The 72,089-nt window shown below is 44.7% G+C and overlaps 1 protein-coding gene across 1 annotated transcript; it reads right to left on the bottom strand.

Moving 5' to 3' along the window:
- Positions 1–34,124: 34,124 nt before the first annotated feature.
- LDLRAP1 (low density lipoprotein receptor adaptor protein 1) lies at positions 34,125–55,078 on the bottom strand. The gene is made up of 9 exons (XM_066574719.1): positions 54,892–55,078; positions 43,518–43,660; positions 43,029–43,141; positions 42,366–42,480; positions 41,813–41,885; positions 40,033–40,125; positions 38,591–38,715; positions 36,984–37,018; positions 34,125–35,703 (listed from the first exon to the last, which is right to left on the bottom strand). The coding sequence occupies exons 1-9, from the start codon at positions 54,974–54,976 to the stop codon at positions 35,559–35,561; spliced, it is 927 nt and encodes a 308-aa protein (XP_066430816.1). The 5' UTR covers positions 54,977–55,078; the 3' UTR covers positions 34,125–35,558.
- Positions 55,079–72,089: the final 17,011 nt, after the last annotated feature.

Raw genomic sequence — 72,089 nt, 5'->3', positions numbered from 1 at the left:
CCGCCTGCACAGGGCCGGGTCAGATTCCTCATGCGGGATCCAACAGTGGAATCCGACCCTGTGCCAAGTCAGTAACCCCCGACACACATGCACAGTACAGATTATGTCGACTCGAAGCCAGGCATGACATGGATCCCTCAACCTTTCCGCAATGATGATTGCAGAAGAGCCGTGGGTCGGAAGGCTTCCATTGACTTTAATGGAAGCCGTCCACTTGGAATCCAGCTCAAAATGGGGAGCATTCTGCAATTTTTCCAATGCGCGCGGAATATCGCATTTGATTTCCGCTCTTGGGCAGGAAAAATCGATTTTCCATAGCATGCTTATGGGCAGTATTTGCTGCGGAATTTAGAGGCGGATGCCCGCTCCGGATTCCGCAATGCAAATATGCCTGTGTGCAGCCGGCCTTTAAGATTTTCTATCATTTTTATGCTGTAGAGGCTGCCAAAAACCTTTATCTGGCTGGTTGTGTTGCTGCTTCTGACATAAATGACACAGCACATAAGCCTGGTTCACACTAGTCAAGTAGATGCTTGAGTAGGTAGGCAGGTTAGTGAAAGCTTAACCACGCGACCAGTGTAAACATAGTAGTCAAGTGGACAGTAGAGTAAAGATGCAAGCACTAGGGAATGTCAAATGGTCGAGCAGACGGTATGGTGGCTCTCCCATTCGTCTTCTCCTATCAAACTCTACCATGTACTCTCCTTGAGTAAGCAAATAGGAAAGTGAACAGGATAGTCCATAGGCGAATAGAATAGCAGTAGAAGGAGGGATTGTTTTTTTCTGGGCTCAGTTCACTTATGTCAGTTAATTGGTTAATGTAAACACCACCGGTGTACCTCTAGCGGTCACGGCTCTTTAGCAGCCCGTGGGCTGGCACTCAGGAAGAGGAGGGCCATTACCCGGGGAGCCATCAGCCAATAACAGGCTGCAGACTACCTCGGCGTGTTGTCCTTCTTTCCACTGAGAGACTGCAGTTGTGATTGGTCACAACTGCAGTCTATCAGTGTACTCCCGACTGCGAGATTGGTGCACTGACAGTGTTGGGAGTGGAGGAGGAGAGCGGAAGAGCAGTACATGCGGTGCAATGAGGTATGTTCCACATGTAATCTTGCATGTATATCTGGTATAAGTTATACCAGCTGTACATACATAACTATATACAGGAGACACCCAGGTTATACCAGCATGCTTCATATCACTATATGCAGGAGATATACATCCCATATATAGGGATATGGAGCATGCTGGTATAACCTGGAGATCTCTTGTATATAATTATATATGTACAGCTGGTATAAGTTATACATCTTTCTGTATATAGTGATATGGAGCATGCTGGTTTACCCTGGTATAACATTATATACAGGAGATGTATAACTTATACCAACTGTACATATAGAATTATATACAGGAGATACCAGTTACACCAACATGCTCCATAACACTATATACAGGGAGGTGTATAACATATAGCAGCTATATACAAGAGATACCCAGGGAAGGGCTCATGCACATGACAGTGTTTATCACTGCACAGTTGCGTGAAACAAAGTGAATGGAGTCAATGAAAGTCCATGCACACCGGTGTGTGGACATTGCACATCGATACGCAAGAGAAATGAATCGCAGCGTGCTCTATTTCTCTGCATATGTACACAGCATGAGCCCTGTACACTTGTATGGGCTGCGTAGATTGGGTATAGGCAGCGTTTCCATAAACAACCTCTCTGGACGGAAGTGAATAACACCAGACAGACTCCATTCACTATATTTTGGGTCCATCCACTTTCCGCCCAACTGCCTGGTTTTTGAACAGAAGAAAAATCGCTCAGCCAATCACAGGCAGCGCTCAGCTATCATTCAATGTCTGAGTGCTGCCTGTGATTGGCTGAGCACTCAACCAATGAGAAGAGCGCTTTCTGGGGGCGGCGATTTTTCAATCCATGGCCTCCAGAAGAGGACTGCCAGGGCTGGACAGATGAGCCGGACTGCTCTTCTAGGTGAGTATAATTTTTTTTTTCCAGCTAGGGATGATTTTCAGGGAAGAGCTTATATTTCAAACCCTTCCCCGAAAATCATCGCTGCGGTGCAGTGCCGATCCCATTGAAGCCAATGGGACAGCATCACGGACTTCTGCCACAGCTGTCACAGCTGTGGCAAAAATCCGCGATGTACTGCCTATGTTTTCATAGAAACCATGAGCAATATTGCAGATTTTTTTCTCTACGCTGCGAGGCTTGAGAATAAAAATCGCAAATGAGTATGAAACCATTCAAAATCATTGGTTTCATAATCCCGTGTTTTCACTCACATCGCAAGAAAATATATTGCTAGTGAGTAGGCACCCTTAGACCACTTTCACATGGCAGCGAAAATTGTGTGAGATTTGTGCATTGCAAGATGCACAAATCTCACATGAATACGAAGCCCAATCTTTGAAATGAAGTCATGCTCTCTCTTTGCGCATCGGATTGCATTACGCACTGTTTTCAATGGAGCAATAAAACGCATTGCTCGGCGTGTGATGTGCACACGAGTGCGATGCGAGGTTTGCCATTAAAAACAATGGGAAACACTTGCCAATCCTCCGACGCGGTTGAAAGCCGCATCAGAGGATCACAACTTTACTGAAGTGATGGGAGGCATTTGTGACAGAAAAATGCCTTGCATCCCCGTGTAAAACGCTTCCTGGCAAGTGCTATATAGTGCCGAGGTAGCCTTACAGATAGCAGTAGAGAAAGAGAGGAGGTTGTACAGACTAAATCAGAGAGTAGAGAGACGGTAAAACATCCACCTTTTCATGGAGGGCAGATCATACAGTTTATAGATAGGGAGGAAAGCACACACAAGGCAAACTGTAGGGGAAAGAGGGAGAAATCACTTATGCTGTGTATAACAATAGAGAAAAGGTGTACCCAGGGCAGACACTGCAGGGTAGGGATGAGATAGTCACACAGTCCTCAGCATCAATACCTGTCATATCTCTCATGAAGTTTAGAAAGATAAATCAGTACATACATGAACATGTGTTACCATAGTACATGAGAGCTAGTGAAGTCAGCGGCATTATACATATACAGACCTCACATACAGACTTTATTGCTGGGAGGAATACACCTACATGAAAAAAGTCTGAAATGGGGAGCAGCTGCAAACTGCATATCAGGGAGTTTGAAAATAAATATAGGAATGAGGATTGAAGTCTTAGTTAGTGCAACTTATTTAACTGTAAAATAATTTTCAATATATCAAAGGGCTTTAAGATAAGCTAGTGATTCGAAGCACATGTAGCTGAATTTTAAACCTTGGTATTTTTAAGTCTGCACTAAATATGGAGGAAATCATGAGAATGTTCATTATTGCACAACTAGATTTTACATCATGTTGGAAATATAACTTCTAAAAAAACCCTCCTTCCTCTTTCTCATAGAAAGGCATCATGTACAGTGCTGTATTACAGAGTTGTGTTATACAGATGTGTAATGTGTTACATTTTGTGCCAACCTCTCCACTTCTGCAAAAAGGGCCAGGGTTGCCCACAGCTTGTTAAATTCACTATAATTTACACCAGAATGTGGTGTAAATTATAGCGCAAATGATGCACAGCAAGCCTAAGATACACCAAATGTAATAAAAGGCCTATTCTTACATTTAGCTCATCTTACTCCATTATCAGTTTTCAAAGATCTAATGCCCACGGGTGGGTTTGATTTGCAGAATTAGGGAAGCATGGGTGTCCGCAAATGCTTTAAAGCATGCAGATTTGTTTTGCAGACCTTTCGGTCTGGAAAACAAATCGCAGCATGCTCCATTTTACTGCGGATCCCGCACGGACGGTTTGCATTGAAGTAAATAAAGCCGTCTGATCAGCGGCCCGTCAATTGCGGACGGGCCAAGGAAACCGCGGGATAGCAGGAGTTTTTAAAAAAAAAGTATTGCCCATAGGTGCAGCACGCTGGCCAGCGCTTCCGCACGTATCACCATGAAGAAATAAGAAGATCCGGACAGGACGCAGAAGACCCGCACAGTTAAAATAGTGTCCTCGGACACGGGCAGAGTGGAATTCCGCTGCGGGCTCCTGCATACGGAATCCGACATGAGACCTAAGACACAGGTCTTAGATAAATGTGCCTGAATAATTATAAACTATATAATTTTATACTGTGGGAGTATACACCAAGCAGCCACCCCCCTTATTACCAAGAGGCAGTGTGAGTGGTTGTTTTATCAGTGTCCTACACAGGTGTTATTGGCTCCTCCATTTGGTAGTCAGCTACCTGCATGGTGAGAGGAGGATGCATCTGTATGCACTCCTCACTCAGGAAGTAACGGCCATTTTCTGTGATTGTTATAAATCAGTAAGCCTCCAAGGTCAAAACTTGGCAATCAAGTAATTTCTGCACATACAGATAATCCGCACCTTACAAACAGGTTCCGTTCCAGGAAGCTGTTCGTAAGTGCATTTGTTCGTCTGTCCGAACTACTGCTTGCATGGACAGGGATCGCGGGTGGATCCCGCTCCATACAACGTCGGGTGCAGGCGGTTCTTACAGCGGGCACCCAGCCGCAGCAGCTCCGACAAACCATGCCGCTCATCGCTACTGTTAACGCTTTAAATACCAAAGTCAGAATTGAAAGCGTTAACAGTTCCGATGAGCGATGCGACTTGTTGAAGTTGCTGCGGCTGGGTGTCGGCTGTCAGAAAGGCCCAAGGGCTGCCTATGCAGAGTGCCTATGGCACAGCTTGATAAAATGCCTGTCCGATTGCTGCAAGTATTTTACTATAGCATTACATCATACTGCAGGACAGGCTTGTTCATATATAGCGAAGTTCGTAACTAGAACGTTCGCAAATAGGAGAGTATCTGTATACAGAGGCAAATGAGTAAAGGAAAGCCTGGAGGATTGCTGCAAAAGGTCTTTCAACAAACTTTACAATGCTACAACAGTTTACTGACAGATCACATTACATACTGCCGATACAATTGTATGGAGAGGGGATGGGGAGGAGAAGGCAGGAGTGAAGGAGAAGCAGAGATACACAAAAATACTGGTGTAGCTAAGGGAAATTGTTTTATTGTTTTACAGATACTGGATTAAATCTAAACTGTTCATTACTGCTGTATAATGTCCTCTATGTTGCTGCCATTTCTCTGTATACAAAAAATAGCGGTAGGGGAGCAGGATCTCTTCTTCTCTACAGAGATTCAAGCTAATACTCTCGGTGTATTTTGGGAAGAGCAAAGAGTCACTGTGAGTGAGGCGATTGCTGGGTTTAGACATCTCTAGCTGTTCGGATGACATCGCCAGACCAGAGATTGGAGCTCCTGGAAGGTAAATTGCATACTCCCAGTGCAATCTGGGAAGAGCTAAGAGTCACTGTGAGTAAAGGTGCAAATAATGTACAAAAATAAAGTTCCTCGGTGCTCTTGCAGGACAAAAATGGTACTAATAACAAGTACTTTCTGCTCACACAATGTGGCAAAGGATAGTGGAAAACAAGCAAGGCACTGCTCAAAAACAGCCCTCACCAATTCAATCCAACCATATAAAAAGGAAGGCAACTGGGTGATGCCAAATATACATACACAGTCCTTTTTAATAAAAATAGGTTAAAAAGACAAACTATACTGCAACACATTCCAGCACTATACAAAGTGCCTTTTTTAAGCAGACATAAACAATACAGTAACATACAATATATACAATTTTCTCCCTCCCCCCCCCCCCCCCCCTCCATGTTTGTTTGCGGGCCGCTGGGTGGTTGAGTGACATCACTCATTGTTCCCAGCGCAGTCTGGGGACTCGTCCAGCTGGGCATGGTCAAATGACGTGTCCAACATGGCTCCTCTATGGAACGCTCATGCATTCCACTTCTACTAGCAGTGGTATTCTGCTCCTGCGCCAGCAGGAGGGGAGGGATGTCATAGCTTGTCTTGGGGAAGCCAGACATTCCGGTGTTGGTTGATGAAGTGCACATGCACACTATTCACATAAAGATTAAAAGGCAAAGTATTGCCATAGTGTTTAGCAGTCACTGTGACTGGGACTATTGCTGGGTTTAGCTGGGTCTAGCTGCTCGGAGGACATCACCAGACCAGAAGTTTTACACTTAGTATCATCACAAAAATTTTGACTTTTAGAAGTTTGAAAGTGGACATAAACATGGAAGGGGAGAGTAGCCATATGGTGAGCTGCAATGTATGCTATATGTTTACAGACCTACCTAGCTTGTGTCTCTATTGGAGGAAAAGGTGAAAAGTCTTCAGAATAGAAACATTGACACTCATTAAGGAAGATAAGGATTTTCTTGACAGAGCAAAAATTACTTCAGAATATTGAAGAAAAAAAAATTCAGTGAACCTACAGAGGCAGAGGAATGGAAGCATGTGATCCAAAGAAGCAGGAGGATCAGGAGTCAGCCAGCACCCATACTGAGAAATGTCTTTGCCCACAAAGAACAGTAAGTATAGTAAGCACTCAGAATCCTCTTGGATGGAGAAAAAGAAGTGCTGTTGGGAAGAAGAAAAGGAGAGTGGTGGTTGCGGAGGATGCCCTATTGAGAGGAACAGAGGCCGCTGTCTGCAGACCTGACGAGAGGTGTGCTGTCTTCCAGGTGCACAAATCAAAAATGTCTGATAGGCTATCAAGACTCTTCAGTCCTACAGAACACCAGCTATTCCTGCTGATATATGTAGGGATAAATGACACTGCAAAAAGGACCTCGCAACTATCTGCAGAGAGTTTGAAGACCTTGGCAGCAAAGTGAAGGAACTAGGAGCACAGGTGGTCTTCTCATCCATCCTCCCAGTGGATGACCATGGAATTAGGAGATGAAACAGGATCGTAGAGGTGAACAACTGGCTATATCGATGGTGCCATCAGCAAAGATTTGGATTTTTAGACCATGGAGTGAATTAACTTTATGATGGACTGCTTGTTAGGCCCCCTGTCTGCGGCAATGATTTCGCGTTGCTATGGAAAGCGCCAGCACCTGTCCACGAGTGGAGAATCATTGTGATTCTCCGCTCGCGGCGAGCAATTCGCTGCATGCTGCGAATTCAGCTTATCTATTAGATAGGGCTGACCGGCGGAGATTCGGCGGTGGCTCCTGCTCCCGGGTGGCGGCTCATCATGGGAGATTTTAATTATCCAGACATTTGTTGGGAATCTCTCTTAGACAAAAGTAATGGGTTCAACAAATTCTTCTCTGCTTATCTTGCTGACAGCATTCTCTTCCAAAAGGTAGAAGAGAAAACAAGCAGATCTGCTATCTTGAACCTAATTTTTACCAACAGGGAGGAAATGGTTGAGGAAGTAAGGGTGGCTGGGACCTTAGGAAGCAGTGATCATGCTATTATTGAATATTAGCTCAAGGAAAACTGAGAATTAAAAATAAAGCCTGCAGAGTGGGAAACTATAAAAAAAACTCACCTGAACATAGGTACTGTATATTCCAGCATATAAGATGATGGGGCGTATAAGATGACCCCCGACTTTTCGTCTTATATGCCGGGAATACAGTGTGAAAAAAAAAATGAATACTCACCTCCGCCAGCGCTGCTGCAGGCTCTCGCTCCCCCGTGCACGCTGGCAGAGCATTGCTTTCTGCAAGCGGGGCTCGAATGCCCCGCCTCCAGAAAGCTAATGCTCTGATTGGCTAACTCAGGCAGTGTCAGCCAATGAAAGCTGGCGCTACATTAGCCAATCACAGCCATTCAATGACATCATGGATTCAGAACACTGGGCCCTGGGACAGAAGGCTCAGACATCAGATTCTGAACTGTCGGACAGGACAACAACGGGAACCAGGATCTTTTTGGCCACGCTGAGTTAATGAAGATAACCCTGGTCTGGCAGTTCTGAATTTTTTGCAGGGCTGAGGAGATTAGAGGAAGGGAAAAAAGCATACGCCAAGTCAATGTCCCATTCCTGGGAGAGTGCGTCCAATGCCAGGGTATTGTCCGCTGGGTTTAAGGAGAAGAACTTACTGCAGTTCGAGTTTGTTTTTGAAGCAAAAAGATCTATCTGGGGACGATGTCAGTACATCAAATACTTCCAAATTCAGACATCACTCCACTGGATCTAATCTTTTCTGGCCCAGAAAGTCTGCTAAAATATTTTGGGAACCTTTTAGGTGAATAGCCGATAAGGACTTTATTTTGTCTAACACCTAGGAGAATATTCTTTGTGATAAGCGTGAAAGATGGGGTTGTCTGGTGCCGCCCTGATGGCGAATAAAATACATCATTGTTATGTTGTCTGACAATATTTTAATGTGTTACCTACATACTATGTCCTCTGCTTGTATCAACGTTTCCCATACTGCTCTAAGTTCTCTAAAATTTGAGGATTTAGAGCGAACGTAAGATGACCAGGAACCCTGCAGCTCCCTATCTGCCACCTGTGCTCCTCAACCAGACTGATTACTGTAATGAATATGGATAGGGACCACTGGACCCCTTTTCTTAGGTTACGGGGTGACAGCCACCATTCAAGGGATTTTTTTCAGTGGGGTGGACAATTTAAACTTTTTGTCTAATGACGATTGCTTCCTATCCCATATAGCAGGATTTCCTGCTGGAAGGGCCTAGAGTGGAATTGCGCCCAAGGTACCAAATCTTCTCTTATAGAGACAAAGCCTCTATTCTTACATTTTCTAATAGAGGGGATAATAGCATCCCTTTTTGTTGGAGGCAAAAAAGAATAATCTTTTGAGTAAGCGAGAAGAACCCAGAGAAAAATCTTTTAAGTGTGCAGATTTAGGCTGGATTTATCAAAGTTGATAAGCCAACCCAACTCAGAAAGAAATTTAAGTGTCTGTCCCAGGTGACCCTCAATCAAATCCAAACTATTGAAACAACTAGGAGTTCATCGAAGTAAGGAATGATATTAATCCCCATATCTCTGAGAAAGTCAACCGACTCAATTATAACCTTGGAAAAAACTCTTGAGATATTTTTGGTATGATGGATGGGAATATGATAGTAGGCATCTTTAAGATCAATTGTGCACATGATGCTAGCCTGCAGATTAGGGGAATTGTGGACCTAGTCTCCATTTTAATTTTAAATTCAAAGTGCTAATGACCACTTGTCTGTCCGTCTGTGTGTGCTGTGTGAGTTACATGCTCTGCCCCTGATCACATGGTGGTGACATCATCACAGGACCTACAGCATAATAAAACATGCAGAGCCAGACAGTAGCTGTGAGCTCACAGGACCTGTGATGATGTCACCATCATGTGATCAGTCACCTGGGCTCTGACCTCTACCCCTGATGATCAAATGATGATGACGTCATCAAAGGTCCTTCACTTTGCAGAGCCGTGCATGTGACAGACAAAGGAGCAGAGCCATGGGTGTGACAGACGGAGTATCAGAGCCGTGCACATGAGAGCAAAGCAGCAGAGTCATGTGTGTTACAGATGGAGCATCAGAGCCATGCGTGTGACAACAGAGCAACAGAGCCATGCATTTTACAGACAGAGGAGCAGAGCCGTGCATGTGACAGACGGAGCAGCAGAGCCGTGCGTGTGACAGACGGAGGAGCAGAGCCGTGCATCTGAAAAGATAGAGCAGCAGAGCCGTGCGTGTGACAAACGGAGGAGCAGAATCATGTGTGTGACAGGCAAAGCAGCAAAGCCATGCATGTGAGACGGAGGAGAAGAGTCATGCGTGTGTGAGAGATGGAGAAGCACAGCCGTGCATGTGATAGATTGAGGAGCATGTGATCAGTCACCTGTGTGGGAGGAGTCTATGATCACATGACCGGGGGTGGTCAGTGTGTGCAGGACTCTGCTGTGTCGGTTGTGATTCCTGTTGTATGGGATAAAGAATGTATGTAGGAGAGCTGTGTGTGTCTGACACGCACATGTAGCAGAGCTGTGTGTATGACATGCATGTAGTAGAGCTGTGTGTGATATGCGCATGTAGCAGAGCTGTGTGTGGGACATTCATGTAGCAGACTGTGTGTGTGACGTGCATGTACTGCAGCTGTGTGTGTAACATGCGCAAGTAGCAAAGCTGTGTGTGTGTTTTTTACATGCATGTAGCAGAGCTGTGTGTGTGACACGTGCATGTGGCATAGCAGTAGATGTGTGTGACGTGTGTGACATCCCAAATCCCTTGCTGCAATCTTTCTTGGAGAAGAGGGGACTAATTTGAAGTAACCAATAATTTGTTAGGGGGAAGGGATAAGAGCTCTAGCTTGCACCCCAGGGATACTATCTGCAGAACCCAGGGATTCCCAGTAATCTGGTTCCATCTCCCTGAGAACTGCAAGAGCCTAGCCCCCACGGGCCCTCTATCTTTATCTGGGTTCAGGGGAACTCTTACCCTTGCCTCCTTTAGGGTAGGGCCATGTACCCGTCTTGCCTTTGCTTTTCTATTCCCTAGGCTGGTATGCCTGTTTACGAAAGGAAGGATTCTCCTTAGGAAGGTAATCAGTTGGATACTCTTGCTTCCTATCCCCCGCTTTTTCCAGAATTTTATCAAGCTCTGTACCGAACAGATAATCCTCTTGGAAGGGGATGGAACACAATTTATCTTGGAGATCATGTCTCCTGCGCAGGCCTTAAGCCATAGCACTCACCTAGCAGAGTTCCCCAGCACCGTGTTTTTGGCAGAGAAGCGCACGGATTCTGCTTAGGCGTCTGTCAAGAATTCGGTGGCCATTTTGAGTAATGACATGCACTTGAGTATTTCCTGCCTGGAGGTTTCCTGTTTTAGATGTGTTTCTAGTTGTGAAAGCCACAAATACATAGAATGCGCAAGGGAAGTGGCTGCTATATTCATTTCTACCAGACTAAATGTCGTCTCTCATGATTTTTTAAGCATAAAATCTGCCTTTTTATCCATGGGATATTCCAGCTGAGACTGATCTCAGGGCAGGGAGGTCTTTTAATTATTTTGGCCACTTGGATGTCAACCTTGGGCACCTCACTCCAAAGTTTTGTATCTTCTGGTGCAAACAGGAGTCTGTTTTTAAATTCACAGGAGATAGCCAGATTTCTTTCAGCGTTTTCTCACTCATCTGTCACAAGGTGTTTTAAAGTCTCATTTACGGAAAAAAACTATTCTACGATGTGACCTAAGACATTTTGTCATGAACCGAACATGGTTGCTGGAGTCCACCACCTCCATGGTATTCTGAACTGCTTGTAGCAATTCCTCAATATTTTGGTTAGAAAAATAATATTTCTCATCATCATCTACAATTATGTGGGTTATTAATTCGGAAACTTGCTCCTCTGAAAATTGTAGCTCAGATGTGGAAGATTGTGCTCATTGAGTGCTATGTAGCTTGGAAAGGAGTTGGCAGAAGCGGTTAAAAAACACTTCTCCGCCAGGTCCTCTCCTGTGTCTGACAGCTGAGGACTAGAGATGAGCGAGCACCCAAATGCTCGGGTCTGCGTTATTCGAGTCAAGCTTTTCGTAAAATTCTAGAGCTTTACTCGAGTAACGAACTCCATTGACTACAATGGGAGACTCGAGCATTTTTGTATGTAGGACACTGTCTGCCGAGCTCTTTTTTTCTTTTCTAGGTTTGTCTCTCTCTCTCTCCCCTGCCTGCCCGACAAAAAAATTTGCCATTGACGCGCGCTGCGTCGCGGCGGAGAAGGGCCAAAACAGGCACGTCACAGCGGGGAGGAGCCAAAAACTGGGGCGGGGTCGAACACGGCTTGATGCTCGTTCGAGTAATGAGCACCATCGAGTACGCTAATACTCAAACGAGCATCAAGCTCGGCAGAGTACGTTCGCTCAACTCTACTGAGGACCCAACCTTCTCCTGCAGGAGCAGAAGCTTTAATCCTGCACCGTACATCTGCTATCGTCAGACATTAAAGCCCAGAACCAAGCGTTGTACATTTATTGCACTTGGTCCTTAAGGGGTTAAAGCGTTTAGAAAGTTACTTTTAATCATTTTAATTTGCAAATATTATTTAGTAGTACAGAGTAAAACATTGACTCTGGACTCAGCAGAGGTCTATAGGCAGGATAATAACTGGGAAATATAAATATTAACTAGAGATGAGCGAGCACCAAAATGCTCGGGTGCTCGTTACTCGGGACGAAATTTTCGCGATGCTCGAGGGTTCGTTTCGAGTAACGAACCCCATTGAAGTCAATGGGCGACCCGAGCATTTTTGTATATCGCCGATGCTCGCTAAGGTTTCCATTTGTGAAAATCTGGGCAATTCAAGAAAGTGATGGGAACGACACAGCAACGGATAGGGCAGGCGAGGGGCTACATGTTGGGCTGCATCTCAAGTTCCCAGGTCCCACTATTAAGCCACAATAGCGGCAAGAGTGCCCCCCCCTCCCAACAACTTTTACTTCTGAAAAGCCCTCATTAGCAATGCATACCTTAGCTAAGCACCACACTACCTCCAACAAAGCACAATCACTGCCTGCATGACACTCCGCTGCCACTTCTCCTGGGTTACATGCTGCCCAACCTACCCCCCCCCCTGCACGACCCAGTGTCCACAGCGCACACCAAATTGTCCCTGCGCAGCCTTCAGCTGCCCTCATGCCACACCACCCTCATGTCTATTTATAAGTGCGTCTGCCATGAGGAGGAACCGCAGGCACACACTGCAGAGGGTTGGCACGGCTAGGCAGCGACCCTCTTTAAAAGGGGCGGGGCGATAGCCCACAATGCTGTACAGAAGCAATGAGAAATATAATCCTGTGCCACCGCCATCAGGAGCTGCACACGTGGGCGTAGCAATGGGGAACCTATGTGCCACACACTATTCATTCTGTCAAGGTGTCTGCATGCCCCAGTCAGACCGCGGTTTTTTATAAATAGTCACAGGCAGGTACAACTCCGCAATGGGAATTCCGTGTGCACCCACAGCATGGGTGGCTCCCTGGAACCCACCGGCTGTACATAAATGTATCCCATTGCAGTGCCCATCACAGCTGAGGTAACGTCCGATTAAATGCAGGTGGGCTTCGGGCCACACTGCATGCCCCAGTCAGACTGGGGTTCTTCAGAAGTGGACACATGCAGTTACAACTCCGTGTGGACCGACAGCATGGGTGGCTCCCTGGAACCCACCGGCTTTACATAAATGTATCCCATTGCAGTGCCCATCACAGCTGAGGTAACGTCTGATTAAATGCAGGTGGGCTTCAGCCCACACTGCATGCCCCAGTCAGACTGGGGTTCTTTAGAAGTGGACACATGCAGTTACAACTCCGTGTGGACCGACAGCATGGGTGGCTCCCTGGAACCCACCGGCTGTACATAAATGTATCCCATTGCAGTGCCCATCACAGCTGAAGTAACGTCCGATTAAATGCAGGTGGGCTTCGGCCCACACTGCATGCCCCAGTCAGACTGGGGTTCTTTAGAAGTGGACACATGCAGTTACAACTGGACCGACAGCATGGGTGGCTCCCTGGAACCCACCGGCTGTACATAAATGTATCCCATTGGAGTGCCCATCACAGCTGATGTAACATCAGCTTTAATGCAGGTGGGCAAAAAATTAATTGGATTACACTGTAGGCGAGGGCCCCAAAAAATTGGTGTACCAACAGTACTAATGTACGTCAGAAAAATTGCCCATGCCCAACCAAGAGGGCAGGTGAAACCCATTAATCGCTTTGGTTAATGTGGCTTAATTTGTAACTAGGCCTGGAGGCAGCCCAGTTAAAATAAAAATTGGTTCAGGTGCAAGTTTCAACGCTTTAATGAGCATTGAACGTATAAAAATTGTTTACAAAAATTATATGATTGAGCCTTGAGGGCCTAAGAAAAATTGCCCGTTCGGCGTGATTACGTCAGATTTCAGGAGGAGGAGCAGGAGGAGGAGGATGAATATTATACACAGATTGATGAAGCTAAAAGGTCCACGTTTTTGATGGTGATAGAGAACAATGCTTCCATCCGCGGGTGCAGTCTACGTATTGTTTAGGTATCGCTGCTGTCCGCTGGTGGAGAAGAGAAGTCTGGGGAAATCCAGGCTTTGTTCATCTTGATGAGTGTAAGCCTGTCGGCACTGTCGGTTGACAGGCGGGTACGCTTATCTGTGATGATTCCCCCAGCCGCACTAAACACCCTCTCTGACAAGACGCTAGCTGCAGGACAAGCAAGCACCTCCAGGGCATACAGCGCGAGTTCAGGCCACGTGTCCAGCTTCGACACCCAGTAGTTGTAGGGGGCAGAGGCGTCACGGAGGACGGTCATGCGATCGGCTACGTACTCCCTCACCATCCTTTTACAGTGCTCCCGCCGACTCAGCCTTGACTGGGGAGCGGTGACACAGTCTTTCTGGGGAGCCAGAAAGCTGTCAAAGGCCTTAGAGAGTGTTGCACTGCCTGTGCTGTACATGCTGCCTGATCTCTGCACCTCCCCTGCTACCTGGCCCTCGGAACTGCGCCTTCGGCCACTAGCACTGTCGTATGGGAATTTTACCATCAGTTTGTCCGCCAGGGTCCTGTGGTATAGCATCACTCTCGAACCCCTTTCCTCTTCGGGTATGAGAGTGGAAAGGTTCTCCTTATACCGTGGGTCGAGCAGTGTGTACACCCAGTAATCCGTAGTGGCCAGAATGCGTGTAACGCGAGGGTCATGAGAAAGGCATCCTAACATGAAGTCAGCCATGTGTGCCATGGTACCTGTACGCAACACATGGCTGTCCTCACTAGGAAGATCACTTTCAGGATCCTCCTCCTCCTCCTCAGGCCATACACGCTGAAAGGATGACAGGCAAGCAGCATGGGTACCCTCAGCAGTGGGCCAAGCTGTCTCTTCTCCCTCCTCCTCATCCTCCTCATGCTCCTCCTCCTCCTCAACGCGCTGAGATATAGACAGGAGGGTGCTCTGACTATCCAGCGACATACTGTCTTCCCCCGCCTCTGTTTCCGAGCGCAAAGCGTCTGCCTTTATGCTTTGCAGGGAACTTCTCAAGAGGCATAGCAGAGGAATGGTGACGCTAATGATTGCAGCATCGCCGCTCACCATCTGGGTAGACTCCTCAAAGTTTCCAAGGACCTGGCAGATGTCTGCCAACCAGGCCCACTCTTCTGTAAAGAATTGAGGAGGCTGACTCCCACTGCGCCGCCCATGTTGGAGTTGGTATTCCACTATAGCTCTACGCTGCTCATAGAGCCTGGCCAATATGTGGAGCGTAGAGTTCCACCGTGTGGGTACGTCGCACAGCAGTCGGTGCACTGGCAGATGAAACCGATGTTGCAGGGTGCGCAGGGTGGCAGCGTCCGTGTGGGACTTGCGGAAATGTGCGCAGAGCCGGAGCACCTTTACGAGCAGGTCTGACAAGCGTGGGTAGCTTTTCAGAAAGCGCTGAACCACCAAATTAAAGACGTGGGCCAGGCATGGCACGTGCGTGAGGCTGCCGAGCTGCAGAGCCGCCACCAGGTTACGGCCGTTGTCACACACGACCATGCCCGGTTGGAGGCTCAGCGGCGCAAGCCAGCGGTCGGTCTGCTCTGTCAGACCCTGCAGCAGTTCGTGGGCCGTGTGCCTCTTCTCTCCTAAGCTGAGTAGTTTCAGCAAGGCCTGCTGACGCTTGCCCACCGCTGTGCTGGCACGACGCGCGACACCGACTGCTGGCGACGTGCTGCTGCTGACACATCTTGATTGCGAGACAGAGGTTGCGTAGGAGGAGGAGGAGGGTGGTTTAGTGGAGGAAGCATACACCGCCGCAGATACCACCACCGAGCTGGGGCCCGCAATTCTGGGGGTGGGTAGGACGTGAGCGGTCCCAGGCTCTGACTCTGTCCCAGCCTCCACTAAATTCACCCAATGTGCCGTCAGGGAGATATAGTGGCCCTGCCCGCCTGTGCTTGTCCACGTGTCCGTTGTTACGTGGACCTTGCCAGTAACCGCATTGGTGAGGGCGCGTACAATGTTGCGGGAGACGTGGTTGTGCAGGGCTGGGACGGCACATCGGGAAAAGTAGTGGCAACTGGGAACTGAGTAGCGCGGGGCCGCGGCCGCCATGATACCTTTGAAAGCCTCCGTTTCCACAACCCTATACGGCAGTATCTCCAGGCTGATAAATTTGGCTATGTGCACGTTTAACACTTGAGCGTGCGGGTGCGTGGCAGCGTACTTGCGCTTGCGCTCCAACACTTGCGCTAGCGATGGCTGGACGGTGCGCTGAGAGACATTGGTGGATGAGGCCGAGCACAGCGGAGGTGAGGGTGTGGGTGCAGGCCAGGAGACGGTAGTGCCTGTGTCCTGAGAGGGGGGTTGGATCTCAGTGGCAGGTTGGGGCACAGGGGGAGAGACCGCGGTGCAAACCGGAGGCGGTGAACGGCCTTCGTCCCACCTTGTGGGGTGCTTGGCCATCATATGTCTGCGCATGCTGGTGGTGGTGAGGCTGGTGGTGGTGGCTCCCCGGCTGATCTTGGCGCGACAAAGGTTGCACACCACTGTTCTTCGGTCGTCTGCACTCTCAGTGAAAAACTGCCAGACCTTTGAGCACCTCGGCCTCTGCAGGGTGGCATGGCGCGAGGGGGTGCTTTGGGAAACAGTTGGTGGATTATTCAGTCTAGCCCTGCCTCTACCCCTGGCCACCGCACTGCCTCTTCCAACCTGCCCTGCTGCTGCACTTGCCTCCCCCTCTGAAGACCTGTCCTCAGTAGGCGTAGCAAACCAGGTGGGGTCAGTCACCTCATCGTCCTGCTGCTCTTCCTCCAAATCCTCTGTGCGCTCCTCCCTCGGACTTACTCCAATTACTACTACCTGAGTGATAGACAACTGTGTCTCATCGTCATCGTCCTCCTCACCCACTGAAAGCTCTTGAGACAGTTGCCGGAAGTCCTCAGCCTCATCCCCCGGACCCCGGGAACTTTCCAAAGGTTGGGCATCGGTCACGACAAACTCCTCCAGTGGGAGAGGATTTGGAACCATTGCTGGCCATTCTGGGCAGGGGCCCGGGAACAGTTCCTGGGAGTCAGCCTGCTCCTCAGAATGTGTCATTGTAATGGAGTGAGGAGGCTGGGAGGAAGGAGGAGCAGCAGCCAGAGGATTCAGAGTTGCAGCAGTGGACGGCGCAGAATTCTGGGTGGTCGATAGATTGCTGGATGCACTTTCTGCCATCCACGACCGGACCTGCTCACACTGCTCATTTTCTAATAAAGGTCTACCGCGTGGACCCATTAATTGTGAGATGAATGTGGGGACGCCAGAAACGTGCCTCTCTCCTAATCCCGCAGCAGTCGGCTGCGATACACCTGGATCAGGAGCTCGGCCTGTGCCCACACCCTGACTTGGGCCTCCGCGTCCTCGCCCGCGTCCACGTCCTCTAGGCCTACCCCTACCCCTCAGCAAGCTGTATTACCAGTAGTGCAGAAACAGAACGCTGTAATTAAATGTGCCGCTTATTGGCCTGTGGTTGGAGGCTGACTTCCCTTACGGAACGCACAGCAGATCCAGGAAGCAATTTTGCGCCAGCCTGCTGTAACGCTTAGCTGCGTATTAATTAGGACTACTACCCCCAGCAGATAGATACTGTAGGCAGCGTATAATATTATGTATACTGTTTCCCTCTGGCGGGATGACGGCGCTGATGTAACAGAGACAGCAGATCCAGGAAACAATTTTGCACAAGCCTGCTGTAACGCTTAGCTGCGTATTAATTAGGACTACTACCCCCAGCAGATAGATACTGTAGGCAGCATATAATATTATGTATACTGTTTCCCTCTGGCGGGATGACGGCGCTGATGTAACAGAGACAGCAGATCCAGGAAACAATTTTGCGCCAGCCTGCTGTAACGCTTAGCTGCGTATTAATTAGGACTACTACCCCCAGCAGATAGATACTGTAGGCAGCGTATAATATTATGTATACTGTTTCCCTCTGGCGGGATGACGGCGCTGATGTAACAGAGACAGCAGATCCAGGAAACAATTTTGTGCAAGCCTGCTGTAACGCTTAGCTGCGTATTAATTAGGACTACTACCCCCAGCAGATAGATACTGTAGGCAGCGTATAATATTATGTATACTGTTTCCCTCTGGCGGGATGACGGCGCTGATGTAACAGAGACAGCAGATCCAGGAAACAATTTTGTGCAAGCCTGCTGTAACGCTTAGCTGCGTATTAATTAGGACTACTACCCCCAGCAGATAGATACTGTAGGCAGCGTATAATATTATGTATACTGTTTCCGTCTGGCGGGATGACGGCGCTGATGTAACAGAGACAGCAGATCCAGGAAACGATTTTGCGCAAGCCTGCTGTAACGCTTAGCTACGTATTAATTAGGACTACTACCCCCAGCAGATAGATACTGTAGGCAGTGTACAATATTATGTATACTGTTTCCCTCTGGCGGGATGACGGCGCTAATGTAACAGAGACAGCAGATCCAGGAAACAATTTTGCGCCAGCCTGCTGTAACGCTTAGCTGCGTATTAATTAGGACTACTACCCCCAGCAGATAGATACTGTAGGCAGCGTATAATATTATGTATACTGTTTCCCTCTGGCGGGATGACGGCGCTGATGTAACAGAGACAGCAGATCCAGGAAACAATTTTGCGCAAGCCTGCTGTAATGCTTAGCTGCGTATTAATTAGGACTACTACCCCCAGCAGATAGATACTGTAGGCAGCGTACAATATTATGTATACTGTTTCCCTCTGGCAGGATGACGGCGCTAATGTAACAGAGACAGCAGATCCAGGAAACAATTTTGCGCCAGCCTGCTGTAACGCTTAGCTGCGTATTAATTAGGACTACTACCCCCAGCAGATAGATACTGTAGGCAGCGTATAATATTATGTATACTGTTTCCCTCTGGCGGGATGACGGCGCTGATGTAACAGAGACAGCAGATCCAGGAAACAATTTTGCGCAAGCCTGCTGTAACGCTTAGCTGCGTATTAATTAGGACTACTACCCCCAGCAGATAGATACTGTAGGCAGCATATAATATTATGTATACTGTTTCCCTCTGGCGGGATGACGGCGCTGATGTAACAGAGACAGCAGATCCAGGAAACAATTTTGCGCAAGCCTGCTGTAATGCTTAGCTGCGTATTAATTAGGACTACTACCCCCAGCAGATAGATACTGTAGGCAGCGTATAATATTATGTATACTGTTTCCCTCTGGCGGGATGACGGCGCTGATGTAACAGAGACAGCAGATCCAGGAAACAATTTTGCGCAAGCCTGCTGTAACGCTTAGCTGCGTATTAATTAGGACTACTACCCCCAGCAGACACGCAGTAAACTGAAGACGGTCACAGGCAGCCCAAATATAGTATTTTTCCCCAATTTTTTGGAAAAAGCCCACTGCCTATATAGCCTGAATATCTCTTTCCCTGCCTCACCAGTACTGGCCCTATACTCTGTACAATGACTGCAGACTGAGGACGCACTGCCCTGCACGGCCGATATACAAAAAAAAGAAAAAAAAGTGCAACACTGCAAAAAGCAGCCTCAACAGTACTGCACACGGTCAGATGTGGCCCTAAGAAAGACCGTTGGGGTTCTTGAAGCCTAAAATCACTCCTAACGCTCTCCCTATAGCAGCTCCGGCACCAGCAGCACTTTCCCTGATCTCTGTCAAAATGCATCTGTGGCGAGCCGCGGGAGGGGCCGATTTATATACTCGGGTGACACCTGATCTCGCCAGCCACTCACTGCAGGGGGGTGGTATAGGGCTTGAACGTCGCAGGGGGAAGTTGTAATGCCTTCCCTGTCTTTCTATTGCCCAGAAAAGCGCGCTAACGTCTCAGAGATGAAAGTGAAAGTAACTCGAACATCGCGTGGTGCTCGCCTCTAGTAACAAGCATCTCGAACACGCTAATACTCGAACGAGTATCAAGCTCGGACGAGTACGTTCGCTCATCTCTAATATTAACCTTATCTTAGTTGTCGTAATAAATATTTACATCGCTAAATTATTTAAAAAATATATTAAAAAAAGAGCAGCGCCATCTAAAAAGCACACTCCAGAGCTGCATAGAAAATACTTGATGCAAAAGAATAGCAAATTTTGAAACTTAAAAATGATATATTTGTGATTCATATTCTTAATAATAATACTGTAATAATGATGATCTTTGAGATTAAAATGAGAGGAAAGATGTTAGAGGGAAGGAGTTGTACTCTACACGGGTTCATCACACAGCAACCGCAAGGGTTATCTGCAGCCGCCTGACAGAGCAGGCTCCATCATCCACCAACAGTTGCTAGGCGGCGGATCATATGAAGAACAAAAATCTCATCATTGTTCAGATGATGACCCGGACTGGAGAAGAACGTCTGCAAGGCGAGCAGCTGAAGAATGCTGCAATTCAGTGTCTCCTGCACAACTTTAAATGTCACCATTTAATGCTGTTCAAGCGTGCTTTAAGCTACTTAATGGACTTTAAATCAGCCCAACATATTAGCACAGGCAAATGTGCATTGCTTAGTGGCCTGATAGAGATGCGTTCCCAGCTGGAGCAGCAGAAAACATGTCTACCACCATAGTGACTGCCACTGCCAGAAGAGCCTACCCTTGTTTCTCATCCATCTATTATATACAGTGTATACACATATAAAAGCAAGATGAGAAACAATGATTTACTATGCTTTTATTTTTTTTCTTCAGCTTATTAAGTGCAGTATGCTACAGTCCTCATCCCTTTCCTGATTAAACTGATTGTTAATTGACTTGTATTGTGGCAGATGAAATGGGTACAAAGGAGTTACCTGAATATGCCAGTTCAGCACTAAAACAACAAAAACAGCTTTACTCACAGTGTTTAGCGGTTCCTTCAGGGGTTTCCATCAGAAATGCCAGCAAATAGTTAGTTCACAGACACCTTGACGGAAACTCAATGGAACCAATTATAGTCAACGCATTCCTTTTGGTGCTGTTGGTGCCTGTCATATCAAAGTTCCAGCATACCATTATTTTTGTTTTTGTGTTCCTATGATGGAACAGAAGAATAGAAAATGTTATCAAAGCTATGAACAAAGCCTCACAGAACCTTCAATTACTGCTGCTAAGTCCATTGCCAGCAGCGACCATTATCTTTAGCCTTTTTCACCTCTACTTAGGCATACGGACATTATATGGGTCCTTTCATGCAGGACGGAATAAGTCAGCGCAGACACTTCTGCGTTACAATGTTATTCCTATGGGGCTTGAATTCCGCATCTATTAATATCCGCTCGTCTTTACTTCAAAACTGCAAAATTCGATTCCGCCGTAGAAAAGCTTTGAGCTGCAGAATTAAGGACGTCTTGCAGATTTGTTGTTGCGGATTTTCTAACATCCAGGAGATAAAATTCCACACTTAAAATCTGTGGAAAAAATAAATGCATTTCGCAAGACGCTCCGCAAAACGAATTTCATTTTTAAAAAGAGAACAAAATCTGAGCTACTTGACTAAATCCGCATCTGCACTGCGTCCTGCTGACAGTTCCGTCCCATGTGAAAAGTCCCTAGAGTTTCCTTGCTCTGGACCCCCTCTGGTAGTTAAACAGCTTTAGCGCTAACCCAACCTTTCCGTGTATTATATGGTTGACTGGCCGGCATGGAATAGCACATTTTCAATGCAGCAACTACACTAAATTTCTCCAGGTGGTAACAGATGATCACAATGGTACCAGAGGCCATGTTATTGGGAGTTACTATCTATTAGAGAATGGGTTTGCTACATGAGACAACTATTTTATGCTAGATGGTCAGGTACTTCCGTACCCTGTAAACTACACATGCTGAAAGTTAAAAACAAAAAAGAGTACGCTGATTTTCCAGCCCATGCAATATAACAGCCAAATATATTTACATTAACTTGTTTAAAGGCTTATTCTCCAGGATATGCCATAAATATTGGTATCTATGGGTCCCAACTTTTGGACTTACCTTTATTTCCAGGATGAGAGTCCCAGCCACAACATAGAGATGGGGAATGAATGGAGAAGTGGTCGTAATATGGAGCACAAATGTGCACATATTATCCTTGTATGAAATTGGCCTAAACCACAAGACCATAATACATGAGCTGTTAGTACTTGAATTTGGTGTAATACGGATAGACTGAACAATTGATTATATGGGAAAGTGCTTGATCCAATCACAGCGCTGACAGCGGGGTTTTCAAAAGCAAGCCAGGGAGAAGACAGGGTGGAGAAGACTGCAGCAGCTTGCCACACCGCCAGGGACAGCATCGCGCCGGGGACACAAATGCTGGCCGGGAGGTGAGTATGGTTGTTTTTTTCCCCCTACTATATACCCAAGTATAGCTTGGCTTATAATTGAGTCAATAGGTTTTACCAATTTTTTGTGGTAAAACTTATTGACTTGGCTTATACTCATGTCGGCTAATACTCGAGTATGTATGGTATTTTCTTTAACCCTTGCCAATCCAATGTCTGACCTGTGAAGGCATTATGATTTAAGGCTGTACAGCTCTGATGTTGGTAGACATCCGTCGGGGTTCTCTTACTGTATATTGCCAGCCTCTCTGCTGTCGGAGCCTATCCAACGTGTCACCTCATGCAGTACTGGCTTTAGCCAGCATATAGCGCCGTTGTATAATGGCAGAAAAAGAGTAAGCCCCCCTAGGAAAACCAAATTGGATTGGAAAGGGTTAAACCTCTGCTTTTTTTCCATGTCATTGCCTAGTGATGACGAAGAATCCACGACCTTTCCGCAATGTAATTGTGGAAAAGCCACGGATCAGACGGAATTCACGCAAAATAGAACATGCTGCGATTTTTCCTCTGCGAGGAGAAAATTGCAATTGATTTCCGCTCATGTAAAGGAAAAAGTGGTTTTCAATAGCATGTTATGGGTGGTATTTGCTGCGGAATCTGGAGGCAGACGCCTACCCCGGGTTCCGCAATCCAAATCCTGCAGTGTGCAGCCGGCCTTGGGTGCCATTTAGATAAGTGTATTATAATAGGTGGAAATAATGTATACAGGTAAGTATAATTAAAATAAACATGTATTATAGTACGAAAAACGGGAGTTTGTGTCTTGGGATATAAATAAAATGTGAACACAATAGTGTAAGTGAACACAAAGGCTCATTACAATGCAAATGTGTTAACACACAAATAATGGATAATAAAACTGGTTATAAAGCTGTCTTCCTTCCTCATGTGTCATAATTGCTAGAATTATTCACTGACAAGTCTTCTGAATCGACTGCTATATAAATCTCTTCTAATCATTATGTTCCAGTTTATTTAATACTCCAATATACCCCATCCACTTGTGTCTTATGAAAATAATATTTCATCAAATAATATTCCAGCCAGTTAAAGGGAATTCTTCATTGTTAATTATCCTCACAGTAAAAAGGTTTAATGTGAAACTAATGTAGAAATACAGGAAAGATGGGTAGAAAATAAAATGGTGAACAGTATAACCTGTCACTGTACACCTAATGTGAAATTATAGTTACAGACTGCTCATCATGTCTCTCTTCACATCTGCATCATGGTTTAAACGGAAACCACAATACAGTACGGATGCATCACACAATGGACATCAATGGTGCCCGACAGACCCGACTGACTTATAATGGAGTCGCTCGGGTTACACCAAGGTGTCTGTTGTTATACTGGAGAAAATAGCACTGCAAGCAGATGTAAAAATAGCCAGAAATAGTGTTTTGGGAATTTCATAGCATTGTAGTAAGCAGATCAACAACTTCTTGTAGGATGCAAGATGAAGATGGAATAGCATGTCATGATTAGAGATGAGCGAGCATACTTGCTAAGAGCAATTACTCGAGGCAGCATTGTCCTTAGCGAGTACCTGCCCGCTCGGAAGAAAAGGTACGGCGGCCGGCGCTGGTGAACAGTGAGTTGTGGGAGTGAGCGGGGGGGGGGGGGGGGGGTGTTTGAGAGATCTCTCCTCCGTTCCCCTCCACTCTGCCCCGCCGCTCCCCGCCCCCGGCCAGCACCCAAACCAGGTACTCGCTAAGGACAATGTTCGCTCGAGTAATTGTCCTTAGCGAGTATGCTCGCTCATCTCTACTCATGATATACAAGTATTAAGGCCCATTTACACCCAACGATTATTGCTTAAAATTCATTCAAACGACAGAATTTGAGTGATAATGGTTACATGTAAATGCGAGCATCAGGCACTTGTCGTTTGAACAATGATTTTACAGTGAACTTAAAATCCATTGTTCAGCTACTGGAGATAAAGCAGTTTCCTTTATCTGTTAGTACACCGCAGGCTGTTATCTCCACAGGCAGCCGGCGGTTAACATTGTATTCTGCCAACATACCTGCAAGGAGAACAATGCAGCTGTGAGCACAGCTGGGCACGTGATTATTAACACCCTGGGCTCTGCAAACAGCTCATGGAGACCCTTTTACGTGTAAATGAAAATGATAAAGTGTTAATGGCCATCAGTGGCCATTAACATTTTATCCAAAATGATCGCTAAAACTTTCAATCTTTTAATCGTTTGAAAGATTATCCTTTCGTGTAAATGGGTCTGTACATATTAGCAAGCTGTTGAGTTTCCAAAATATGTGAATTCTCTGAGTGCTGTTTTTGAGATTCTAGTGACACAAATCATGAACACAGCATGTGCATATGGCCTCAGACTTATTTGCAGCTTTTGAATCTCCCTAATGAAAACTGCAGCGGAAAACAAAGTTGCTTTTACCAAAATTAGCCCTGTAAATAGCATTTCTTATATACTGTGAACCAGTTATAAAATCAGGGTGTAGGAGTGCTGCATGGGAATGAATATGCCGAGATTTATAGTCAGACATAATATTTGCCCTCTACAAAAACAGCAACATTTTGTGGTTTTGCTATTCTAATTAAATTCTAAATATTATATTCTTCTTCCCGGAAACGTGCCTTGAAACTGTGCATTTATGCTATTCAATCACTGGACCTATAGTACCTTAACAATAAAAAGAATATAAATCTATATATTTGCCTGACTTTTAATGCCTAAATATAAAGAGACTAACATATTCAGGAAATTATCAAAATAACAGTTATACATATGAAGTACAGCAAAGTATTAACAAGAGACGTAGTAACTGTTTAGATTCCGAAGTAAGCCTAGGTATGCTTGACATCAATTTCTCCTGCTGTGCCTCTGTAGGGTGGATGCAGATCAATTTCCCCAGTGAGCCACTGTAGGGTGTGTATTACATGCCACACATTCAAATGACTGGCCACTTGTGCCAACTTTCTCATGAATTCTTTCTTAACAACTGGGTCAAAAATCTATTTATATATAAAGACGAAAGCCCTAACTGACTGACTGACTCGCCACTAATTCTCCAACTTCCCGATGTCCTAGAAACATGAAATTTGGCACAAGCATTGATTATGTCATAAAAAGAAAAAAACTGATGAGTCCCAACTCGATTATTCAATTCTAAGCACAAAAGAATTAGCGTCCAAATTGTACGTACGGAATCTAATTCTCTCACTTCCCGATGTCATAGAAACTTGAAATTTGGCACAAGCATTATGTCATAAATAGGAAAAGCTAATGGGTCCCAACACGATTATTCAATTCTAAGCGCAAAAGAATTAGCGTCCAAATTTTACGTACGGAATCTAATTCTCTCGCTTCCCGATGTCATAGAAATTTGAAATTTGGCATGAGCATTGATTATGTCATACATAGGAAAAGCTAATGGGTCCCAACTCCATTATTCAATTCTAAGCGCAAAAGAATTAGCGTCCTAATTTTACGTACGTAATCTAATTCTCTCACTTCCCGACGTCATAGAAACTTCAAATTTGGCACGAGCATTGATTATGTCATAAATAGGAAAAGCTATTGGGTCCCAACTTGATTATTCAATTTCAAGCGCCAAAGAATTAGCGTCCAAATTTTACGTACGGAATCTAATTCTCTCACATCCTGATGTCATTTTATATAAAGGAAACGTCGCATGGTTACCTCCACGTGGTGTTTCCTGGGTAACGCAAAGAACCATGCAAAATGGTGAACATATGTTTTTCCTCAGTATCTCTAAAGTAACCACGACTTCATAAGATTTTCCATGTGAACACCAGATAAACACCAGTACCAAATTAACTCGGGCGAAGCCAGGTATATCAGCTAGTATGACATATGACCCAACCCTTTATCTAGACCAACCTAATGTCCTTGAGGTATGAGTAGAGCTGTGTTCATCAAGTTTTTAAAGTTAATACAGACCCCGGGATTAAAGTAATCCCATCTCAGACATTTATTTCATATCTATGGGATTTTTTTCCATTGATAGCTAAAATGTGGTCTGATCGCTATTGAAGTTACAATTATATACAAAAGCCATTTAAATAAACCAATAATACACAAACAGCATTACTGTTCATGTTTTATATCAAGCACATTGAGTAAACATCCACAGTGCAGGGAGGAAAAATAAGTGAACCTCTTTGCTACCAACTGTAAAACGTCCTACTGCTACCACTTTGTACAAGGCTTGGTACTGCAGTCCAAGTTCCCATCCACTTCAATGGGAACTTGGCCTGTAATACCAGGCTAGGCCACTGCAGTGGGCACAGAGCTGTCTGCTTCCAGCAGAAATCAGTTTTAGGTCCAGTGCTCCAATCAGTGAGGGTCCCTGTGTGGCTGAGGATAAGTAATCAATAGCTCACAACTGGTCAACACATTTAATACTTCTATTTTGAAGCCAGACGTTGTATATTTCAGTGGTAGTAGCACTCTGGACAAGTGTTGGTGATACATTACTGCTTCCATGCATAGCACAGTGATACATTATAACCACCTGAACATGATGGGATCTGTTTCTCTTTGTGGGCGCTGCTTCTAATCGTAGAGAGCGGAGAATGTTTTACCCGCCTGTCATCTGTTAAAGGGGAGCTATGTAGAGAAATAGGAACAGGAGGCATCAAAAGACAGATCTTAGCCAGCAACCATGCTGTGCTTGTGAGTCATAGATTGGCCAGGGCAGCCCCCCCAGCAACACTCTTGCTTTTAACTCTGACACATTGGGGAGGGGGCGGAGGGGTGTACAGTTCTAAAGATCTGTGATCAGCAGCTGCAGCTTTCCATATATTTAGGGAGCAGAGCACAAACACTGATGTTCCTGTTATAGTAACAATGTCTGTGGACATAACCCATGTAATAGCGCAGAAGGGCCCTACACAAAAGATCTTAAAAAATGCATGCAGTCTTTAAGAAAATTGGATTGCTAGACTTAAAAAAAAAGAGACGTGTTTATCGTTTTGTGCAAAGCATGTTGTAGGAGACTTTCCTTTAGGCCATATTTACATGGGCGAGTGCGATGTAGGTCAGTGAAAACCTGCCTTATATCACACTTGTTTTTTCTGTGCTATTCATAGATGCATTTCGGCGTTAATGCTCAATTCCTATAGCTGTACTTTTGTTTTTCATGTACGTAGAAAAAAAACGACCAACCAGAAGAGAAAAAAACAAATGTACTTCTTAAGTCAGTGTTCCCCAACCCCAGTCCTCAGGGCGCCCCAACAGGTCATGTTTTCAGGATTTCCTCAGTGTTGCACAGGTGATGTTATTATTGCCAGTGCTCAGACATTACCACAGGTGTTCTTACCATAGGATATCCTGAAAACATGACCTGTTGGTGGTCCCTGAGGACTGGAGTTGGGAAACACTGCCTTAAGTCATAGTTAAAATGATAAAAGGATTTTTTTCACGCTCCTATAGGAAATAATGCGTGATTCTTGAAGAATCGCCCAAAAATAGGGTATGCTGCAATTTTTCAAAATTGGTCATGGAAATTAGCCTAATGAAAATAATGGGTTATTTTTACACACATTCTGCCGTTCGCACACTTGGACAGAACTTCTGTGTGAAACTTGTTCGTGTGCTTAAAGCCTTACTTCTAATAATAAAAGGGATTCTTCATATTCTCTTCATACACAGTACAAATTCATACATGTGGGATGAAAGCCTGATTGATGCCGGTGATTTTAATACTATCTGCTGACGTGTGTGGAGTAAAGTAAACTCAGGCTGTATTCATATGGGCAATTTTCACAGGCAAGTTCTGTACGAGTCCGGGATGGACAGAGATCACACGGAAAAAGAACCCATTTCTTTGAATGGGTGGACTACAATACCCAGAGAGGTTATCAAAATTGTGGTTATTTAGTTTAGAAAAAAGATGTCCGAAGGACCTAATAACTATGTATAAATATATCAGGGGACAATACAGAGATCTCTCCCATCATCTGTTTATACCCAAGACTGTGACTGTAACAAGGGGGAGCCCTCTATATCTAAAGGAAAGAAGGTTTCTACACCAAAATAGAAGGGGGTTCTTTACTGTAAGAGCAGTGACGCTATCGGACTTCAGAAGGGTTGTTGATCTAGGGATTATTCCAATTGCCTGGAGTCAGGAAGGAATTTCTCCCCCCTAAGGCTGCCTGCAGACTGGCGGAAATTCCCCCCTCCACCATATAGCTGCTTCCCCAGCCATCAGTGCAGAGTCACTACGCAGCCCTCTGCCGCCATCAAAATCAGATATGCGCACCGAAGTCAAGCAAGGGTCCTCCCGATGCAAGTAGTGGCCGTGAGTTTTCTGTATGTGCAATGCACCACTGAAGTCGATGTGTAGACACCTTAATTTCAGTGCTCATGTCCATTTCCGACAAGGGCAGAGGGCTGCAAGAATGGGGATTCACAGTGGAGGAGCACATATATGTTATGGACGCCTTGACTTGTGGCATGTCAATTTGCATACATGGCGTCACAATATAAATGAAGGTTTTTGCAGTGATAAGCATTCTTCTTTTCATACAAACATATGTCTTGGGGTGTGTTAAATGTGATGAATAGCATTATGGTGGCAGCTTATGGTCCAAAAGTCTGACGATATGTTCCCTTGAACTGTTAGATTTATGCCTTGCTAAATCAGTTTATAGCTCCAGGACTATTACTCTATTCTTTGTCCACATCAGTAAGTGTTCCAAGGTGGTCACACATGCTCAGTGTTGCTCTCTGGGTCTGGGGGGGGACCCTTGGTGTTATGAGCAGCTGCTTCTGGACCTCCCGTATCTTCTCTGCTTGTAAGAAGAGATGAGTAGGGGATACGATTGATACTGCCATTGCTCAGCATTGCCTCTGACAAGCAGAGAAGACACTGGAGCTGCAGAGGTGGCTGCTCACCGCACAACAAATCCCTCCCTATATCCAGTGCAGCTGAAAGAAGCAAGACTGAACATGTCTGACCACCTTTAAACATTTCAGGTGGACACAATAGAAACAGCAGGTGGCACTATACAAGCATTAATATCTGGGAATAAAAACTTTTAAAACAGGTATAAATATAAAAACGTTAAATTATACGCTGATTTAATGTTAAATAAGGTTTTAAAACATGCAGACTTAGCCCAGCTGAGTGTGCATCTTTATGGTAGAACCAAGAAAAATAGCCTCCTTCACACGGGCAAGATGGCATTGCCACGAGAAAATCGCAGCGATATTGCATCGCTGCACCGTGCGATATTGCTGTGTCTTCTCTCGGCCATAATGCAAATTTGTAGCATCACATGCAAGGGAGCTTGAAATATAAGCCCTACCCCAAAAATAAGCTGTAACTAAAAGGGGAAAAAAAGTATACATCACCTCTCGCACGCTGTCCAGGGCGCCGCCGCAGCTTCTTCCCAGGTCCCGGCACTGATCATCTTAATCTTCTGGCCGAGGATTGAAAAATCCCCGGATGCTGGAAGCGCTGGCTGTGATTGGCTGCCACTTAGCTAATCACAGCCAGTGCTCAAAGAATTGCTGTAATTGGTTCAAGTGTCAGCCAATCACAGCCAGCGCTTCCAGGAGGCAGGTATTTTTGAATCCCCGGCCAGAAGAGATGATGATGATCAGTGCCGGGGAACCGGGGAGAAGCTGCGGCGGCCAGGCTGAAAGCACGTCTACGGTGATATATGTGTATTTTTTTTCTCCTGTAGTTAGGGCATAAATTACAGCTTTGACAGTAGCATTTGCTACTGTCAAAGTTGCATCGCATGAAGACCACGTTTTCGTGCGATGCGATGCAACAGAGAGAAAGGCTCCATAGGGAAACATGGGCTAAAAAACCTGGCATGTCGCCGGACCCATGAGGTTTTTGTATCATTTTGTAGCATGCTACAAAACATCGCATGTGTGAAGTAACTCATAGGAAAGCATGGGCTTCTCATACATGCAATTTGTAGCAGGGTCATTCCGTGTCAGTTCAACCAACGCTCCCGGTCGACCATCTCAGATTTCAATGAAACTTTGCACAAAGATAGACCCTGACCCTAAACCAAGATATCCAGAATATTAGGCTTCAAAGTGCTTTGGTTCACGAGCTATAGGTCTTAATCTAGGGGGTTGTCATGTGATTACAGCGCGCAACCTGAAAAAAGTGGCGATTTCAATCCATTGCCAAGCAATCATTATGCAACACTCAATGATATTCTGACCATCTTAGGCCAAAGCTTGGGGCTCACCTGAACTCGCCATGCAATTTTTGATCACACAAGTTTGAGCACAAAAAGTTGTCTCATTCCAAAAATAATTTACCTTCTCATGATTTCTAAACTAATTATACATCCATGCAAAACTTACACTTATTTTATTATTTGACCTCCGTGAGTGCATAGGACCTTCACAGGCATTGATATTTTCCCATCTAAAAGGTCTGGGAACAAAATGAAAAACATCGAATCTTGTAGAGCAAAAAAGTCTCTTCCAAATAGAACAAAAATGGAAAAAAATAAAAATGGAGTACATTCCGATTTTCGCCTTTGAAAAAGGGAAAAATTAGCAAAAAAGTGTTTTTTGCCATTTTTGACTCATTTTATCTGAAGAGCTATGCATAATTTTGGGTCCATAATGTGAATAATGAGAACCATTTCCATGGAGTACACATTGATAAATTCAGAGCTGAGTTGGATCGCATTGATTATGAGTTATTACTGCTTAAAATATGAGTTTTATTTTGCGCGATAGAATTTTTCAGCTAATTTGACATGCAATGGTGGCAGAATGATGATACGAGGGGCAGTCTGAGCTTAGCTGGATTCAGCACCAAAAGTTCTCCTAGTGTGTGAAGTTTCATTGCTCTAGAGTCATTGGAACTGGCTTGGCAATGGATTGAAATCGCCACTTTTTTCAGGTTGCGCGCTGTAATCACATGACAACCCCCTAGATTAAGACCTATAGCTCGTGAACCAAAGCACTTTGAAGCCTAATATTCTGGATATCTTAGTTTAGGGTCAGGGTCTATCTTTGTACAAAGTTTCATTGAAATCTGAGATGGTCGACTGGGAGCGTTGGTTGAACTGACACGGAATGACCCAGCAACCTTATTAAGTCACCCGTATGAAGGAGGCCTAAAGGTGTTTGAGGTTTTTTTTTTTTCTTCACAGCAAGCAAATAATGTAAGATATATCCCTATAGGGACTAGCTGTAGGCCCTTCTCTCCAATGATGTGGTTTACATGCTGCAGGAGTCACGCGCGTAAACTGAACTACAGCTTGCAAACGGAGCTCACTTGCAAGACTCATCATAAAGTAGAGTAGAAAATCTGGCTAGAGGAGACCTGGGGGGCCGGAGAAGATGCAGTTATAAGGCTGCCTGGGGAGGAATAGGTAAGCATTGATTTTTTTTTCTTCTAAGTGACAACTGCTTTAAGGCCATTTTACACACAAGGATTATTAGTAACCAAAAAAACTGAACAAATTAATGACTTACATAAAATGCTGAACATTTAAACATACAGATCTGAAATCCTTGCCATTTCTCCTGCTATGTAAATACTGTATATGTTGTTTCCTCAGGTGGGCGTTTATGTGAAGAATCTCTGGCTGGGAGGATTTTAATTAGTGTGAAGAAAACCCATTGTTTTCTATCACAAGTAAGCAAGTAGTCATTGTCTTTAGCAGGGCAAACAATCACCCCTTCCCTCAAGTTGTTCAGCCGCTCCAAGACTGAACAACCGCCATTTAAATGACAAGAATGGCGAACTGCCTAGCTATTTTTATGCAGGCTGAAATTCAATAAGTGAACGAATTGGGCATGATGGCTGCACATTTACACGTAATGATTACACTGGTCAAATTTTTACAAAAGTCATGTTACTGAAATAAAATTAGTCATTTATCAATTTTCGTGCTCAACACAAATATGAAAGTCAAAATGCAAACTTGGCTCTATTTTTTGTAATCTACAATTGTTTACATCACAAAATGCACGTCAATAGTAATAGGCCTATGGTTATTACCTGTATTTAAAAAGAAAATAAAAATCTTTGATTTCTTTGCCTGTCTCTTGTACAACTGTTCGGGAGCATCTCTGAAGTGTCCAGCAGTAGACAGCATGGTAGTGGACCATTTTCCCCGGTATCTTTGTTCCATTGCTGCGATATCTTGGTGAAACCGTTTGTCATATTCATCACTAACCAAACCGCAGTTGTCTGGAAAGAAATCCAGAAGGAAGTTGGTCTTTAAAGACATATTGCAGCCAAGTTTCTAATACTGCATCAGCATGTCTTGTTCCTTGTAGTTTTCAGCCATAACACTCCCGAGAGTTTGTAGACACTAGGCGAAAGGCATTCCATGCTTGTTTTGCATTACCCCGCAGCAAGTTTTTGAACCAGTCACCTTTGAAGCGCTCTCGCATCACAGGACCCACAAAAACTCTTTTTAATCTTTGCCTTACTGAGTCGAGGGAATATTTCATGAAGGTATCAGAAATTTGGTGAAGTCCGGTCCATGGCTTTCATGAAGTTCTTCATCAAACCTAGTTTTATGTGAAGGGGTGGTAGCAGGATTTTGTGAGCCTCAACCAGAGCTGGGTGCATGATATGCTTCAGTCTAACTGCTACATTTTGTCTGCGAGGCCAGGCCTTCTAGAAGTAGCGCAATTCCCTTGCTTGGCCATCCCACTCAACACCTGTATTTTGTTTATCCCCCATGGAACTGGTATCAATGCAGATGGAATGTTAGGGTAGAGTTTTCTTAACTTCTTTTGCTTCCTTATCACACCAGAAAGAGAAATCAAGCAGAAGTCAGTCATTTGTGTGGTTACTTGGCTACCAGACCATGGGGACTGCAACCAGCATTGATGGTCTTTTACCATTAAACCACTGTGAAAGTTGTGTTGTACATGTAGCACAGCATATATGCAGGGCCCAAGGCTTGTTTTTGTCGCCAATCTTGCATCCGAAGTAAAGATAATATGCCTTCACTTGAGAAGTGATACTTTTCTTCTAGTTGGCAAGTGTCACTTACCCACAAATCTAGCAATTGTCCACGGTATTAATGCACTTTTGAGGCATTAGTGTTCTGTATTGTAACTATATGGATAAAACGGTTTTATGTAACAGTAGCTTAACCTGTATCCCACAAAGTTATTTTAAAAGCTTAACCTTTCCGACTGAGCTTTATATAGTACACTAGTGATTAGGTGTTGACTCCCACATTACCAGTGTATGCATCATTACGTTGGGTTAGGTGTGAGGTAGTGAGCTCAGAGGCAGTAACTGATCACATGTGACACCACATGTCCTGTAAGCACACAGCCACTGTCTGGCTCAAACAAGGGCCAATTAAAAAGAAAAAAATTCTCATGTCATATTAGTGTTAAGCATACCAAGATACTTCAGATCAGGACCTTTAAGTCAGTAACCGTTTCAGTGTTGTCCAGTGTCATCTTTCACTTTAGCTGGTTTGAACGATAGTCTTTGCGTGTTAATGGGCCTTCATGTGTAAGGTACTACTCAATGCAAGAGCCTCTTATCCAGCCAATTGTTACCCTGCTATATACTGAAACAAGCCACATTTGCAAAACCTGTTGTGCCACATTCCAGGAGCAGAGCCCCCCCCCCCCCCTCTCACCCCCCTCTCACCCCCCTCCAGTTGACAAGTCTGTATGAGGGCTTTTTCTTCCTGGTACAACTTGTAGTTTTTATTGCTCCCATTTGGGAGGTATATAGTTAGTTTTTTAAATTGAAATGTAACCCTTTCCAATCCAGTGTCAGGCAGGCCCTGAACATTTATATTACACTACATAGTAGGTGTCCGACACCAGAGCTCTCTTCCGCATGTGCAATACAGTAGTTAAGCATTTTTCGCTTTATAAGACGCACTGATTGTGAGTGGATGTTTGGTTTAGTACAAATTCTTACACGACTCAATCTCAGTTTTTAAAGCAGAGTATATTCTAGAAAGATTGTCGTATGTTACAGTTGTACATTCAAGTTATAAAAAGCTGTATAACAGACATTTAGAAACTACTTCTATAGCAAGGATTTCAACAAAAGAGACAAACATACATAATCTTCAATTTTTACATCAACTCGGTGGTTTATCCAGGTGATAATGAAACCCAAAAAAAAAAAACTTTAATGCAGAACTTGAAGTATTTGTTACAAAAACAAAATATGGGGAAAGTTAGAGAATTTTTGATCAATTATAACTGAGTTAACAATGTTAGTGTTATCACCACCTCCACATGAGAATAGTACATGACATGCCAACAATGGACATAATTCTTCACTACTGGCTGCCATAGACTTCCATGCATGTCATTAGTTTAAGTCTATAAATTAGCAAGAGTTTATGAAGTTAAAAAGTCTTGCCTAAATATCTAGTTTTCTTGGTTTATGCAGCATTCCCAAAATACAAGTCACCAGCATGGTATTAAATATAAATTAAAAAAATAAAGCATGCAAGTTGGGGGAAAAGGGAGACTTCTGTAAGAGTAAAGCAAAAATAAAAATACATAAAATATACAATAAGTGCAGTTCTCATTGAAGTGCGATAATTTAAAGTGTATAAAAGTTGAAATGTATAGTGTCAAAATTCTGTATAAACGTGAAGCCTAAGAGACTAAAAATTGCTGGTGAAGGATCAAGGCAAACAGCCAATGTCATGTTAATACCTACAACTGGCTGATTACTAGCCAAGAAGAAATAGACATCCAGGAAGATCAGCCTTAGTGATGACTTAAGGCTTCTCACACAGTGATCTTTGTAAAAATAATTCAAACTGCATGAAGAACTACAGTGGCAAAGTCAGAAGTGGATTCCCCATTACTTTTGAATCCACCTCTGTTTTGGCTCAAAATACCATGTGAAAAACTGCAGCGTTTCCCAAAAACACTGACCCTCAAAACAAGAGGTAGCAGCTGAGCTGGGAAGACTGCATGTAGTCCCAGGGCTTTGGCTGCCCATCATTGTATTACCGAAAAAAAAATATACATATTACATATACAAAAAATTGACATGAGTAAGCCTGGCATGAATATTGCATCCCCACTGTAAGCAGGGCATATGAACATTTAACAGCTTAAATACTGATGTAAAAAGTTGTAACATTACATTTTCCAAAGCAAACTTTAAATGAAAGTTCTTTATGGGGTTAAAGTTGGTTAACTTTTTGTTCCAGAATAAAGCAAGTCACAGCATGCCATTTGATGCAGAGATGTAGAACTCAGTCATCCTTCCTCCACTGCATTGTAGAAAAGGACTTAAAGCTTTGGTTTCATGGTCCCATGTCAAAATGCATTCATTTTCAGTGATATTTGCTCTGTGGGACTATTGCACTGAAAACTGGGAAACACTTTCCAACGTCAGAACATAAACAATTCATCTCCATCCGCAGGGCTGAGCTCCATTCTGTCCCAAGTAGTAGGAGAGAAGCATTCTTCAGGCTGGATATCACTTTCACTCACTCCAATGTCAAGAACCTGAGGATTGGTCCTGGACTCTGCAAGTCTATAGGTAAAGAGAAAAGTACAAGTCACACAAAAAGGTATGAGAACACACAGGTGATGGGTTTGTTTAAAAGGCTCACCAAGTTCCATTATATAGGGCAACCTGATGTTGCAGTGGTCACCAGACTTTCAGCCATGGAGCCCTTTTTGAAGCAAAAGTTTCCCGTGGAGCCTCAAGAAGTGTGTAGCAATAGTGTCCCCCCCCATTGCTGCTATGCTCTTCCAATGCAGGAAGGGGGGGAAGGGGTTAGATTACTTACTACACACAGCCTTACCTGTCCGCTGCATCGGAGCTCAAATGCTGTGAGAAGGCTGGAAAAGGAAGTTACTTAACCCCCTCCTCTACTTGAAGCTGGAGGTTTAGCAGTTTGGATTTCAATAAGGGCGATTGGGATGGCCATGGGCCCCCTTGGAGTCTCAGACCTGGGGCGGTCACCCCAATCATAGTCAGCCATTGGTCCCCATCTACTCACCCCTGTAGCAGGTGACAGCCTGTACTGAGGAAATGAACATCCAGGACCCATGGTCGGCATAGTAACCTGGATCACATGACCAGAGCTGGCTCATGTGATCCACATTGCTATACCAACTGTGGGTCCTAGATGTTCATTTCCTCAGTACAGGCTGTCTGGACACTGCTACAGCAGTGAGTCGAGTGGGGACCTAGACCCTCCTTCAGAGTCCCCTGGGCTCCATGGAGCACACTTTGGAAAACAGTGCTTTAGGCTGTATCTGCACGGGCTACAAAATCTCATTTGGGGAGGGGAGCTACAATGTGAAGCCCATCGTTTCCAATAGGTTCTTTCACATAAGTGATATTTTATAGCCCGTGCGGTTGCAGCCTCAAAGTAACAGCAGTGTGCCGTGTTTATAGAGACAGGAAGCTGAGTGCTAGAGGAAAGCATTTATACAATTACACAAATTCAGAAACTTCTAAATGCAAGCCAACAGGAAAAAGACACCTTAACAAGTTTCCTGAGACACAGTAACAGCAGAGGCCGTGAGCAGTAAATTTGATAGTCACGGGACTCCTGTATAGATTTGCAGCGCCTAGACAGAAGAACTTTACAACAACTCCTTCATTGACTACATAAGATTTCCTTACTCTGATCACAGTGCTAACCTTATACTGAAAAGAGTGCCTTATGTGACATTGTCCTTGCTTCACTTTAGGCAACACTGGCACTAAGTCCTTTTATACAAGTGAACAGCATAACATGCACAGGCTCAATAGACGATGCCATTAGCATTTTTTTTTTTTTTTAAAGTCTAGAACATTACCTTGAAAATGCCTCATCAAGTCCATCATCGAGCTCCTGCACAGGAGGAAGAGAAAATAAGTGCATTAAGTACTTCCAATCAAGGCAATTCCTACCATGCTATGTTACAGTTTACAGATTCTGCAAGACAGATTTTAATTGATTATAGCACTAAAGTGGCCAAAGCAAACCACCAAGAAACCTAGTTATTAACAGTCAACTCGTAGAAAAATGTAGATCTGCAAACCGTAATGCCAAAGATTCCACCTTTCATTTATAGTACATCTAGGAATCTGCTATAATATGTCATGAAGTCCAATAGCCGGGACCTTCATTGATTGCAATATGGAAAGGAAGATATGGTCTGTGGTTCCTTGACTTACCTTAGCTGCCCTTCCCATTCACTTGAAGGTTTTGTACTACAATTTCAAATTATCCCCTGATCTGTGGGGGAAGAGGCGGTCACCCGTGTCCTACTTGGTCATGAATGAAGCACTGCATGCATATGCATGATTGGCAAAACATTCATCTCACCTCGGCTGACATACCTGAGCGGGTGCCGCAGTCACATTAAAAGTGAAGCACTGGTGCATTTCATTTGGTTGTCTCTTTACTGTAGGGGGTTGAAATAACCCTGCAGGGGACAGAACTCCTGTTCTTGAACTTGGCAGGGGTCTCGAGTTAGACTTGCAATGTCAGTGCACAGATTAGTATATAGGGCCATGGTATGACAGCAAGCTCCGCTCTATGGCGTGTACACTTTTAGGACTTACCCTACCAACAGGCAGTCAAATATGCTGATGGGGTTTGTGAAAAATTAAGATTTTACATAACCCCTGCATGTCAGTTATGTTTTTACTCACATCAATTATTTCCCCATGTTACTGAAATACAAAATTTTCAAGCAACTTCAACAGCTCATTTACTCTGTTGCAGAAGCAGATACTATAGAGCCCCATGATAGGCAATGTGGCTGAAAGTAGCTTTGTTTTACTGAAGGTAGCAGGGTTTTTACAAAGCTTCTGTATTCTATTGATCAGTGCTGTATCATGAGGGCCTGGAGTATAATTTTCCATAGATTGTCAGAAATTACTTGGTCACCCATTACATTTATATATCAACTCCTTATGAGCTGAATACTTTGGTGAAAACTGTCAAATCAGTTAAAACCAATTTTGATTGTCAATTTTAACTATTAAAGAACCACTCTAGTGGAACACATGGTACTTGTGTTTTCTAGCAGTGACTCACGCAGGAAAGTTGTCCAGGAGTAGTTTAAGGAAACGCGACAGGTGAGGGTGATTACATGGTCTACCACCTCTACAGATCTTAATCTGATTGTGTATCTGTGGGATGTGTTGGAATACGGGTCAGATGTGTGCAGACTCCACAATTAACAGGACTTTGTAAGAACCTGATACTAGTGTATTTGTGCCAGTTATCATAAGACACCTTCAGAGGTTTTGTCGACTTTATTTTTTGAGGGCTCACCTGTTTGGGATGAGCCAAGAGGGGGTCTATACAGCATTAGGCAGGTGGATTTAATATTGTGCTTAGAAACAACTGTTCCATTCCTCAAGAATTAGGAGTCAAAATCTGTGCTTAAAGACAAGAGAATGCTCTACTCACCCACATTACATTGTTGTTCTCGTTGCGGGCAGTTTGTCCAAACACACTTTCAAAGTGATTGTCCCTTGCATTTAAGACATCTGATGTTTTAGTTACTTCTTCCAAACCCAACAGGTTACCTGTAGCTAAATTAACAAGAACAAAACTGGATTAAAGTAGTGAACCCCTTACACCAACATCCAGACAAAATCCTGCAGTCCTCCAGTCTTTAACTGACATTTGTCCAGTGTAAATGGACCTAAACGATGCCCGACACTCGTCCCTGTGCCACCACACAGGAGAGTATTGCTGGCTCTGACAGCAGGGGGCCAGGACGACTGGAGACTTGCCTCCTTTTCCCCCTGCCCCTCTCCATTCACTTACACAGAAGCCATTCAGTACTGAATGGCTGCCATTTACACTGAATGCTCATTGGTCAGGATCTTATGCAGCTTAAAATCCTGATCAGTATTGAACAGCTGCTTTCACTGAATGAACAGCCGCTGTGTAAAGTGAATGGAGAGGGGGGAGAGTAAATAGTGTAGTCTCCTCTAGCCACCCTGGCCACCTGCTAGCCACTGTGAGCGAGCCAGCAATACTCACCTGTGTAACAGCACAAGAGCAAGTATAGTTGTCTCGACAATCATCCCATGTAAATGGGCTTTTTGGCTGCAGTGGTCATGTGCCATTTATCCAAGACCAGAAGGACTGCAGCCCTCATAGAATGCAACCCACACCCACTTGTTTGGCTAGCTTGAGCAAGATGTAGTGCCTCCACAAGGTAGCAAGTGCAAGTTCAGTTCATTTCCATTTTTATTAGAGAGAGTCAGGAAGTGATGCATCTAACAAAATGAGCTAAGATTTAAGGCTCCCTCCCACGGACGGATTTCCGCCGAGTAATTCGCAGCGGAAATCCGCTGCATTGCCCGCAGCTATTAGGTTCTATTGAACCTAATAGCTCAGGGCTCACGATGCGGAATTCCACCGTGGAATTCTGCACCGTACAATCACCAGTCCTCACCCGCGGCATGCTCTATTTGCTGCGGGTGTACGCGGACGGCTTCCATTGCAGTCAATGGAAGCCGCCCATCACGCCGTCTTCTGCTGTAGCACAGCGGAAGATAGCGTGAAACCGCTTCCCCGCCTACCACTGCCGCGTCACGCCGAAGCGTCATACGGGAGCGAGGTCGCTGGGTCTGCAAGTAAGTTTGTGTTGGAACATCCAGAGTCATAACAAATATATAGTTTAAGAAAAAAAGTTTTTTTGACCTAATTTCCTGATTAGGAGCTTAAGAGTTCACTGTAGCAGTATGCATAGAGAAGCCCGCTCACCATGTTCAATATGCCAGGTTCCCTTTAATCTGAAGATTTTAGTTATATCTAGCAGAGCCAATGAGTCACACTATAACTTGATAGGGACAAAGTTTACCATTACTGGATAGCGGAGACCATCACAAACTCACCTCCTTTAAGGCTAGCAGTACTTGATGACCCTTCTGATTGAGAACTACTTGTCCCTTCACCGTCAGAGCCAGATTTTTCCCTCTTCTCTTTACCTGTATACAAGATTGAAAATAAACCCATGATTTGCAGCAATATTTGCCTAATCCAAAGTGTGTTAACTGGGAAAAAAAAGGCACTTTTGCCTTTAAGTGGCCCAAAACACAGTTCAGATACTTTCCCCTATCCTAAACTCACTGTTGGTGATTAATGAAGCCTCCAGCAGTAAACCACTACTAGATACCCATGAGCTTATCTACCTATGGAATGGGCAATAAACTGGGAGACTTTAGGAACACGGGAAGCCATCTTGGGACAACCTGTTTTTATGCACCAATAGGGCATATGAACCTCAAAAGTTGGGGGTCCACATGGAACGAGTCATCAAAGAACAGTTTCCATTTTTATGGACCCTCTGCTGTGCAGTTATCACAACATAGAAAACATAACAGGAAGGCATCTCACATGAATGCCCATATGCATCTTGGCACAACCCCTCTAAGTTTGGTTTCACACAGTTTACAAAAAATATGTTATGGCCAAGTCTTTGTTGCAGTCAACATGGAAATACACCAACAAATTGCTTTTTGCTGTGCCCCCACCCCCTCACTTTTGATTTCATTGGGGAAAGGGGGCACAATAAAGTGTGTGTGTTTAAGCCATTGATGACCTATCCTGAGAATAGGTCATCAATAGTTGACTGTAGGGGAAAGGATGGAAGCACTATCATTTAGGATCCCCCATATAAAAAAAATATGAATAAAACCCACTGTCCCTGAACAGCCTATGAATAAGCAAATGCTCAGTCTGCTGGAACAAATTCCTTCAGTGAGGACACTTAAGGAAAAATCTGCAAGCTGCTGGAAGGCAAGGGAGAGTCTTACATAAAGAGTTTTATGTACTTCTGATATATGGCCTAGCACCACATTACATTTTGACAATGAGCCTTGAGTGTTGGAACTGCATTTCTGCTACCCTAAGTGCTCATGGCATAAAGGTTGTGGGTTCAATACCCACATGCTTCAGGTAGCTGACTGCGCCTTCCAAGGTTGGTAAAATGAGTACCCAAAAAAAAAAAAAAAAAAAAAAAAAAAAAAAAAAGAGGACTGGGAAAGGCTATGGCAAACAACCCTGCAAAAACAGTCTGCCAAGAAATAGTTACCCTAGAAGTCAGTTATGACTCAGAAAAGGAGTGTGGATTATAGGTGAAGACATGCTGCAAAATTGTGCCACAGTTTTGACACAGAAGATGGTGCAAACTTAGGCCGCCTGCAGACGGCTGGGTCGTATCCCGCTGCGAAAATTCTCACAGCGGGATGCCGACCCGTGCCCCTGCAGAGACCTGTGGCTCACCAGCTCCCGGTGTTTCGTCTGCTGTGTGCTGGCTGCCTCCCAGCTGGCCCGTCACTACTCACATTTCATGTAAAACATGCCACGATGTGTTTTCATGCAGACAAATTGTGGCTGTGTGCACAGGATTGCATTATCTAATGCAATCCTAGGCAAGCAGGCACGGGCGGAAATTCTGCAGAAAATCCCACTGCGGAATTTCCACCCATGTGCAGGGGGCCTTACACAGAGGTGTCTAAAGATGTGTCAAACTGATCATTCAGCACAAGCCAATACACTGAGCACATCCGCCCCAAAGTGTACTTATTGGAATGCTACAAAGACACAAGAACATGACAGCCCGCAGAGTTTTTTCCTGTAAGAGGGTCAAGTTAAATCTGTTCATATGCTTACCATCTCTGGAAACCTGCCAAAATTCAAATGCCACTTTAAAAGCCTGAGCAACTGTTAACGTAACTGCTTGTGCCTATTAAAGACAAAATATATACATGTTTCTTCAAAATAGTATTAACTGCAGAGGAAAAAAAAAATCCTAAAGCCATTCCCACACAGATCAGAATTAGTTTGAGTACACAAGGTGGACATTCACCACCATTTGGTGCAGAATTCACCCCCTCACTTCAAGAGGAAGATTTCACACTATAAAGTTAACTACAGCTAGTTGACAGGCTGATCATTTAAATTCATGTATCAGCTTTTGCACAAGTTTTGGGAGGGGATTTTTTTTCTGCAGCTAGCTAATGAGAAAAACAAACAAAAAAACAAAAAACTTCACATTGCTGTGTTCCTATAAATGCTGTGGATTTCCATATTGTAAATCTACCCCATGTTTACAGTTTGGGAACTATAAATTTCATATCAGATTTGTATTTTAAAGGTACATGATGCCACTTGGCAGGGAATATGTGATAAGTATAGCTTTATATATGAAATAGAAAGTGGTTACCATTTTCCGCTTTGTGCAGAGAAATGCGTGGCATTCCAAGGTTTCATTCTGTTGGCTCTGAGCGATGTAGGCAAAAACTTTGTCATGCAACTTATCAGCTGTACAGTATGATATCCTGCAAAGGAAGAGGGGAGTGCAGTAGTATATACACACACACACACACACACTAGGGAGGGAGTCTTCAGGAGCTGGGCAAACCCTACTAAAAGTTATGACAGAATGCTATACTTTGCCCATTAAAATTGAACCACCCATGCTACTCCTTGGGCTTCCCCATTGGTCAGTTTACTAGACTGCAGTGAGGACATGCCTACAACATGGCCTGCACAGAGGCCAGTGACTGTCTGCTAGTCTCCTACTGTACACTGAAGTTAGCGATTGGCTGCAGTGCTGACATTGTTGGCATGTAGTCATTAACAAAACCACACTGGGAAGGGAGGGAGGTGGGTGAAGTGATGAAACTGCTTCCAATGGTTAAGTAAAGACTTGTTTTAACCCATCCCCTGCATTGTTGTCTGGCTGAAGCCCGACTGCCCTTTTAGGTTAAGCACATTTTTTATATGCAAACAATCAGATATTACTGGTACCAAGCAAAGGAATAATCATTCGAGATCTATATGCGAGTGTATCTTCTGCTTTAAGATGGTGGGGTAAGCAACTTACCTATAAATTGACACGTTTTCAATCAGCTTGTTGGTAACACTATCATGAAGAATAATACCTCTGGGAGTCACTTTAAGAAGTACTTTCTGAAGTTTCTTTCCACTTGCTTTGGCCTTAAGCAGGAGGGGGAAAAAAAAGGGTTATAGTACCATAAGAAAACGTAAGTGCTAACTAACTCACTTTACAAAAAAAAAAACCACAGTTAGGCACACACCACATACTACAAATATTAACACTATGTGAGAAGCAGGAACAGTTTAACATACAAACACACTATGTAGTGTACATGATGTCCCAATCATAACTGATAGTCTACCCACATTGAACGCAAAGGACGTGTAAAGAGAAAGTATAGTTTGGTATTCAGAAAGCATTTTGAATACATTTGATGTTTTACTGTGTCGGCATGCATGAATTGCTCCTGGCTATAAAAGCAAGTTTTCTTCCATCCCCTGCCAAACAATGGAGATTTGCTAGTATTACACATACTGTTGCTACAATCCTCTTCACTGCAGCTGCAGATAGTTCTTCCCCTTTTGGTTGTTCTACCAAGGTCATGCCCAGATACTTCAGATGAAACAGCATTCCTTCTAACAGGGTTTCCCTGGTATCTGTCCAGTTTTCTGGAAGCTCTAGAAATAAAACAAAGGTCTGTGAAGTGCCTTTATTTCACTGTGAACATAGCCATGCAGTGAAATGGTGTAATCAGAGTATCCATGTTATGGGATAACTGACACCTTTTCAGGAGTCACAATTGACAAATTGTAATACAGATGTAAACAGCTAAGCCAGGGTGCCTTGGATACCCCCCTTCCACCCAACTAAATGGTGAAGGCATCAATCCTTAACTAGTTTGGCATTATGCAGTCATAATTACCCAGCAATAGAGAGCATCTTTGGATAAGCACTGGAAGACAAAAAAGTGCACAGAAGTAGCAAGAACATTTACATGATTTATTCAGCATTGAAGCTTTATGTTACATTGTAACAAGCTTTTTTGTCTGGTGTTCATGAAATCCTATAGAGAAGTCTATGGAGGATGTTAAAATGAAGTCTTTCACAAGCATTTGAGAATGCTGCCAAGATAAATGGAAGTATGAAGCAGTCCTAATGGTACACATTCATGCCTGCCATACTTTCTGCTATAGAGAACCTCATGAGTGAGGCAAAAATCGGGGGTGGGTGTTGGGTAAAGAGCAAGTCTGTTTGTTCAAAAAGACAAACCCTGAATGGGAGGTAAAAAGTAGTTTAAATGAACCCTGTGTGGTGTGTGTATGAACTCGGCACATGACTTATCTATAGGAGGTATAGCACATCTGGTTGGCAGCTTGCAGCCACTAAGACTTATGAAAAGTTAGTTTGCTGCAAATATGAATGAAGGTGTCCATGTGTTAAATATGGAAGCAATGGCTTTTATTATACTTCCAGCTTTAACCCAACTGTTAATGTCAATTCCATTTCACTGAAAGAGGATCAGTGGGTTCCCAAAGCAACAGACCTCCAATCAGTTGAGGATCAGAACAGGTCATCAATAGTAAAGTTACTGAAAACCCCTTTAAAGTCCGGTGAATGTGCTATCAAGTCAGTCAAGAACACACAAAAAAAAATAAAAAAACCCTTATTCGTATAGTCATGCCCAAGGAAAAATCTTGGTTGGGAGGGGTGTCTCTTCTTAAGGAGAGCACCCAGGTGGTGTGTGGAGACACCTAGGAGGCGAGTGAGGAGACTTATAAGGCCCTGCTTGCACGAAAACTACTGAACAGCATGCAAACACCTTCTGTACATTTTAACAGCTCAGTTGTTTGTGCGGACCATTCTTGTCTATAGGTCAGGCAAGATTAGTGCATGTTGCAATCCTCACCACAGATCTGGAAGGGAAATGAAAAACCCAATTGGACACATGGATGTGAATCACACCTGTGTTAGTAAGGCTTAAAGGAGATGTCCCGCGCCGAAATGGGTTTTTTTTTTTTTAACCCCCCCCCCCCCCCCCCCGTTCGGCGCGAGACAACCCCGATGCAGGGGTTAAAAAAACCACCCGCACAGCGCTTACCCGAATCCCGGCGGTCCGGCGTCTTCATACTCACCTGCTGAAGATGGCCGCCGGGATCCTCCGTCTTCGTGGACCGCAGCTCTTCTGTGCGGTCCACTGCCGATTCCAGCCTCCTGATTGGCTGGAATCGGCACGTGACGGGGCGGAGCTACACGGAGCCGCTCTCTGGCACGAGCGGCTCCATAGAAGACTGCTGAAGACCCGGACTGCGCAAGCGCGGCTAATTTGGCCATCGGAGGCCAAAAATTAGTCGGCACCATGGAGACGAGGACGCTAGCAACGGAGCAGGTAAGTAAAAAACTTTTTATAACTTCTGTATGGCTCATAATTAATGCACAATGTACATTACAAAGTGCATTATTATGGCCATACAGAAGTGTATAGACCCACTTGCTGCCTTGGGACATCTCCTTTAACCCTTTTAGCTCTGATTAAAAAAAAAAATTTTTATTACAAGTTAATAAAAATTGAAAAGACATATGTCCCTTGGCCCTCAAAGGATTATGACAGGAGGGGTATTATTGTATCTTGATGCTAAAGGAAGCAAGGGGTTTGACAGGGCTTCCATGCAGGAACACCCCTGTCACACCCCTAGCTGTGGATTGGGTGAATGGCGCAGGGGTCTGCAAGTATCACCTCAAGAGACAATACCCATTCGCGCTTGCAATACTGTCCTCCCCCCATGCAGCCGGTCACAGCAGTGTGCGCGGCCAAATTGCTAGGCAAACACCCAGCTGCAGCTCCCGATACGGTCGTCCCACAATGCTGCGGCTCTCAGTGTGTGCGCCCCAACGGCACTCAGCTGCACTGACATGTGGGGGAGCAGCAGCTCTCGGCTGCCTTCTCCTATACTGCATAACTAGCTGCACGGACGGGGCAGCTAGAACGAGCAGAGGTGGGACAGTAGAGCTGCCGGGTAACAAATAGAAGCAGCAGCAGGCAGGCCAGGGAGCCTTGGAGAGGGGCTGGGAGGCAGGACTGCATAAGTATACTTGCCTGCCAGCAGGAATCGGGAGCAGCAGACCAAAGGGCTGGCCAATAAACAGCAACATCAGTAACCAAAGTGATCCGGCAGCAGCGAGGAGCTTCTATCTGGGATGGCAGGCTGGACATGACAATTAGTGGCCTGCCAAGACCTGCAGGGGAGCCTTATCTGCAGCCAATTAGGTTGAGGGGGCATCACCCAGCTGTCACTTGTCTCCACCAGGACTTCCTGGTGGCATCAAGATACAATACCAACAGGAGGTAACCCTAAATCAGCAGACAGCAGTATGCTTACAAGGTATTAATGCAACAGCCTGCCACATTAGTGTACAAATTGAACTCAATATTTACATTAGCAGGAAGCCAATTGTTAGTCTCAGACTAGACCTGCTGGAGTTCATGTACACAGTGCTGCCATCCATCACACTTGCCTTCCTTCTGGGAGCATTGCCACAAGAGATAAGCAGACACAGGAGATGGCAGCAACTAGTCTTTCATAACAAAAATAGTAACCAGAAGTTAACTAAACAGCCAAGTGAACATAAAAGCTCATTTAGACACAACGATTATTGCTCAAAATTCGCTCATAAGCTGTCTTTTGAGCGAGATTAGTTGTGTCTAACACAGCCATCGTGCAGATTTAGTTAATGAGTCGCTTATTGTTGACTTTCAGCAGGAATGAAGGAGAGGCAGAGAGCTGGTGAGGGGGAGGGACTGCTCAGATGGAAGCGTATATCGGCCGGCTGTGAAGACACCGACCGATATATGTTCGTCTAAATAAGTCCCAACTCTGTTTTAGTCTGTCTTTTTAAACAAACTCTGGATCAGAAGTGGAGACAGCTGTGCTTCCCCCCCCCCCCCCAGTTTTATAATTGACAACAGATGGATCCTTTATTGCTGGGGTCCCCAACTCCAGTCCTCAGGGACCACCAACAGGTCATGTTTTCAGGATTTCCTCAGTGTTGCACAGGTGATGTAATTATTGTCAGTGCCTCAGACATTGCCACAGGTGTTCTTACCATAGGATATCCTGAAAACATGACCTGTTGGTGGTCCCCGAGGACTGGAGTTGGGGGGACCCCTGCTTTATTGCTTGTACCCAATGAGTGGCAATTTTCTCATGAATATATTTCAATGGTTAGCACTGCAAGCCCACAATGCTTGGGTCCTAGCCTTTAAAAAAAAAAAAAAAAGGGGGGGGGGGGCCATCAACTTTGAGGAACTCCATATGGCTTATCACCCATGGTCAGATTTAAAACCAACAGCCCAATGTCCACAGGAGCATTTGATTTGCAGAATGTGCAGATCAAGCCACCCATAGGGAAGCATTAGGCACCCGTGCTTCAAATAAAAACTAAATCTGCAGGTGTTAAATTGGCGAATGCCACACAGATAATAAATCACAGCATGCTCCATTTTACCATGGATGTGGCTCCATTCATCTCTATGGGAGCTTACATTTTTGGATTTGAAGGTTAAAAAGTCAATTAAAGGAGTTGGGGGGGGGGCTTAATGACGACTTGCAGTGCATCCGCTGCGGAAATCAGTGTGAAAAATCCACATGCTGTGGACATGAGGCCATAACTCCAGCACTGCAAGGAAACAGTGCTAACCACAGTCATTGAACAGGCACCACCACATTTTACATGCTGAAACACAGCTGTAGACAGAAAGCTTGACAGATCCGTTTTCATTTTTCATAAAACTGAATCAGTTGAAAAAGTGCTAGTGTGAATGTAACCTTGCTGCCATTTTCGTAATAGTCAAGATCTTGCAGAACAGCAGAATACACGAGTATTACATCAAGTGATATTGTGGGTTTAAATTCCACAACAGGTCGGTTTATGATGTTCTCTGCAGTGCGTAGATTAGATTTCTTGAGGCCATTAGTGCCAGTACAGAAAACAGATGTCACTGCAGAAAATCCACAGCATTTCTACTGCATGTCAATATACCCTTAAGGGAAAGTCAAGTTCAGCCAAAATGTGGCTTAGCTCTCACCTCATATCATACCTTTGGGTGAGAATACAGTGCCTGAATGTGTGAGTGCCCACTCTGTTCCATGTGGGCACAGTGAAGGGTCAGCACAATGCCTAGAACAGCACTGTAACTAAGCCTGGAGTCACATCTTTGTAAATACATGCGATGGTATAGTCCGCAACTGTGGTAGAATTTCAACAAAACCACATGGCAAGGTGCCACGATCAGCATGTGATTATATACCAAACTAGTGATACTATAGCCAGAAACATTTTATGTACTTTGACCAACACTATAGAGACTTCTGCCATATGCTAAACTATTACTATAAATGCGCACGCTGAACCCTTCAATAGAATAGGATTCTGGAATGCATGCTGCATTCCAGGGTATCATGTGCCACATGCTAATTGTTAGTCGACTTGAGGCCCATTTACACAGGATGAGCGTCGGGCAAACGATGTCCGACACTCATCCCTGTGCCTCTGCGCTCCCGTGCTTCTGCATGGGAACTAGCAGAGCTGGCTTACACACGGAGCGGCCAGCGGAGGGGGGGGGTGGGGGGTGGGCAGTGCAAGAGCTCTTCCTCCTCTCCATTGAGATGCACAGCGGCCATTTGCTATGGAATGGCCACTGTTTAAACTGCACAATGAGTGATGAAGCTCATTGTTATTTGTTGGTTATTTTCCACTGTCGAACTGGACTCCAGGTGCTGGTAGGCCCCCCATTACTTTGGGGTATCCCACCAGACACCAGGTTGGGGGTCTACATTTATTTTCTATTATAGAAAGGGAAACTTCCGGACGTAAGGCATTGTTCACACCTCCCTTTACTATTACTACTAGGGCCACTATTACTACACAGGGGCAGATTTGCTGTCTAGTTCAGAGTAGCTGGATGAGATTTTGAAAATATCCACATGCTGTGGATAATAAATGGGGGGGGGGGGGGCGCTAGTAAGTATGACATAGCTCCCCAGAATCCCTGACCCCTCACCTTTGAGCCTCATAGTATAGTTTATGGGGCTCAAAGGTTATGATAGGCTCTTTAATGTGGGGGTTTTCAGGAAGAAATTTTGTTTCACCCAAATTCCCACAACCTAATTTGTGTACCAAGTAAATAGAAACATTCTGGAAGACCTAGATCTATCAGCTTTATATCTACCGGTTTAAGCATGATTGGAATCCTGACATTAGAAATGAAATTGACAAGCTAGATATCGCCTGGTGTAAACAAGACCTCCATAAACAATAAACAGTACTGCACAACATTCCCCATCAGCTCAACTGTATCGTTTATAAACAGGACTGGAGATGTTACATACAAGCAACATTGTGTCACCATCACTAGCTGAGCAGACGATTCCACAGATCTGTTTACCAGACAGTGGCCTCATGTCAGTGTGGCAATGTAACCCATAAGGAAGCTTCACTAAAGGAGGGGGGCAATACTTCCCACCCACAGACCAGGGTATAAGACTCATTAACTGTCTACAGCCGCAGATAGCATGAAGGACTGCTGCTACCTACTGAAGCCTTATTAAAAACCAGACATGTCACCAGTACAAAAAGCTACACATTGTTTTGATTCCCATGATAATGTTGCCCGAACCATAGGCAATATGAACCCAGGACTGGTACGATCATTAACCCCAAGTAAAGGTTATTCTTTCTGCCTGCATAATCTATCTTGTGCATAGGGAGAGGGGCTGTCAGTCTGCATGCAGCAGGCAGGGAGAGGCCAGCACAGCCCACCTCCAAGTCAAACTTCAGAGAGTATATTATGAAACCCAGCAGCATTAAAGAACATGCAGGGGGTAATAAGCATACCTATCCTAGGTTCGTGCTGCTCATTGTTTGGGCAGCATGAACCTGGTGATAAGATGCCTTTAGGGCCAATGCTCATGAATGGATTTTCGCTGCAGTTCCCGCAGCAGAAGGCAGGTGCAAGCTGAGAGACCAGTCCGGCAGGGAGCTCTGTGAGCATGGCAGCACCAGGGCTAAAAGAGCGGAGCTGCCCTCTGAGTGTTGAAGTGGGAAAGGAGCGGAGATGCCAGTCCACTGGGAAGATGTGTCACACTGGAGGACAGATGGTAGTCAGGCTGGGAGATGTGTCAGATTGCCAGGGGGATGGGCGCTACACGTAAAGAGGTGTGTGTCCGGCAGTGAATCTGTGGCTGTGCCCATCACCGAGCCCTACCCTCTAACTCACAGCTCCCAATTCATGGCTCCACCCATATATGCGGTGGAGACAAGATGCACCAGTACCTTTTTGACCTCCCTTGTAGGATTAAAAACTATAGTTTACCATACAGTCCTGCCCCACCATATATTAAAGAAAAAAAAGCAAAAAACACAACATATGTATAGGCAAGCTTAAGGCCCAATGTCTATGGGTAAATCTGATTTGCAGAAGGGAAGCATGGGCGTCCACACATCAATTAAAGCATGCAGATTAGTTTTGCGGACCTTTTTGTCTGGAAAATAAGTTGCAGCATGCCCCACTTAGTGCAGTTCCTGCACGGACGGCTTTCATTGAAGTCAAGGGAAGCCATACGATCCAATTTTGGATGGGCTGCGGATTCTGTGGGAAAGCAGGAGCTTTAAAAAGAGAAAAACTTCTCTGTGCATGTGCAGTGAAGAAAATAGAAGACCTGGACAGGTAAGCAGTGTCCTCTGATCCACCTATGGACACTGGGCCTGAGGCATATTAAAGAGAGCCTGTCACATCCTCAAACTAAGTTATGGTGCTGTTAGCAGATGTGACTGGGAGTCGGGTGATGGATTGTTTAATACACTCAGGTCACTCCCTGATCTTGTAGGGTCATCCCCTGAAGGAGGCATGAAAATCTGACTTTTCAGAGCCCTGTGCATACACTCCCATAGCCTGTTTAGTAGAAAGGTAAGAAAAAGATTTAAAAATGATAGGGGTGGTGCTACCTGAATGGGTGAGCGATTTTGAAAAGTTATAGGTTGAGGATCATGCGGAAGATAAGCTTCTGCTCTTGTTAAGATGGTGGATCATGGAAGAGACCTAGCTCGGGTACAGCTAACTCAATGATATAGTTTCACTAATCCATCAGAATAGTCACTGTCAGGTGAGACTATGATGGTGTAGGCACAGCTGACCGAAATATAAAGTTCAGTACAATACAGAACACAAGCTTGGCTTCAGGTTTTACTTTAAACGAGTATAAAGAGATGCGTTTCGGGGCAACAGCCCTTCCTTAGTTATAGCTGGGGATACACCTTGTGCTGGCTATTGACATAAGCATGGTATACCAGGCCAACACAAGGTGTATCCACAGATATAACTGAGGAAGGGGCATTGCACCAAAGTGTGTATTATACAGAGTTTTTTTTATTTCAGGTGCACCTACACCCATCACATTCTTTTTTTTCCACTAAACACACTTATAGGAGAGTACACACTGGACTGAGGGGGGAGGAAGAAAGGGCCAGATTTTTGTGCTGCACACCAACTTCAGAGGGGGGGGGGGGGGGGGGGGGGGAACACGGTGGAATCCAGGGAGTGGCTGAATACTCTTCCCCCCCCCCCCCCCCCATATTACCTGACTCCAAGTCACATTCCCTAATAGCACCATATCCTAGTTTATGGGGATGCGACAGGCTTCCATTTAAAAACATCTGAACAGCCCATTAGACACTTTCTGTGCCTCACCTGAGAGGGGGCATGGTCTAACGCTGGGCTCAACAGGCAGACTAGATTCCACATGCAGAAAGCCCACAGAGGATTTGGGCCGGCAACCCTACAAACACGTTTCCACTGTATTGCGAATTACTGTGGGGGCTCGCTGGTGGTCAAGAACGGTACAAGTTTTGTTTATTTGCATTTCTCATGTCACTGAGCAGTGATGCCAGTACCCACAGCTCATCCGCAGCGTTAATTACATATGGACTGTGGGTCAGACAGCCTCCATTGACTTCAATGGAGGCCATCAGCGCAGATTCCACAGCAAAAATCTGAAATCAGTTCAGTGTAAACACGGCCAGTGAAAAACAAGTCATTTCTTTGCCTATTGTTTAGTCTTTCAGTTTATGCTGGCATAAAAACCTGACAATTGTCCCGTGTAAACAATCAGTCATTCATCTATGAATGACTGCCCATTTATGTGAATGGTGGTGGGCGGCTGGCCAGCAGAGATCTCCAGCCTGCTGCACCTTCATTCAGTGAGCGATTACCGCTTCTTCTGAAAGTACAGGGGGGAGGGGAGGGGTGATCACTGGGTGACTGTCAGGCATTTAATCACTAGTCAGTTACCCCAAGTCTACACTATTAGATTGGAGGTCTCATTGTGGTAGATCTAGACTATTGTTACCTACAGCTGATGAGGCTCTTGTAAGGAACAACAGATTAGGCAAGAATGCTACCCCCAAAGTCATGTGCAGTATACATTAACCCCTTAGAGTGTACCTGCACAGCTCTGTCAGTTCCTTCGGAGAGCTGAAGACTGTCCCATATAGGGAACATCTGCTGATAGAGCAGGAGCGCTCTGAAGATAAGAGTGCAGGTACTCTTTAAGGGCTTCTTAGCTTTCAGGGGAAAAAAAAACAACATTTCCATCAAAGTAGTTGCCCAGGGCTTGTTTTTTGCGGGATGAGTTGTATTTAAATGGCATTTATTGAACCTAATATACAAGTAAAGACTAAATAAAGCAGGCACCTTTACCATCTTTAGGGCACAGTTTATGATGGACACAATGTGGCAACTTTATTCTATGATAGTTATTCCAAAGAAATAAGACCGTGGAATTGTGTAATGTATTTGATTGAACTGCATATTACCACAGAGTCTGCAATTCAAATGCAGTCGTGTGAAACCAGTTTATCTTGGTACAGTACATCACCTATGATACATTAAGGCCCATTTACATGCAAAGAATTATTTTTCAAACTATTGAAAGTTTGTGATTTTTGCATAGTGTTAATGGGCATTAACACTATCATCTTCATTTGCATCTAAATGGGCCTCCAGGAGGCGTTTGCAGAGCCCAGCATATGACTAGTCACTGTTCTAGTCAGGGCTGCCAGCAGAATGTATGCAATCTCCTGAATCCCCTGGAGAACACAGCATGCCGTCTGACAGTAAACTGCATTATTGCCAGTAGCTGAAAGATGGATTTTAACTTCACCTTAAAATCGTTCAAATGAAAAGTGCCAGATGTCCACGTTTACATGCAGCAATTTTTGCCCAAATTCGGTCATTTGAACGAATTTTGAGTAATCGTTGCGTGTAAATGGGCCTTTACACAAGATATTAAATATTTCAAAGGCTATAAAAATATGAATATATTTCTATAGCACCCTAGAACATATAGTACTGCACAGAGGCGCTGACAGACAACTGGTATTAACGTTTCTTGATGCCACCAGAAGCTAGGGGTTTAACAGGGGGAACACCCCTCTCACAACCCCAGCTCCCGATTGGCAGCATTCATGAAGGTCCTTAAACAGTGTGTAGCAGCTCCGTTAGCCCACAGTAGAAGGTGTCCAGTGGGCGCTGTTCTGGCAGTCGCTTTGGGTCCCTGAAGTGCCCTGCCAGGTCTCCTGCTCTATGCTGCCGCACGCTGTACATTACTGTCCCCTGCAGCTGTACACTCCCTGCTGTCCTAATGTAGTGTGCACAGAGTGTATCGCGCCGCTGTATGTCTGCACGGCCTGTGTGAGTTACGTGAGGGCTGGCACTGTGCGCTCCCTGCTGGGTACCGCTATGTCTCACACATGTGGCAAGGGTCAGTGGAGCGCCTTTTGCACCGCTGCCAGCAAGCAGCCTACACACCACTCTGCAGCAAGTAAATGCCAAGGCGCTCAGCGCAGCTATACAGAGCTGGGTGCTAGTTTCTGCTCCGCCACCAGGGAATTAAGGATTCTGCAGGGGAAATCCTGAGCAGCAGCGGTGCCCGTCAACATACAGAGGTGCAGTCCGCCGTCCTTTACTAAAGCACTTCCAGCTGCAATATTATTATGGTGGCCTTCCAGGACCTTGAGGAAACTAATCTGCGCAGCCAATCACGTTTAGGGGAGTCACCCCCTGTCAATCTTGACTCCTCCAGGACTTCCTGGTGGCATCAAGATACACTAATACCTAAACAACCAATTTGTGTGATAACATTTCCCACCACCCAACTATATCCTAGGCTGGTATCACCCATGAAGCCAGACCACAAGGAGGTATATTGGCTTTCACATTTGTGAGTCCAGTCTTGTGCTTCATTCACCCCGGACGACTGCCGGAGCGGGTAACGTCACCGCTACATCGTTCGCGCTCACACAGTATGTTTACACAGGCAGATCACTGCTGACTTCTCGCTCACCGCAACCGAGAAGTCAGTGACGATTCTTGTGAGCGACAAACTGAACATAAACAATGTTCCGCATTGAGACCTAACGATTATCAGGAGTTTTTGTTCATTTGAACAAGTTTTGCGCAGTCCAGCGAGGACGCACATACCAGCTACTGAGGAGTCACTGTAGTCAGGCCAAACTGCTCGTACTTGGGAGCAACTGGCAGTTCAGGCGCTCCAGTAGCAGAGACAGCGGCTCTCCAGCCCGGCCGACAGCCGCTCACCTCCCTGCGGACAGAACTGCCGGCTCAGCAGTCACGTGTCGTCCAGCCCGAGAGCTGGTACTCCGCCGAAGCACAGAGCCGGGTCACTACCCCGCAGCGAGCACGCTCAGCTCTGTCTGCACGCAGGACTCTATAGCTTGGGGCTTGCCCGTCCACGAGGACCCTCCATTAGGGTCCCGCTGACAGCCCTGTCAGAGCCGCCGGTGTGTGCGTGGACCGGGCAGCGCCGCCGTGCACTCCTATCCGCCCCGCACTCACTCTTGTGCCGCCCGCCGCCCCACGACTGCTTGGCAATGCTGGGACTCCTGATGATTGCTCTTCCCGCAGACTTGAGCGCGTCCATCGTGAGGGGAACAGCTCCGACCGGCCAGACAGCAACTTCACAACTTGCGGAAAACTTTTCGCCTCGGTCCCCCCTCCCTGCCAGGAGTCGATGAATGATCACGTCTGTAAAGGGAGGTGATATTTATGTAAATAAGGTCACGTGGCATGGTCGGGCACGCCCTCTTCTGATAAGTGTTCACCTTTCTAAACGTGAGGAGGCACCTGCTCAGTAGTGGAGTCACTCACGGTCCTGTAATGAGTGCAAGGGGCATTTAAAGGGACATTTAAAGGGACAGTACGAGGGCTAAAGTCTATAAAAGTGTAGCTTATAGAAAGAAATGCCAGATCACTCACACCTGCGCTTCTGAATGGTAACTGAGGTTTAGGGACGTGGGTAGAAGTAGTGGCCCGTTATCTCCATCCTTAAAGGGGTTGTCCCGCGAAAGCAAGTGGGTCTATACACTTCTGTATGGCCATATTAATGCACTTTGTAATGTACATTGTGCATTAATTATAAGCCATACAGAAGTTATCAGAAGTTTTTCACTTACCTGCTCCGTTGCTAGCGTCCTCGTTTCCATGGAGCCGTCTAATTTTCAGCGTCTAATCGCCAAATTAGACGCGCTTGCGCAGTCCGGGTCTTCTTCTTTTCTCAATGGGGCTCCGTGTAGCTCCGTGTAGCTCCGCCCCGTCACGTGCCGATTCCAGCCAATCAGGAGGCTGGAATCGGCAATGGACCGCACAGAAGCCCTGCGGTCCACCGAGGGAGAAGATCCCGGCGGCCATCTTCAGCAGGTAAGTAAGAAGTCACCGGAGCGCGGGGATTCAGGTAAGCGCTGTGCGGTGTTCTTTTTTAAGCCCTGCATCGGGGTTGTCTCGCGCCGAACGGGGGGTGGTTGAAAAAAAACAAACCCGTTTCGGCGCGGGACAACCCCTTTAAGGCTTATTCACACGACCAAGTAAGTCCCACTAGTTTTGTGCGATGCACAGAAAGTTCACATTATTTTACCCGGATTTACAATCAATGTTTCCCTCACAGCAAAAAAATCGCAACGTGTTCCAAATTTGTGCGTCCTCTCGGCACGCTACGCCCATTGTTTTTAATACGACCTAGAAAGAAATCGCATGCCGTTCGATGCGCATGCGAGTGTGATTTTTCCCAATAAAGTCAATAGAAAGTGGCCGCCATGTTTTCATGTGCAGCGATGTGAATTTTAAGCAAAAAAAGCACGCCTCGCTGGGAGAGTTTCTTGCGCATGTGAATGTAGCCTTAGGCCGCTCTTACGCATGAACATGGCAAAGCGCTGCAATTTTAAACACGGCACGTTGCCGTGATTTTACTTTCGGTTTCAGCCACAGCTCCCTGTGCCTGACAGCGTGTTTCAGCGCACCCTATCATTGTGATGGGTGATGAGGTGCGCAAAACGGACAAATATAGAGTAGATGGCGCTCGAAAATCGCAGCGCTGCGGTCCAATGAATGTCTGCGAGGCTCATTAATTTAGATGGGAGCGCTATACTGCGATTAAAGCAGCGTTCAAAGCGCCTGTGTGAGACACCTGAGTGGTATGTTAACGGTTAGACTATTAGGGAGGTTTCCGACGAGCGTTCGCACAAATACGCTTAGCACAACATATTTACGCAATAATCAAGGTTGATTTGTGTGCTTGTCTTCGCATAGTACTGTACGTTTTTGTACACGCAGGGCATGTTAGACTTCTAGGAGACTCTTGGTGCGCAAATACGTAGGAAAAAAGCGCAGGTCCTGGTTTTGTGAGGCTTATTCACATTTGCGTATTACAGACCTGTAGTCTTTTCTTTCACTGACAAAACGTTGCCAATACGTTAAGGCTGGGTTCACACAGGGCGGATTCCCGTCGGAAATCCCGGCGGCGGCTTTGAAGCGGCTCGACCGCATGCTTTTCCGTTGCGGCCTGCGCTCCCATAGTGGAGAGCGCGGCCGCGACGTAAATAAACAAAAAAAAAAGTAAATAGACATGCTGCTTCTTTTGAAACCGCGGCTGCGGCGGCCGCGGTTTCAACGGGATTTACCGCAGCGGATTAGCCGTCCCGTGGGGACGAGATTTCTGAGAAATCTCATCCACATGGCTGGCTAATCCCGAGATTAGCAGCCGCGGGCGGTTTTGCCGCGGGCGGATCTGCTGCGGCAAAACCGCGGCAAATCCGCCCTGTGTGAACCCAGCCTAAGACATTTTATTCGCTCTTCTGTTTTTTAACACCGCGTGTCCCACCAATATCATATAGATACCGTTTTTAGCCCATAGCAATTGTTGCTTGTCCGCAGGGTCACACCTTCCCCTTGGCTTTTTTTAACCTGCCATAGCAGCTTTCTGATAGGGTAAGGCCTATATTTTCTCACGTGTAGGAATTGCATGCGAGAAACACGCTCATAAGAACGAGCCCATTGAAATCAGTGGGTTCCCTTTGTTACGTTTTTGCGTGCAAAAACATGTGCTAACTAGAGAGGAGCGAGCATACTCGATAAGGCAAACTACTCGAGCGAGTACCTGCCCGCTCGTCTCTAAAGATTCGGGAGCGGCGGGGGAGAGCGGGGAGGAACGGAGGGGAGATCTCTCTCTCCCTCTCCCCCCCCCCCCCTTCCCGCTCCCCCCTGCTCACCGCCGCAACTCACCTGTCACCCGCCCCGGCAGCCGAATCTTTAGAGACGAGCGGGCAGGTACTCGACTAAGGCACTACTCGCTCGAGTAGTTTGCCTTATCGAGTATGCTCGCTCATCTCTAGTGCTGACACATTTGTCTGTTTAAGCCCTAAAACACGCAAGCGTAGAGGCTGTTCCTCATGTTTACAGAGCCGTGAACAGAAGCTTAGTTACCTTATCATGTAAAGTACCCATGACTGGACTGCTATCATAAAAACTGTTGAAAACCGCACCAGAATATAGGCCCCCTGTGCACGGGTGCTGCAAAGTCCCGCGGCAGATCTCCGCCTCAGGAGCCGCCGCCGAATCTCCGCCGGTCAGCCCTATCTGATATCCAGGTTTACCGCCGGCGAATACACGTCCGTGGACAGGGGGCCTAAGGCGCATGGAGTTTTTGATACATTTACAAAGAGTTTGTGCCAAAATGAAGAAGACCCGACCAGCTCGCCAATTGTTTTTCCCCTTCTGTCTATCTTTTTATACAGTTATGAAGCATGACTACAAGGAAGTGTCGGTAGAAACTGTCCGTAATAAAAGATGGTGTAAATGAATAGGTATTTGGCACAAACTTTTGGTGCACATTATTTTTGGTGCATTTTTTGGTGTAAGTCCAACTACATTGATCTTTTTTTTGGTTTTGCCACCGTGTTTTGTTTTATTATCTTTATTTTGACTTTTGACTAATTATTTTATGTTAGTAGATGATGCAGAATGAAATTGTTGGAGCGAAACATATTTCCGAATGCAATGACCTATGCTTGATAAAGTCGCGGATAGCGACAAAACGCATTAAAGGTTTGAAACTTATTATAGAGAGGATCCAGGAACCTTTTTTCTAAACGAGCGCTGAAGGAATTTTTCACTTTTCAATTGGATTCCATTCACTTTTGTGCCTGTTTCAGCAAGTAGGGGCAGAATCATTCAGCTGCTCTCCTGTAGCCACGGGATAAGAAAGAAGGTCACCAGGATCCTCACTATTGATTTCTTATACGCCTACTGGGATGTGGAGGTGCTAGCAGACGTTCCCAGGAGGGAACCCTGCTAGACACCAGGTAAGTCCTGTCATTTAATCCTTGGTGAATATCATTGTATGATGACGCAGTGGGTGGAGCTCTGTCCTAATTATTCTCCGAATGTAAATTGGCGCAGTTATGGCACACATAGTAGTGGTATGCAGAAAGTGGTGTATTTTGTGGGGCAAAATAAACTACATTTAGTTTTTTTTTCATGTTTTTGCTCCAATTTTATGTGGTAAAATCAGTAATTAGACTGCTGGCTAATTTTTCATATCAGCACATAAAGCAGAATTTAACTTTGGCGCAAAACATATTTTTGAACACAAATTGGTGCATTTTTGGCGCCTCTTTCCTATTTTTGATGCATCATTTGTGCCAAATTTACACGTCTGTGCACCGCTTTTGTAAATTTGACATAATTTAAGACTGCCGAGTTCTTAAAAGAATTGGCACAGTATATGCCAATATTCATAAATAATGGCGATGGAATATTGTGCTCTGTTGAGCTGTTGTTGCCACAGTCTGTACAATAGGAACAGTCTTCCACATGTCCTTGGTGTCTGTATGTCAGAGTCCTGCACTGTGCGTATCTCATTCTCCATTACTATAATGCTCCATTATGTGACTTGCCTGGATTCTACAACGGACAGTGCTGATATTTCATAGAACATACATTTATCATAAGATTTGGGCCAGCTTTCTGGTCTAAAAGAGTTACAGGTTTTGGCATACACTTATATTGCACACAAAATTTTCAACTTTTTTATTTTACACCACTCAGGCCATTTTTTTAAAAACTACCGCGTTTCCCCGAAAATAAGACAGTGTCTTATATTAATTTTTGCTCAAAAAGATTTAACTTTTTTACATATACAGCTGCCTGGACACTATTTAAATTGACTTTTTTTAAATTAACGGTAAGCAGCACTTAATTTTGGAGTAGGGCTTATATTTCAAGCATCCTCAAAAATCCTTAAAAATCATTTTGCATCTGCAAAAATCCTGGAAAATTATGCTATGTCTTATTTTCAGGGAAATAGGGTAGGCAGTATTTAAAAAAGGGGCACAAAGACGGCCAAAGATTTGCCAAAATTGTTAACCCCTTAAGGACATGGCCTATTTTGGCGTTGAGGACCAAACGATTTTTGGTATTTTTTCATCTCCATTTTTCAAAAGCCATAACTTTTTTATTTTTCCGTCGACGCGGCCGTATAAGGGATTGTTTTTTGCATGGCGAACTGTAGTTTTTATTGGTACCATTTTCGGTTACATAGACTACATTGTAAAACTTTTATTATTTTTTTTATGATCGTAAAGAGAGAAAATGCATCAATTCTGCCATAGATTTTTTTGGGTTTTTTAAAGCATTAATTATGCAGTATAAATGACACACTACATTTTTTTCTGCGGGACGGTACGGTTACAACTATGCCAAAATTCTTATATTTTGGGGGGGTTTTCCACTTTTCCACAATAAAAACCTTTTTTTTGGAAATTATTATTTTTTTCTAAACTCACTGCATTCAAAGTGCTATAACTTTTTTATTTTTTCATGGAAGGAGCTCTATGAGGGCTTATTTTTTGCAAGACGAGCTGTAGTTTTTATTGGTACCATTTTTGGGTACACACTTTTTTTTGATCACTTTTATTGTGTTTTTTGGGAGGCAAAATGCTAAAAATTAGCATTTTGCCTCAGTTTTTTAGCACTTTTTTAACGCTTTTTGCCGTGCAGGATAATAAGTGCATTCAATGTTTTCTAAATATTTTTTAAATTTGTTTAATGCAAATATGAGAAAAAGCATAAAAAAGGGTTTTTTAACATTTTTTTTAACATTTTTATTTTTTATACTTTATTTTTCTCTTTTTTTTTACACAATCTGTGTCCCTCTGAGGGACTTTTACTGCAGCACTGCAGATCGCTATGATAAGGCATGGCAGGACATCTCTCCTGCCATGCTTTATTGCTTACTATAGCGATCACAGGCTATAGCAATACAGGACGCCGGTATCTGGCATCCTGTTGCCATAGCAACCAGCCGGGCTCTCGCGATGGAGAGGGGAGGGAGTTTAGCAGCGTGACTGCTAAACTCACTCCCTCTTCTCTCCTTCCCTCCGGCTCATTCTAATGGGAGGGGGCGGAGCTAAGTGCCGCCCCATCCCGCCTCCTCCCATTGCTGGCTGCGAACAAGGGAAAGGACTGTGGCAGAGCTAAGCTCCTGCCCCCTCTCTGCCCCTTGTCCGCAGCCAGCAATGAGAGGAGGTGGGACACGTCTTTGCTTAGCTCCGCCCCCTCCCATTGCAATTAACCAATGGGGAGGAGAGAGGAGGTGAGCCAGCGAGGGGGAGGGAAGGGGAAGGCTCCACGGCTTTTTTACTGACTCTTGCGTCTTGTGAAAATCACGCAATTTTCTCACCCGTGTGATTCCACCCTGAGGCTTTCTCCACACGGCCAATCGCGATTTTGCCGCAAGAAAATTGTGGCAAAAATCACATCTTTATATACTGTAATTTGTGAGTGTCAGCGATTCTTTTCTTGGAGAGTAATCTCGCATTGCTGCTGTCTGCGATAAAATCGTGCAAAAAATTTGCACAATTTTTATCACATATTTCAATGAAACTTTGTAATGTTAAAATTGCATCACATCACAACGCGCGTTTGTAGCGTTGCAATGCGATAAAAAAGAAGCCTCCATAGGAATACATGAGAGATAAAAAAAAAATCGCACATCGCAGAAAGATAGAGCGAGCCACGATTTTTTATCCCCTCAAGATCGCATCAGTAAAAACATCGCAGATAGGAATGAAACAGTTGTAAATCATTGGTTTCATATTCTGCTTTTTTACTGACTATCGCAGCAGGTAAAAATCGCACGAAAATCACCCGATTTTCTCACCCGTGTGGAGCCAGCCTTAGGCTTTGGTCACATTTCTATCAGAGTTTCTATTCAGAGCCTTCATAACAGATTGCCACTAAAATCCAGTATGGAATAGTGCTGCATGCAGTGCAGTTGTATCAGTGTATAACGACAGCGAGACGGAATCCATTATAATCAACAAGTTCCATCTGACACCATTTGGGACTGGCATGTGCCGGCTCCGGCACTTCTTGTTTCACTACTTATTAACTCCTAGGACAAAGCCAAACAACAAATTCAATCAGCGCAGGTGTGTACAAAACTTTAATAAATTCCCCCTTACTTGTTTTTGTGCTTGTAAGAAACAACATGCATTTCAGGTGGCGTTTTACCATATTCTCACATATTTAATCTTGTAATTTTCATGTCCTAAGCAAAGCCTATGGGAAAGACACCACATCAAAACTTATGCCTAGAGTATGCTGCTTTTTGAAAATAAAGCCAGTGACTCAATGCAACGTCTGAGGAGTGGGCCCACAACCGAGGAGATGGCGGGGTAGATGAGGGCCTTGTCACGGTGGCACTACCATCTCCTCCCAAACAAGTTACTACTGCGGAAAGTCACAGGGAAAATGTAACCGGAGGTTACCTACAATCTTCTTGTCACTCGTAACGCCACCGTTCCATCCTCTACGATAAATCTCAGCGGCGTGAATAACTTAGTCTACACACAGGGATACTTTCTGGACAAACCGTGGTCGGTAATGTCCATTTACTGTAACTTGTCAAACTTCCATAACATCAGTAGACAGGCACTGATACAACAAAATAAAGTGTTGTGACAGGGAGGATTCTCGGGGTATTCGGGACGATCCACAGTCCCAGTTATCTGTGTGAACCCGTTTCTGGCGACTCTCTCTGTCTATCTTTTGCTCTCTACCAGTCAGCACTCACATTTACTTGACTTTGTGCTTTTAGCCGTGCAGCGGTCTTTTACTCAGCACTTAAGGTAGTACTGGCTCATCCTGGGTAGGCTGATCCCAGGTCATACAACAAGATACATTTCTCAGACATAGCCCATGCATTAACCCATTCAGTGCCGCAAAGGTGCAATCAATACACATCCAAAATGCACACTTCAATTAAGACACTGACAAGAAAAATGGCACAAGATAGACATATATCATTATGGAGGGACCCGACTAGTTCTGGACCACTACATCAAGAAATAAAAAAAGTCATCAAAATGCCACAAAGAAAAACAAATTCATGATACTATTTTTTAGCTTTCCCTACAGACTTTCATGCTACATCTGGCCATAGTTTTTTGAGCAAGAAAAAAAAACTGTGAAAAATGTCATGAAAATTGTGACATTTTTCAGAAAAACCACCCTTTGATTTTTTTCCAAGGGACTGTGCAAATTATTCCACGGCTCACAATAATTGATATATTGGAAAACCAATGAGGAGTTTTTATGAACGTCATTGAGGTGCTCCTATGACTAGAACCATACTCTCCTAAAATGAACAGCTGGAAGCGAAGGAGGTATTACAGGAGGAATAAAGAGCAGTAGTATCGCCTCGGAATGAAGTATATACCATTAGATCAACCTGCCATTCAGGATCTAGGGACAGCTGAGTGTAGATATAATTGTGATCGTATTACTTATCACCCAGCTTTCCAGGAGCCCTGAATGCCATGTTTGACAAGTTTTAGCAATCTATGTGGTATAAATGCCTGCATAACTGTGCAGTTGGCATTCAGGATCCTGGAAGAACTGAGTGACGATATAATGATGATCGCATTAGTTTTCACCCAACTTTCCAGGAACCCTGCATGGCACGTCTCATTATGGTGAGATATAGGGTATACATTTCCGCACAACAAGGCAATTCTGCTTTTCAAGATTTCAAGATCCTGGGAGAAGTGACTGACAACTTAATTGTGGCCCTATTGGTTGTCACCTTGTTCTTCAGCTGATTGATGAAGGGGAGGAGTAGCAGCATTTCCCACTGGTGCTCACCAATTAGCTGTACGTATGGGTGGTTCTCCTGCCCTGCTTTGCAGTGGACCCGGCTGGCAGCTGTTTGATAAGGATCACACGCCCTTATCACACAGCTCCCGGCTCCATAGCAGAGGAGGAGAGCCGGCCATACCTACAGCTGATTGGTTAGCACTGGCGAAAACTGCTACTGCTCACCCCACCACCACCACCACCAATCAGCTGTATGTACAGGTGGCTCTCCTGCCCTGCTGTGGATCCAGCAGATGTGTGATGAGGATCTTACATCTGCTCCATAGCAGGGAAAGCGAGCCATTTGTATGAACAGCTGATTGGTGAACGCTGGTGGGTACTGCTATTGCTCCTCTGCTGTAGGTACGGGTGGCTCTCCTGCCCTGCTATGGATGGGGTCCCGGTGTGATAAGGACATGCGAGCCTTATCATGCAGCTGCCAGCTGGGTCTGAATTTTGGTACGTTCGCTTTGTAGAACTCACTGACTTCCTCCCCCACTTTTGGGGGGGGGGGAGTATATCTTATAAATTGAAAAATATGATATATATATATTTGCTGTGTGTGGTGACACTTTGATACATTGTCATTCAATTCTTACATCAAGTCTGAAGTGCAGTCCCTTCTGTTACCCATATCCAAAAAATGTTTAGGAATGGTTTGGGAAATGTGATAAAATGTTCAAGATGGTGTCCAAAATCCTCAGATCTCAATTTGATTGAGGGTCTGTGGGATGTGCTGGAAAAATAAGCCTGATTCATGGAGGTTCCGCCTCACAGAACTTAAAGGATCTGCTGGTTGATGCCAGCCACCACAGGACACGTTTAGTTGTCTTGTGGGGTCCATTCCTTGATGGGTGTTTCGATGGCCCAGGGGGCCCTACACAATGTTCGGCAGTTGGTTTTAAATGTTATCACTGATCAGTGAACTCCCTCCAGCATTGTGATGCCACATATTGACACAGTGGTCATGCTGCAGGCCCTAGGGGGCTGAAATCTCTGTAGTTTGCCATCCTGAATGCTTGGTTGATGTGTCCTCGGACTGTGCAGGTTGGAATGGCAGTAATGTTGTATGTTTCTGCTGAACAAAGCAACCCTGAACTGCTGGAAATGCCACGTAGTTGCTAATTGCAGAGGAAGCTGGCTCGGGGGCATCCGCCTTGAGTGAATAGTAGAGGTTTTCCTGATTGCTGGTTTCTTTTTCAGCAGAAATTTATGAACCATAATCGGTTTTGCAAAATAATACATAAGGGGTCGTTATTTATTATGACTCACCACTGGGAAAAATACATATATTACCAGGGCTGTAGGTAGCTCAGTGAGCGTGACATAGAACTACAGGTCCAAACATGACTTGTCTTCTTGAGGATCAGTCATTGATCTCCATTGCAGCCGTGATTGCCATATTGTATGTTTGTGTGAGCCACCTGATACTTCAGTTTTCTGCAGATAACCTCCTGGTTCAGGCCAGGGCTACACAGGGTCACATCGCATGCAGTGTGTACAACACGATAAGGCCGCCTGCACACGAGCGTTCCGGATTCCGCTAGCGGATTTTCACGCGCGTATGGTACCTAAATGTGCTTGCGGATAGGTGCGGATGCGTGAAAAATCACGCGCGGATATACGCGGATGTGTTGCGGAAAAAAAAGCGCAGACAAACCAGCAGACACCCCTTATTGTAAACCCAACCCCTAGAGAGCTGCCCATTCCTTGGAAAACAGCTTAAGGCCGGCTTCACACGAGCGTGACGGGCTCCGCCACGGAATATTCCGCGAGGAAGCCCGTCACGGCGCCCCCCAGAGTCCCCATACTTACAGCGGGAGATAGCGTGACCGTATATCGGCTCAGTTTTCACGCCGAGCTGATATACGGTGTCCTTGTCTGCAGGGGGAGGAGGATGGAAAAGCCAGAAGCAGGAACTGAGCTCCCGCCCCCTCTCCACCCCTTGCCACTATTTGCAATAGGAGGGGGCGAGACAGGGGTGGAGCTAAGTCCATGCACTTAGCCCCGCCCCTCCCTTTGCAAATAGTGGCGAGGGGCAGGGAAGGTGCGGGAGCTCAGTTTCTGCTCCTGGCTCTTCCATCTCCCCCCCCCCCCCTGCAGACAGGGACACTGTATATCGGCTCGGCGTGAAAACCGAGCCGATATACGGTTGTCTAAATAAGCCCTAAAAGTGATTTAAAAAAATGTGTGTACCCCAAAATGGAGCCAATAAAAACTACACCTCGTCTCACAAAAAATAAGCCCTCAAAGAGCCCCGTCCATGGAAAAATAAAAAAGTTATAGCACTTTGAATGCAGTGAGTTTAGAAAAAAAAAATTACTTCCAAAAAAGGGTTTTTATTGTGGAAAAGTGGAAAACCCCCCAAAAACTAAGAATTTTAGTATTGTTGTAACCGTACCGTCCTGCAGAAAAAAATGAAGTGTGTCATTTATGCTGCATAATTAACGCTTTAAAAGAAACCCAAAAAATCTATGGCAGAATTGATGCGTTTTCTCTCCTTACGATCATAAAAAAAATAATAAAAGTTTTACAATGTAGTCTATGTAACCAAAAATGGTACCAATATAAACTACAGTTCGCCACGCAAAAAACAAGCCCTTATACGGCCGCGTCGACGGAAAAATAAAAAAGTTATGGCTTTTGAAAAATGAAGATGACAAAATACCAAAAATCGTTTGGTCCTCAATGCCAAAAGAGGCCATGTCATTAAGGGGTTAATACCTTAGTAAAATACCAAATTTTAGCCTGAAGAACCAGTAGATTGTATACCCTTTTATGTTCCAGTAGTCCTAACTTTTGTGCATTGAGCAGGGGGTTGGACCAGATGACTCTGGGGGTCCCTTCCAACTCTACCATTCTAGGATTCTATTTTTTCATCAATGTTGCTGTATGATGTCTTGTATTTTGGGGGATGAGTCCTAGTTTTTATAGAAACCAATTTTGGGTTCATACAATGTATAGAGTAACTTTTATTATTTATTTTTTGCTGGGAGGCAATTGCAAAAAGTTATTTCACCACTGTTTTTGTGATTTATTTTTATGTCGTTAATATGTGGTATAAATATTATGTTCCTTCTATGGGTCATTAGGATTAGAACAACACCAAATTCATATAGGTTTTCTTATGTTTTTCTACTTTTGCACAATATAAACACTTTTTTTTCACACCACATTCCAGCATCGGAGCATTTTTATTTTTCAGTAAACAGAGCTATATCAGGCCCGCTTTTGTTGGACAACTTGTATTTTTTATTGGTAGCATTTTGAGGTATATAGGACTTTTTAATTATTTAGTTATTCCTGTTTAGGAGGCAAGATGATCAGAAAACTGCTATTTTGGCATTTTTTTTACAGAATTTATTGTGCTGGATAAATAATATTTTGTTATGGATACCAGTTATGTTTAGTTTTTTTGGTTATTTTTATATTTTTCAGTATTTAAAGCTCTATGTAAAGGAAAAAAGTTTTTAAATTTTTTTCAGTAAAAACATTTAGATGGCATGGTCAACAATGATTGCAGCATCTGCTGGGTTTAACTGTATAAGGGCAAAGTCAGACAAGCGTTTTTTTACATGCGCAAAAAAAGTGTGTCTATTACAGCAATTGCTTTCTTAGGGCGGCTTCAGACGACCGTATATCGTCCGGGTATTCACACCGGCCGATATATGGTGTCCCTCTCTGTAGGGGGAGGAGGCTGAAAGAGTCGGGAGCAGTGCTCTGAGCTCCCGCCCCCTCTCTGCCTCCTCTCCACCCCTCTGCATTATTTGCAATGAGAGGAGGTGGGATGGGGCGGGGCTAAGTTTTGGGTGAATTAGCTCCGCCCCCATTTTGCCTCCCCTCATTGCAAATAGTGCAGGGGGGTCGAGAGGGAGCGGAGAGGAGGCAGAGAGGGAGCAGGAGCTCAGAGCACTGCTCCCGGCTCTTCCAGCCTCCTCCCCCTGCAGAGAGGGACACCGTATATCGACTGGGCGTGAATAGACCATCAATAGTTAATCAGCAGTGTCCGCAGCTTGGCATCCCTGCCAATTAGCTGTTCATTGGGCATTGCAGATAGTGATGCAGCGGGCCAGGTTGGCACTGTAGGAACGATTGAATTCAATGGGTTCAGTGTGGTATTTTTTGAAACACAGCAAGCTCTCAGGGTTTTCGCTGCTGACAGCGCCGTAGTCTGTTTTCCTCTGAACATAAACCTATTCATACTCGGAACGCCATATTAATTGTAGCAGCCGTTCTGAGTACTGCAGGCTTGTCCCCGCTCGCACTCAGCAGTTTTCATTGCTGCCATTAAAATCAGTGGAACAGTGGCGCACATGCTCAACCTCTACGCCATTCATACGAGGGCTGTCCAGACCCACATTCTTGGGATTAGTGGGGGTCCCAGCAGCTGGACCCCTACTAATCATAAAGATATCCCCTATAGGAATAAAAGGGACTGCCAACAGAAAAACAAGGCAGGGCTCTGTATTGATTTTAATCACTATGATGGTAACACATTGGAATTGCATGATGTACCTACGATTATAGATGCCGTAAGTTGACCTGATAGAGGGTCAGATACACAGTATCCCAGCCGCAAGAAGCGCACGCATTTTACAATAATTGTCAGACTGCATCCATACTTGCAACGGAAAGCAATGGCAAGTACAGCTGTAGCCATGACTAAGGCCGTATATTACGTCTGAAGTGAGTTGGCGTTTGTGTGGGATAGCATATGGACTTTAATGCATTTTCACTAAAGCATGCAATTTTAATCAGGTCTACTGTTGAGCTGATTCATTTTTTCCCTTCATTACTGGTTTCTTCTGTTTTAGTCTTCATTCACACGAGCACATAAATGGCGACGTTTTTCACAGCCGACCGATATACGCGACCATCTGAGGCATTGGTTTTTAATGCATTCGTTCAACACACACGAATATACGTCAGTCCATAAAAATGGACTATACGCAACCATAATTTGGTGGTGTTGAATATATGGTGGCTAAAATGATAGTTCTGGAACTGGATCTTTTGACCGATATACGGTGGCGACTCCCATAGACTTCTATGGGATTTGGAAAAAAAAGGAAGGGGGAGGCAGTTTAGCAGCATCGAACGCAGGGAAAAGCTGACAGGATTTTTGCAGAGCGAGGGTTTTCTGTGGTGTGACGTATTTTTTTGCTAAAAATGTCTCTCCTGTCGTGTGAATGGGCGAGAAAATGCTGGCTGTGATTGTGGAAAAATGTCCGTTCATGCAATTTTACGGCATGGCCGAGAGAACCCGAAAACGCATACGCTCATGTGAAAGAGCCCTCAAGTCCAGCCAGAATGATAATATAACTGTCTGTAACAAGTTATCACAGATACATTAAAATCTGCTACTTCTGTGTATAATAATTCACATCTCATTCATCTAATTTATTTGATTTAGTTGTGATGGTTATTTGCAACAAGCCAATTTACACAATTAACAGGCACTTTCATCAAAATGCCATCATATCTGATGGAACATCGGGCAATGTAGACTAAGCTGGAGGACAGCTTCAGACGACCGTATATCGGCCGGGTTTTCATTCCCTCTCTGCAGGGGGGGAGTCTGGAAGAGTCGGGAGCAGTGCACTGAGCTCCCGTCCCCTCTCCGCCCCTCGCCAATATTTGCAATGGGAGGGGGAGCTAAGTTTAGAAACTTAGCCCCGTCCCCGCTCTTTCATTTTTCCATTGACGTAAATATCTGAAGGCTTGTTTTTTGCGAGACAAGCTGTATTTTTCAATGGTAATATTTAATGTACCACACAATGTACTGAAAAACTTTAAAGCAAAATCTGAGAGAAGTAAAAATGTAAAACAGCGTAATTGCATAAACTATTTTTATAGCATATACACTGCATAAAATTACATGATAACTTTATTCTATGGGTCAGTATGCCAACTATGATGATACCAAATTTAGGCTGAATTCACACAGGCGTATGTGTTTTTACGTTCGCCCACCGGTGACGTAAATACGCGTGAACGTTTGTGTGCCCATTCAGATGGCATGGGCCTGACGCATATACGCCGAGCCTGCAATGCCGTTGGGCGGGGGGAGGCAGTTTAGCTCTGCTAAGCTGTTATCCCCCTTCCCTCCCCCTTGCCTGCTCTCTGCAAGGGGAGGAGGCGGGACAAGGCAGGAGCTGGTGTGCTAAGCTTCCACCCCTTGTCAGCAGCATAGCTCTGCCCTCGCTCTGCCTCCTCCCATTGCAAACAGCCAGCAAGGGGCGGAGAGGAAGAAAGAAGAGGGAGGGAGTTTAGCAGTCAGGGAAAGACAGTCCGGGACTATCTTTCCTGCCCAGCGTAGAAGCGCCCCGCGCTATATTGGCCGGCCAGGCACTTTTATGCCGCAGGAATACGCCTGTGTGATCTGATGCATTGGAATCCAATGCATCAGATGGTAGCATAAATCGTATGGCCGTGAAAACGGCGGCCGATATATGCTCATGTGAATAAGCTCTTATGTAGTTGTTTTTGAGCTGTACTACCGTACTTCTAAAAAGTGGAAAATAATATTATTTTCTGCTGCCATCTTCTGTTGATATAGTTGTGTGAAGACTCTTTTTTTGCGGGATGTCCTGTAGTTTCTATTGGTAATTTGGAGTATATATGACTTTTTGATCGCTTTTTGTTCAATTTTTTTCTTGGAGTCAGGAAGCGCAATTTTCAAATTTATTTGTACATTTTTTTAGCCTCTGTAGGGGACGTAAATTTGCACCATAGCATTGCATAATCGTGTTCGCAATCTCATGGCAATAGGGCCATCAGGATGCATGAACACGGATCAGGACACTAAAATTCCACTTTGCAAATTAATGCTGCTTTTAAAGGGTGAACAGCCGTGATGAACGTTTACACTGATTATGGCTGTTGTGGGCATGTGTCAGCTGGCACCCGCCGTGTAGGGAGCTCCTGATCCTACTCCATACAAACCCCACGCCTCCATGATGTAAATATATGTCATTTGGCCTTAAGGTCATCTTTCACATGGGCGGAATTGGCGCACAAGTTGCACTGCAACATGCAGTAAGTACCAAACCAAAATCCACAGGGCCAGCTGGTAAATTAATTCTTTATTTAACATTTTTAAGAATAAACAATGTGGATGCAAACAGAAAAATGTAATAACACTAATAGGAGGCCATGTAGAAACCATATCAAAAAGGCAAAGCGGTAGCATCCTCATATGCTCTTAAGATACAATGACCATTACTCCTTGGGCCACAGAAAAATACTATGGTGGAGGGAAAGACAAAGAAAGGCGCACCTCACACAAACGGAGTCTGGTGCAAAATCCCAAAATGGCAAAAAAAAGGAATAATAAAAAAGATTTAAAAAACTTTTCATAGCTAAAAACAGTATATCCAGGGAATGCTCAAAAATAGTGAGAAGGAACAAAAATAGAAAGTGAAGGATAAAAAGAAGGGGGGAGGGGCAAAACACAAGGGGATGAGAAAGGGAACAATAAATTAATTACTTCCATCCTGAATAGACCTACATAGAATCCTGGAATAGGATCCACAGAGTTCCAAATGATACAAAGGAGCTGATTCATAGTGATGCAGTGAGTTCTTTAATCCTCACCATCTCATCAACCTTACACAACCAATGGCTAATCAAGGGGGAAGATGTGCACTTCCAAAGAGCTAGGTACACAATTTGGTTGCATTGATTAGCTGTTTCAACTTGGGCTTCCAATAAGTTACAATGGGGCATTTTTACGTGTAGTTTTTTGACAGATGCATGTTGGATCCATGCAGATCCGCACACAGATTTAGCCATATTCAATGGAACACAACCGTGTAAGGTTGCCTGAAGTGGAAACTGTGTCAAGAGTTGACATGTCAATTATTTTTTTCCGCTAACTGAGTTGAATGGAATGTAAAAATGGCATGGATTCTGGACCAATAAAACTCAAAGTGAAGGGTGCCATAGGCTTCTCTACAGGATCTAAAAAAAAGCCTTAAAAACCACATGTTTAAAATGTTTCAGATTACAAAAATGCTTGATATTTCTGCCCTTCCTGAGGTAGCGGAGAGGAGCTTTGCGCTTGTGTGCACAGTAATGTATGATAATGTAGCCCTACTGAACTGTAAATAGACATGTGAAAATCGTGAGAAGCCTTTTAGCTATCCATTCACAGCTAAGCAAACACAGCTCTTGTTATTAACAGTCCAGGGGTAGGAATTGTACAGTGTATTTTACTGTTAACCTCATACTGCCAGGATGCTATTCCATATGTTATCATTTAGATCTTAGGACTCAGCAGAGGATATTTCTCATCACTTTCTAATTCTTAAAAACAATGAACTTAAATTATGTTTTTGAGCTGTTTGTGGTAATTGTTCATGTTTTTTTTAGTTTGAAATTGCTTTCCTTAGGCTGTGTAATTTTTGGCATCTCTGCAAAAGCATATGCTTTGCAATTCTATAGTTAAAATCAAACTCACATAAGGCTTTTTATGTCTTAAAAGAAATGTAAAATCCCTACAAAAATGCCTGCCATTTTTTAGGGCTTAAAGCATTTTTAGTGGTGTTTTTACATTCACTTCTTTA

The sequence above is a fragment of the Eleutherodactylus coqui genome, chromosome 1, assembly GCF_035609145.1.
Source record: "Eleutherodactylus coqui strain aEleCoq1 chromosome 1, aEleCoq1.hap1, whole genome shotgun sequence".
NCBI classification, from domain to species: domain Eukaryota; kingdom Metazoa; phylum Chordata; class Amphibia; order Anura; family Eleutherodactylidae; genus Eleutherodactylus; species Eleutherodactylus coqui.
This window is presented reverse-complemented; position numbering and strand designations above follow the sequence as displayed.

What these genes read in the sequence shown, in the direction of transcription:
- LDLRAP1 (XM_066574719.1), bottom strand. Translation starts at nt 54,976, where the DNA reads ATGGACGCGCTCAAGTCTGCGGGAAGAGCAATCATCAGGAGTCCCAGC. An exon ending in TCTGCACAAAGCGGAAAATG is followed by an intron (nt 41,886 to 42,365) that starts GTAACCACTTTC and finishes TGTCTTTAATAG; the next exon opens with GCACAAGCAGTTACGTTAAC. An exon ending in AGAACAACAATGTAATGTGG is followed by an intron (nt 37,019 to 38,590) that starts GTGAGTAGAGCA and finishes CCTCCTGTGCAG; the next exon opens with GAGCTCGATGATGGACTTGA.